This window comes from Cydia pomonella, chromosome 8 (genome assembly GCF_033807575.1).
Source record: "Cydia pomonella isolate Wapato2018A chromosome 8, ilCydPomo1, whole genome shotgun sequence".
In the NCBI taxonomy this organism is placed as follows: domain Eukaryota; kingdom Metazoa; phylum Arthropoda; class Insecta; order Lepidoptera; family Tortricidae; genus Cydia; species Cydia pomonella.
The window spans coordinates 24023514-24095602 of record NC_084710.1 but is presented as its reverse complement, the minus strand read 5'-3'; the positions used below and the strand labels follow the sequence as shown (position 1 = coordinate 24095602).

Sequence of the window (72089 nt, the reverse complement as noted above, 5' to 3'; positions counted from 1 at the left end):
GTAAATCAAAGGCCCCCGTGTTTAGCGTCACGCACCTCGACCGACTGCCTCAGCCAGTACTTCACCAACGACGCCATCGTTCCGGCCGAATATCTCACTAAATTACAAGTAGTCTGTCCATCGTGACCCGCCAGTATTTTCTCCAACCACGTCCTATGTACCTGCAAATGATAAAACCCCATTAATTGTGACTGAAAATAATGAATTCGGATTCAAAACAATATGAGCTGTACATACCGTACAAGTATTAGTGAGATTAGCGGCAAAAATACCACCCTATAACATCATCTTTTGCATTTTTTCTTGTGTGCGATTTTTAGGACCCTCAGTGCCAATGAGGCTAGTGTTGTAGATTTTTTAAATTCTGTTCCGTTAAAGGGCCATTCCTGGATTCACGTCTCGGAAAGCGATTAAATTTCCAAACCGTTATTATGTATTTGAAGCATAACCTTTTAGTTTCGGTTTCGTTTGTAAAACCGTTATTTTTAAACCGGTTTTCTAGGAGAAAATTTCCATAAAGTTCTTGCCAAATTAACCGGTTTAGAACAATAAAAACCGGTTTCTTCCTATGTCGGTGTCTTTGTTTACGTTGCACAGCACCAGGCCGGCCGGCCGTCTCGTCGAATAAACCGGTTTATTTAAGTTACAATAAAGTTCTTATGAAAGTTCGGAGTAAAACCGAAACAAACCGGTATTTACTGCTTTTTTTTAAAACCGGTTTCGAGCCTTGGGCCTTGGTCGAATGATGGTCCCTGTCACAGTTTTTTCAAGTGTCTACTATTGAATATAGTGTTACCGCAGTAGCTACTTCCACCATGAAGTCTGTGTGCTGGAGTGAGAGGTAGCGAAGGCACTCCGAGAGGCTCGTGATCCACGATTGACGTTCGCTTTTTGACGATATTACGCTTTTCTTCTCCAGTCTGGGGAAATAATGGTAAATTATTAGAGGGTAGTTTGAATACAAAGCCTAAGGATTGTGAACATGTTCGCCCCCCCCCCCCCCCCCCCCCCCCTGCAGACACAAACAAACAAAAACCAAAAGGTAGTTACCCTTTAAAGACGGCATTGAAGAAGGTATCGTAGAACTGTTTAGTGAGCACGTGTTGCGGCAAGAAAGCTAGCAGCGGCAACAGCAGACTCGACAGGTGCTTCGCGTCGCCCCAGCCTCCTGCGAACAATAAGTTTTTGGCAAAAAATTCATTTTTGGAACAAGCTTTTATCGCTGACTGACCTTTTTTTCCACAGGCAACTAATACTCATAGAGACAATTCTAAAAACCCCAAGCACAATTAGGTTGCGTTGTTTTATCACAGAGTTCCTATGGCTACCTCCTGTCTCCATCATCAGATCAGCTTGATGGTACCATTATATTGCATTGTCACCCGACTTACATATGTATGCAAATTTTCAGCTTCATCGGAAACCGGGAAGTGGGTCAAATTTAACTTGCAAGATTTTTCCCATACATACTAACAGGGCAAGTTAAATAAAAGCTTGTAAAAAGTAGTAAATATGAGTCCAAGTGCGCTCCAAGAGTTCCGTACATATAATATTACATGTTTTCGCATGTAGGTACATTTTTTTATGTTAGAGGAGGCAAACGAGCAGACGGATCACCTGATTATCTAGCGCCATCCAAGAAATATTGACAGTCAAATTGGAATGGACGGTATTAGAAACAAGAATAGTTATTTCGTTTTAAAATCCACAAAACAAAAGCAACTCTGATCCAATCAATAATTATTTGAATTTCATTGGAATTAATTTTTGTACTAGTTTTAGAGGATATATGTAAACAGATAAGGAAGATAATAAAATAATAAATAGCATACCGTTTTCTAAGACGTCGATTATCCTCTTGATGAGAAGATCCTTCTTGTCTAACCACGTGTCGTCCTGAACGAAGCAAACATACTTTCATAAATATACCCGGTTATTTGCGGATGGTCTAAAACGCAAAATGACTAGTGTAATATTTTGCCTATATCGCTTTTAGTCTACATCGCGAACGGTCTAGAACGCAAAATGACCACTTTTTTATTTCATTAGGTAGGTTAGGTTTGTTAGTTATCTTCAAATGGCCGAAGGCCAAACCGCCCAGGATAGGAGCCCCGCGGCAGCGGGGTTCCGTCGACATCGCTAACGTAAAGATAAAACGACGAAAATGATGTAGGCATTTTGCGTTCTAGACCATTCGCGAATAACCCAATATACCTAGTGAATGTTAATCATTATTTATTAATATTAACAAAGCGCTGGTGGCCTAGCGGTAAGAGCGTGCGATTTGCAATCCGGAGGTCGCGGGTTCAAAGCCCGGCTGGTGCCAATGAGTTTTTCGGAACGAAATATCATTTGATATTCAGCAGCCGCTTTTCGGTGAAGGAAAACATCGTGAGGATACCGGGCTAATCCCAATAAGGCCTAGTTTACCCTCTGGGTTGGAAGGTCAGATGGCAGTCACTTTCGTAAAAACTAGTACCTACGCCAATTCTCGGGATTAGTTGCCAAGCGGACCCCATGAGCCGTGGCAAAATGCCGGGACAACGCGAGTTACATAAGTGTTATTACAGTCGAGTTCATAAATATGTATACATTTCTTCACCTTAATCCATTGCAATAAGGTGAAAAAATGTATACATATTTATGAACTCGACTGTACAGTGCTTTGGTTTTGATTGTATATTGTTTCCATAAATAAATAATAAGTCAGAGATAATGTTTTTCAGAGTCCATCTGAGCTAACTTTGCATCAATTTGAATAGAATAAAGTGAGGTGATGTCATTAAACGATTGCTACACATGATGTGGCATTGCGACACTTTGTCATTACAAAATCCAATAGCTTGGTCTGTCATACTTGGCGCAGTCCGTAGGATCACAAAGTGGAGTTTAATAAATATTGCAAATAATGTCAAGAAATATGACAGATTTTGTAAGCATTTAATATATAACCTAAAATTCTCACGAAGGTTGTTCTCAATGAAATAATAATCAACATACTTTAACACAAAATTGGTATTAATATAATACTTAAGTATATTAACTGTTGATGAGGTCATGGTTGGCTTTAAAAAGTGTGAGATTACGAAAATGTAAATTTGTTTGTTTACATAATTTGAAATTTCTATTGAATTTCACTCTATCTATGCCAAGTGACTCTGTAGGGATCGTGATTCAACTTTGCCAAAAATGCTCATGTTTACTGTTCGATTATGAGAAATGTATATTACCTTGACATGTCGCAGCAGGACCAGCAGGCAGCACCACTGCTGGGCGAGGGCGGGCGGCGCCCCCAGCAGCAGCTTGGCGCTCCTGGAGCCGTGCGCGGCGCCGAACGTGTCGCCTAGCGGGCGATCATACGGCCCGGGCTGAACCTTACTGCTCGGACATAAGGTCGCTGTTACCTTGACATGTCGCAGCAGGACCAGGAGGCAGCACCACTGCTGGGCGAGGGCGGGCGGCGCCCCCAGCAGCAGCTTGGCGCTCCTGGAGCCGTGCGCGGCGCCGAACGTGTCGCCTAGCGGGCGATCATACGGCCCGGGCTGAACCTTACTGCTCGGACATAAGGTCGCTGTTACCTTGACATGTCGCAGCAGGACCAGGAGGCAGCACCACTGCTGGGCGAGGGCGGGCGGCGCCCCCAGCAGCAGCTTGGCGCTCCTGGAGCCGTGCGCGGCGCCGAACGTGTCGCCTAGCGGGCGATCATACGGCCCGGGCTGAACCTTACTGCTCGGACATAAGGTCGCTGTTACCTTGACATGTCGCAGCAGGACCAGGAGGCAGCACCACTGCTGGGCGAGGGCGGGCGGCGCCCCCAGCAGCAGCTTGGCGCTCCTGGAGCCGTGCGCGGCGCCGAACGTGTCGCCTAGCGGGCGATCATACGGCCCGGGCTGAACCTTACTGCTCGGACATAAGGTCGCTGTTACCTTGACATGTCGCAGCAGGACCAGGAGGCAGCACCACTGCTGGGCGAGGGCGGGCGGCGCCCCCAGCAGCAGCTTGGCGCTCCTGGAGCCGTGCGCGGCGCCGAACGTGTCGCCTAGCGGGCGATCATACGGCCCGGGCTGAACCTTACTGCTCGGACATAAGGTCGCTGTTACCTTGACATGTCGCAGCAGGACCAGGAGGCAGCACCACTGCTGGGCGAGGGCGGGCGGCGCCCCCAGCAGCAGCTTGGCGCTCCTGGAGCCGTGCGCGGCGCCGAACGTGTCGCCTAGCGGGCGATCATACGGCCCGGGCTGAACCTTACTGCTCGGACATAAGGTCGCTGTTACCTTGACATGTCGCAGCAGGACCAGGAGGCAGCACCACTGCTGGGCGAGGGCGGGCGGCGCCCCCAGCAGCAGCTTGGCGCTCCTGGAGCCGTGCGCGGCGCCGAACGTGTCGCCTAGCGGGCGATCATACGGCCCGGGCTGAACCTTACTGCTCGGACATAAGGTCGCTGTTACCTTGACATGTCGCAGCAGGACCAGGAGGCAGCACCACTGCTGGGCGAGGGCGGGCGGCGCCCCCAGCAGCAGCTTGGCGCTCCTGGAGCCGTGCGCGGCGCCGAACGTGTCGCCTAGCGGGCGATCATACGGCCCGGGCTGAACCTTACTGCTCGGACATAAGGTCGCTGTTACCTTGACATGTCGCAGCAGGACCAGGAGGCAGCACCACTGCTGGGCGAGGGCGGGCGGCGCCCCCAGCAGCAGCTTGGCGCTCCTGGAGCCGTGCGCGGCGCCGAACGTGTCGCCTAGCGGGCGATCATACGGCCCGGGCTGAACCTTACTGCTCGGACATAAGGTCGCTGTTACCTTGACATGTCGCAGCAGGACCAGGAGGCAGCACCACTGCTGGGCGAGGGCGGGCGGCGCCCCCAGCAGCAGCTTGGCGCTCCTGGAGCCGTGCGCGGCGCCGAACGTGTCGCCTAGCGGGCGATCATACGGCCCGGGCTGAACCTTACTGCTCGGACATAAGGTCGCTGTTACCTTGACATGTCGCAGCAGGACCAGGAGGCAGCACCACTGCTGGGCGAGGGCGGGCGGCGCCCCCAGCAGCAGCTTGGCGCTCCTGGAGCCGTGCGCGGCGCCGAACGTGTCGCCTAGCGGGCGATCATACGGCCCGGGCTGAACCTTACTGCTCGGACATAAGGTCGCTGTTACCTTGACATGTCGCAGCAGGACCAGGAGGCAGCACCACTGCTGGGCGAGGGCGGGCGGCGCCCCCAGCAGCAGCTTGGCGCTCCTGGAGCCGTGCGCGGCGCCGAACGTGTCGCCTAGCGGGCGATCATACGGCCCGGGCTGAACCTTACTGCTCGGACATAAGGTCGCTGTTACCTTGACATGTCGCAGCAGGACCAGGAGGCAGCACCACTGCTGGGCGAGGGCGGGCGGCGCCCCCAGCAGCAGCTTGGCGCTCCTGGAGCCGTGCGCGGCGCCGAACGTGTCGCCTAGCGGGCGATCATACGGCCCGGGCTGAACCTTACTGCTCGGACATAAGGTCGCTGTTACCTTGACATGTCGCAGCAGGACCAGGAGGCAGCACCACTGCTGGGCGAGGGCGGGCGGCGCCCCCAGCAGCAGCTTGGCGCTCCTGGAGCCGTGCGCGGCGCCGAACGTGTCGCCTAGCGGGCGATCATACGGCCCGGGCTGAACCTTACTGCTCGGACATAAGGTCGCTGTTACCTTGACATGTCGCAGCAGGACCAGGAGGCAGCACCACTGCTGGGCGAGGGCGGGCGGCGCCCCCAGCAGCAGCTTGGCGCTCCTGGAGCCGTGCGCGGCGCCGAACGTGTCGCCTAGCGGGCGATCATACGGCCCGGGCTGAACCTTACTGCTCGGACATAAGGTCGCTGTTACCTTGACATGTCGCAGCAGGACCAGGAGGCAGCACCACTGCTGGGCGAGGGCGGGCGGCGCCCCCAGCAGCAGCTTGGCGCTCCTGGAGCCGTGCGCGGCGCCGAACGTGTCGCCTAGCGGGCGATCATACGGCCCGGGCTGAACCTTACTGCTCGGACATAAGGTCGCTGTTACCTTGACATGTCGCAGCAGGACCAGGAGGCAGCACCACTGCTGGGCGAGGGCGGGCGGCGCCCCCAGCAGCAGCTTGGCGCTCCTGGAGCCGTGCGCGGCGCCGAACGTGTCGCCTAGCGGGCGATCATACGGCCCGGGCTGAACCTTACTGCTCGGACATAAGGTCGCTGTTACCTTGACATGTCGCAGCAGGACCAGGAGGCAGCACCACTGCTGGGCGAGGGCGGGCGGCGCCCCCAGCAGCAGCTTGGCGCTCCTGGAGCCGTGCGCGGCGCCGAACGTGTCGCCTAGCGGGCGATCATACGGCCCGGGCTGAACCTTACTGCTCGGACATAAGGTCGCTGTTACCTTGACATGTCGCAGCAGGACCAGGAGGCAGCACCACTGCTGGGCGAGGGCGGGCGGCGCCCCCAGCAGCAGCTTGGCGCTCCTGGAGCCGTGCGCGGCGCCGAACGTGTCGCCTAGCGGGCGATCATACGGCCCGGGCTGAACCTTACTGCTCGGACATAAGGTCGCTGTTACCTTGACATGTCGCAGCAGGACCAGGAGGCAGCACCACTGCTGGGCGAGGGCGGGCGGCGCCCCCAGCAGCAGCTTGGCGCTCCTGGAGCCGTGCGCGGCGCCGAACGTGTCGCCTAGCGGGCGATCATACGGCCCGGGCTGAACCTTACTGCTCGGACATAAGGTCGCTGTTACCTTGACATGTCGCAGCAGGACCAGGAGGCAGCACCACTGCTGGGCGAGGGCGGGCGGCGCCCCCAGCAGCAGCTTGGCGCTCCTGGAGCCGTGCGCGGCGCCGAACGTGTCGCCTAGCGGGCGATCATACGGCCCGGGCTGAACCTTACTGCTCGGACATAAGGTCGCTGTTACCTTGACATGTCGCAGCAGGACCAGGAGGCAGCACCACTGCTGGGCGAGGGCGGGCGGCGCCCCCAGCAGCAGCTTGGCGCTCCTGGAGCCGTGCGCGGCGCCGAACGTGTCGCCTAGCGGGCGATCATACGGCCCGGGCTGAACCTTACTGCTCGGACATAAGGTCGCTGTTACCTTGACATGTCGCAGCAGGACCAGGAGGCAGCACCACTGCTGGGCGAGGGCGGGCGGCGCCCCCAGCAGCAGCTTGGCGCTCCTGGAGCCGTGCGCGGCGCCGAACGTGTCGCCTAGCGGGCGATCATACGGCCCGGGCTGAACCTTACTGCTCGGACATAAGGTCGCTGTTACCTTGACATGTCGCAGCAGGACCAGGAGGCAGCACCACTGCTGGGCGAGGGCGGGCGGCGCCCCCAGCAGCAGCTTGGCGCTCCTGGAGCCGTGCGCGGCGCCGAACGTGTCGCCGTAGCGGGCTATTATGCGGCCCAGGGCGCCGAACCAGGATGCCCTGCGAAAAAAACAGGCTGGATAAGTAATAAAAAATGTATGAAAAACATTTTATGCTGTTTATGGAAAAGCGGTTATATGTCATTTTTTTCAAGCGATTTTATGTCACGTCTACGAAAGTTTCGGTTTCGACAAAAAAAAAACATGTTTCAGTCGGACACTACAAATTAGTCACCAATCACCTTCTTCTTGTTTTCGTGTCGAGGTTCCTTTTTCAAACGATGGATGGGCGGCAGGCAGCGGTGTCACAGCCCCGGCCGTCGGCGCCTGCCCCGGGTGCACTGACTCGAGGGCCACGGACCCTTTTGCCGGGATACTTACCAACCATTAAAAAAAATACAGTGTACCTGACTTGTTGCGACTTGTTAGAGGCCATCTTCCAGAAGGAGCTAGCCGCTAAGAGTGGCGTTAACTCTCCCCACAGCCAGTCGTCATGTTGTGAGGGCAAGTGTTGCACGAAGAATTCCAGGCCTTGAAGACTGGCGGTCACCAATCTAGCCCATTGAAGTTCCTTCTCTTCAGGAGTCAGGATCCTATAAGTATTTTATTCTATTTTATTTTATTTTATTTTATTCGGAAAACCAACAGCTTGAGTAAACTAAAACTAGGATAACATCAGTATCAGAGAAGCCAATTACAGGTTTCCACAGACAGGATACAAAGGTAGGCATATTACAGGCTAGCATAAAATGAAAGACATTACAAACGCCAAAACATGCTATGAGAAGAGAAAGAAGTAATTTGTTTCTTATTTAAATTAAAAATTAAATTAAACCTATGCTAATCCGCTGCAGGTAGGGGAGCAAATAAACTAGATGCCATGAGGTTTTTAATTACTCCAGGTTTCATTAGATGTAAATCCAGTTGATCGTTGCTATGACACAGTTGATTCATTGACCTCGGAACTCGGACAAAGTATTAATTTTGACGATAGTTGGTTTTGGTCGGTGGAAGAGGAATGTTATTACAAAACGTAGAAAACCGAAGAAAATTATTAAAGTACATGTGTCATCTGTCAAGATATCCCTCGTCGCTCACATATACCTTAATAAAGCGGGTAAACTGAATATACCAAACAAACGATTATTAACGCTTGCGGCATTTGTATTTACGCTTAAACGACATTCCGCCCTATCTCGCGCGTAAACTTGAATGGAAGCCTAACCAATATTTGAAAGGTTTGCGTGATCAACAAGAGCGTATCTCCCTTCCACTATTCCGGCTTCAGTCATTTAGAGGCAGTTTTCGCTATGCTGCGTCTAAATGCTGGAACACATTGCCGCCACCAGTAGTTAACAGTAAGTCCCTGGCGGTTTTTAAACTACTTTGCTTTTTTATTTACTGAACCTCCAAAAGAAACTAACGTACACTTTTGGTTGAGTGACCTGCTCTATAGATATTTAAATTTAGTAAAGTTAGTATTTTTTATATCCACTGCACATTGTTCGGTTATGCTATCCTGTCCTATATGTAATAGTATAAATGTTTCTACTATCCTTAGCTAGATGTACAAATACGGCGGTGGCAGAATAACAGCGTCCGTTGCTGGAAGTCTTTAGAGCCGCTGTGCCCCGGGGCCTTTTGGCGCAAACATTAGCTGAGCGACTTTTCTTTTCAATAAATTTGTAAGCATTCTTGTGTACTTTTATTATGCATCTATGTTTAAACTTTTTGAATAAACGTCTTATATTATTATCATGGGACCTCGTAATCGTCAGCTGCCGCTCCGTTGGTAGAATACCTAAGGAACGGTATCAACAGAAAATATCAACGTACGTGTGTGTAGGTCTGAAATCGTGGGCTCAAATTCAAACCTCGGTCGAGCCGTACAGAGCAGAAAAAAGCAAACTCAGAGTAAAGGTTAAGGAGTGGTAGCCACCCAACAAAGTGTGGCTAGATTTGTGTAAGATGGTCCTGTAATATTCATATAATTAAGTCCAATGAAACTTACCTCTTGCTAAGGGCTGCCTCCGCGTTGCCGACGAGGTTCTCTAGAAGATGGGCGATCACTTCAGACATGCAGAAAGAGATTACGTCTGGTAGCTTGCTTTCCGGGAACGTTGACTGAAAAAAATACATTTGGGTTAAAAACATTGAAGTATTAGGTATATGTTATGTACAAGATATAAACTTACGGAGAGCAATGATTTCTATTAATGTTTAGACCAGTAACAAGACTAACATTTAAAAATACGGACACTTTTTACGTCAAGGCTTAATAATATATAAATACTCGTATATGTACATATAAAACGGTTCCATTATTTAAATACTGTTAGACACCGCATAGATTAAACCGTTGAAGGTATGACTTAGAAATTTGAAACGTATATTCTTAAAAAGCCCCACTGACGAAGGATTTTTTAAGATCAATTCCTAAAGTGAATATAGAATTGAAAACTTGAAAGTTTTTAACGACTTTATGTCCTTTCGACGTCGCGGGCGAAGGTGGAGAAAAATAAAGCAATTAATATGTGATTGCGCGTATTATCGGAAATTGGGTGTACTCGTCGTACTGCGCCTGCAGCCACGGCGGCAGTAATGACTTCAGCTGCGGCGCCCACAAGTACTTACTGTCAAGGAGGCGCGGGCGGCCGCGGCGGCCGGCGCGTACTCGTCGTACTGCGCCTGCAGCCACGGCGGCAGTAATGACTTCAGCTGCGGCGCCCACTAGTACTTACTGTCAAGGAGGCGCGGGCGGCCGCGGCGGCCGGCGCGTACTCGTCGTACTGCGCCTGCAGCCACGGCGGCAGTAATGACTTCAGCTGCGGCGCCCACTAGTACTTACTGTCAAGGAGGCGCGGGCGGCCGCGGCGGCCGGCGCGTACTCGTCGTACTGCGCCTGCAGCCACGGCGGCAGTAATGACTTCAGCTGCGGCGCCAGGCGGCGCCCACAAGCGCCAGCGATGACGCCATGCGCCACCTGTTCAAGTGACAAACACTATTTAGTCACCAACAAAAAAGTAGTTATTGGTTATTATTATTTTTTAATATATAAATTACTTTTTTTATTTCATATAGACAATTACTACATCTTGAAATTAAAAAAAAAATACAACAATATTGCTTAAAATTAAATAATAATCAAAACAACAATAGCAACTACAAATGTGTATGTTACAATAATTACAAAAGTACTTCACTGGCTAGGTGGCCCAAACAGGATCTTGGCCTCTGACACAAGACAGCGCCACTCTGCCCTATCCTGCGCCACTTCGCGCCAGTTGGGCCAATTACAAAAGTACAACATATTTTATTTTTCGCCTTCGCCTAGCGAGCTGTCGCCGTTTATAGGCTTAATTCAAATCTTTAAACTTCTTCGTGTATCTTTATGTTTTTCTGCCCACTTTACATTTTTCTTAACACTCTCAGTGCTATATAACAAACGAGAATTCTATAAGGATTACCTGAGCAGCTTCTCGCACTTTGTGGTCGGTGTCCGTGGTGAGCAGTTTGTAGTAGTGCGCCCAGCTGCCCAGGGCTGCCACCACATCTTCTACGTCACCCTTCTTCACCAGGTCGCACAACTCTTGTAGTGCCTATGGAAATCGCAAAGATATATACATGAATGGAAAGTACAAACAGGATATGATTTTTTTTATACCACGACGGTGGCAAACAAGTATACGGCCCGCCTGATGGGAAGCAGTCACCGTAGCCTATGGACGCCTGCAACTCCAGAGGTGTCACGTGCGCGATGCCGACCCTTTAAAAATCTGTACACTCCTTTTTTGAAGAACCTCATACTGTAGACCCTCAGGAAAACCTCGGCAGGTAGCTCATTCCACAACCGGAGCGTCCGCAGGAGGTAGTTCCTCTTAACCCGCACAGTGGGCGACGATTTAGGTTCTAGGGTATGAGGATGAACACAATGCCGACGGCGAGCGGTGCGGTGATAAAAAGTAGCCGTGGGCATCATGTCAAACAATTCTTCAGGGCACAGCCCATTGTACAAGCGGCAAAGTCTCACCTTAGACTGAAAGGTTCAATACCGCCTGTGAGTTTGGGATCAACAACGATTCGTACAGCACGCCTTTGGACTGAGTCGAAGGGCCCAAGTTGGAATCCAGGGCCTATATATATAAATACAGTTATTGCACACAATATAACTAAGTGAAAGAATTACTATCTAAACCAAGTCAAGAGCCCTGCAGAAGAATAGCTTTACCAATACTCATACTCATAGTTTATTGATAATGTAAATTACAGGTCAGGCTTACATTACTAGTATAAATTACAGGTAGATAAATACACAAGATTCATAAATTTCAGAAATAAATTCAATTAACAAGTCGATTATTACGACATTATTACTATTATTATTATAGGAATTAATAGGAAAACTAAAGAACCAACCATGTTCAAAAAATATGCACTTAAACTGGTTTCTAGAGTTAACAGCATTGAATATTTCTCATTTTTCTATATCAAAAACAATTTGGAGAAATACGCAAACCCTCACTAAAATACAATTTTGTGCAACAAGTACACAATAAGAGTTTTATAGTCAGCAAGAGGATTTTATAACCTAATTATGTATTGCACACTAGATTATTTTCACCATACCAAGTGGTAAAGACCCTCTTGACTGTTCAAAAACTAATGAGAAAGTTGCATTTTATCCACATGGGGCAAAGTAATCAGTGCCCCTAGTGTAAATTTAGTCGATAGCGAAACGTGACGTACGCGTTTGCGTTAAGTCTCATTTTGTATGGGTTTTTGAACAGCGCGCCAAGCGGGACGTTTTGGAAAGTCAAAAATGTCATACAAAATGACACTTAACGCAAACGCGTACGTAACGTTTCGCTGTCGAAAATATTTACACTAGGGGTACTGATGCAAATTTATAGTTGTTTCCTTATGTTAGCTGGTAGAGTTGACTTTTAAATTATTAAATTTGAATAATATTTTTTTTATTGCATTAATTTAAATTTGATTTTTTTTGGTATTATATAGTTAGTATTTCCTCACAATGGTGTGGTGAATAATTTTGTGTTTCACTTGGAGGCAAAGTTTGTATACATAACCCTAATGCCTTGAAACCCTCGCAACGCTTAAGATTCCACTTCTCAAACAACTTGCTAAGCTCATGGTTCAATTTTGGAAATTTGCGCTTGCTCAGGCAGGTATCAATATTAGCTTGAGAGGTTAAACAATAACTATGCCCCTTAGTAAAACAAATAACTATTCTAAGGCAGCAGCCAACACCTAAAATGATAAATAAAATCAAAGTAAACACCTTTGACGACTGGTTTGGCCTAGTGGGTAGTGACCCTGCCTACGAAGCTGATGGTCCCGGGTTCAAATCCTGGTATTTGTGTGATGAGCATGGATATTTGTTCCTGAGTCATGGGTGTTTTCTATGTATTTAAGTATTTATAAATATTTATATATATCGTTGTCTAAGTACCTTCAACACAAGCCTTATTGAGCTTACTGTGGGACTTGGTCAATTTGTGTAATAATGTCCTATAATATAATATATTTATTTATTTATTTATTTATAAAAAAATAAAAAACACTGCAGCACTGCGCACTGCACTGCTGCACTATGTAACACTGCTATTATGATCCTATAGACAAGCGCCAGCTCACCCACGCACCAAACTTCTCATAAAGATAATAATAATAAAGACGTTTATTCAAAAAGTTTAAACATAGGTACATAATAAAAGTACACAATAATGAGATGATTTATAATAATAATAATTCAGCCTATATATGTCCCACTGCTGGGCACGGGCCTCGTCTCATGTCCGAGAGGGCTCAGGCTCTATAGCCCGAGCCCTGGGGACTACCCCACGCTAGCCCACTGCGGATTGGGGACTTTGGAGAAAGATGATTTAAATAAGGAATTATATGAATGTTTATTTTAGATCTGGGGCCCATAAAAAATTTTGGTATCATCGGCAATCATTTAATTGACCAATAGAAGTGAAGAAGGAGCAGATTTTTTATAGTGAAGAAATAGTAGATTGTTTATTTTATTTGGTCAGTTAACTATATAATTTCTTTTATTACTGTTATACTATAAAATCCTACCTTAGTCTTAGTAATAGGGTCCTTCTTATTCAGCTTCTTCAGACACAGCGTAAAGTCCGGGTTCAGTGTTGGGTCCAACGGAGCAGTCAACGTCGGGAACAGCACTGGCATCACCTTGCCGGAGCTTGTACTCATGTGGCCAGGGTCCATGCGGACCGCATTGTTTAAGAGCTCCGCGCTGCGACCGCTGCTTGATGGCTGCAATTGATTAGGCATTTAAAGCAAAGTTTAAACAAACTGAAAATTACTGTCCAACCAAAACCGGATTCCTTCGCCAAACCCATGATGGCCAAACCCAGTTTAAAGTGTAAACATGATTATTATGCCAAAACCTAAAACCGAAACTTTGGGCAACATTACTGAACATGAATACTATGCCATACTCATCAGAGAATGTTGTGAGGGTTTCTATTGTCAAAATACAATAAAAGCTGAAAAAAGGAATAAAGCTCAATGTACAAACTTAGAAGACTGCCTGAAACTCCATCATGAACATCATATTCCCTTGCCCAAAATGTTATTCATTGGAGTCATTATAGGAATGTCAACATTTTCTCACATTGATATGAAAGTGTTTGGTCAATAACATAACTATAACCTATAACAGTAAGTTTTAAAAATCTAGCTTTACTAACAATTGTGCAATACACAGTATAGGGTTGCTAACGAAGAAAAACAAAAAAAAAGACATCATCATAAATACAATCAATAAATATAATATATATATGTTACCCTAGTTGCAGCATTATAATGTATCTTCTAGACCCAATTCATCTCAATTTAAATTATAAAATAATAATGAGTCTGCGCCCAAAATAGACCGTGAGCGTGACCCTTGATTAGAAATTTTGTTTGTACTAATAAAAAATATTAAGTAACCTCTGCTAATTAATAGAAGCAATAGAAATCTAATCTTGAAGGTTATAGAGGTAGGTAGATATTACTTAAGAAGATATTTAATGGCAACTATAATCTAATTAGCAATTATTTTTCACTAAACAGAAATCAAAATTATCACTAGTGTTTACGTACTCGAACATTATTCTTCGTCCGTTGAGTCTGCTTGGTTTTGCCACCCATTCTCGATAAAAACTATGAGATCTCACTGTCCTAATAGCATATTTTAGGGCCAAAAACTGTTTTTTTAGCTAAAATTGTGCAAAATATTGAAAGAGTGGTGCAAGTTGTAAATTGAAACGTCAATTTTAATAATTACGTCAAAGATTTTGACGTTGACAACAACATACATCAGAGCTATTCGGGTATATTCTTTTTGTGTTAGAATTGTTTATGTAAATGTAAGTGTATTTTTCTTATCATCAGCGAATCGGCGATGTTTCCAGCGATAATTTAAAAACATGTATAACTGAGCCCCCACCCTATGGAAGGTGGAGATAAAACGTAGTGATTATTATATGCTCTTTGGGTGGAGACACCACCATACCATTTCCACCCTCCATACCCCACCCGTTGTCTTTTCTCAGTACAATATTTTATACTCAAGCTATGGAAGGTAGAGTTAAGGAATAGAATCTCCATATACCAGAAAGTGTCCGACAAAAAACCATAAATAGGTGGCGCTACAATACCTAGAATACTTGAGGAAAAAATCTAATCATAGACAGCGCACTTCACTCCGTCAATAACGCCTAGGTTCTTAGCTACTCTAGCGCTACTCTGGAGAGATTTGGAACTATTATTTATAGCTGACAGCTGGACACTTTTACAACAGTTCTGCCTATGGAGATTCTATTCCTTGCCCCTACCTTCCATAACTCAAGCCGTAGCCATTTAGGTAGTGGGCAATCGCTATATTATGTGTGCGCATAAATGAGTATGTATTTGTTTTTATTTTAATATATTTTCAGGGATGTGGACTTGTCGATTTTATGTTGAAAGCGAGGCAAGCGCTCGCGTCTGTCTTCTTAGAACGTTTTCCAGTACATATGGCCCTTTAAATAGGGTTGTTTCCATCTACAAATCTTAGGACAGAAATTGTATCCCAATAAATTCTTTTGGATTATAAGAATATGTTAAACTACTTTTAGGGGACCTGTAATGACCATATTTTTGTAAATATTATCTTTTGGCACACGTCACGTGACCAAACTCGAAACGTCATTGAAGATTCTGATGACGTCACAACTCTCGGATTGACACTGTTGACAGTTAGGCGATAAAGAACAAATGACAAATGTCAGTTGACAGTTCGTATCTTCTACGTGTGTATGTAGTTATGTATCAAACCGTAAACTGTGACGTCACACAATTTTTAAACAGCGTTTTGGGCGCGAAAGCATCTGTCAAAATATATTTTGTTAATTTAACATATTTAAAGCCGTTTTTAGTATAAAAGTTGAATTTTAGGGCAACTTTTAGTTAATATAGAACGTATTACAAGCGTTTCAAAAAATTGGAAACAACCCTATTTTCGACACACTTACGTAATGTGCTAATTATCGCACTAGTGCGGTAAAGTGGCACCATATGTACTGTAAAATAACTTTTTGGTCACTCTTTTGAATATGGAAGGAGGTAAGGAATGGAATCTCCTTGTACCAAAAAATCTCATCAAAAACCTTAAATAGGTGGCGCTACAATACCTAGAATACTTGAAAAAAAAAACAAATCATAGACAGCGCACTTCACTCCGTCAATAATGCCTAGGTTCTGCTAGGTTGTTAGCTACTCTAGCGCTACTCTAAAGAGATTTGGAACTATTATTTATAGCTGACAGCTGGACACTTTTTCATCAGTTCTGCCTATGGAGATTGCATTCCTTACCTCTACCTTCCATATTATTGAAGTTTGACAGTAATTCTTCTTCATTCTATTTCTGTGCACAAATTACTGGACGGATATCTCCGGACGGGGTAAATTGAAAGGTGCTTTTCCTCAAAACATTGACAAATGTATATGGCTTTTTTTGGCCGGTAATATCCATTCATTTACAACAGGTTAATGAATTCATTTTACTTTTTTTATTTACAGTTTTAACAAGAAAAATACACCACTTTAAGCTTACATATAACTGAAACAGCGTGACTTGGTGAAGCGTTCCAATATCACCCCGCGGTGTAAGATATTCTGATATTCTACTGATCGTTCTGAGTAGTTCTGAGCTTTTAGCATGATTTATAAAAAAATGATAATGAACCTTAATTGACAATTTATCTTGGTCTGAAGTTATTATGTTATGAAATGTTTTGCACCAAATATCCTGCTGAGAATAACGAAAATAATGCCTTGAAAATGGAACGCTTCTCTTACGTGTCAATTCAAAAAATGACAGTTCAAATTGGTGCGCATTATTCCAAAATTGTTTCGCTAATTATTTAACTTATTGCTTTTGAGCTAAATACGTCGTAAAATAAAGTTTTCAAAGTGTTTTAATATCGACTGTGGCTCTTACGAAATTAAGTCTTGAATAAAAATCACTTCATTTTTTAATTAGATCAGGGTTATAAACGCGAAAATTGACATTCGTTAATTGCGGGCATTTTTTTTTGTCACTGTAATTACATCTTAGTGAGAGTAAAAGAGAAAGATCCCCGCAATTTTACGATTTTTGGTTTTTGCGGTAGGCCCGTGCTTCCTGCCTTTTTTCTTGTAAGTATTATCCATTCTATCAATTTTATCGTGCCTATGATAGCTGGTAACAGCATTACTTGTTTTAGATGTATAATGTAATTGTTTTATTTAACTAGTTTGTGACTTGTGCATATAGTCAATAGTTTCTATTTATTACATGATCTTGGATACAAATCCTTCAGTCAAATTCATAACCGTTACATGAAATCCTTAAAAATGTGCATAGTGCATACCAAACTGGATTTATGTGACCACTGTAGTATTGATTTCATATTTTTTGACAAATATGAAAATTCAGTACTTACATTCTTAACTAATATTTTGACTGGATACCTACTTTTTATTCAGTTTATATTAAAATTTATTGAAAATTCTGGGTGTTTCATAGGACATATATGTTTGTCCTGTCCAGAATGTCTATAATTTCTTTTTTTTATTATGACCATAGCTTTTTAATGAATGAAAGAGTTTCTGGTGCTGGGGAAAACTTCAAATTGAAAAAATAAAACAGAACTATTGCACTGAATTGTCAATATATATAATTTTAATATTCATAAATTCAATATACATTATAATATCAAGTAAAATGAATTACTATAATTTATATAGGTAATATTTTAACACATGTTAATCTATGGGTAAGTTTAACAATCTAGAGTAGGTACTTATTATTAACAAATGATCAGCAACCGGGCCGAGCTCTCGCTCCCATACACACCCATACATACAATACAACAAACACAATATGGCAATAGGAATTCACATTGGCTTATCATTACCACTAAACCTATCCTGGACTCACAAAGGAAGAAATACTTTTGTTGCAATAATGATTGCACAAGTAACTAAACATTGCCACAGTACATATGCCATTCCATGTAAAAATAAAATTTCACTTACAACTTTATGTATAAAATTATTTTAAGTCTTAAATATTTTTGGCACAAAACTAAAACTAACTAAAACTAAATGTGATGGGATGCTATATGGTACAAGTCCGCATCGATCTAACAAGTAACTAATCTTTGGTTTCCCTAGCCCACCAGGTGATTTGGAAATCACTTTTCCAACGTCAAATTATAATTACATTAAACTAAATTAAAATTAGCCATGATAAAATATTAAATGTTTCGAACGGGCTTCCTTCAATTGAACATATTTTGAAGTACTTTGAAAATCAATGGAAACAGGTACATTTTGCTTAAAGAAAATCTCAAAATGTACCTATCATAACTGATCTTTAATTATAGTATCATAATTCCATCAATAAAACGATAAAAATGTCTTATACAACGTTGCCTGGGGTTAAAATACTGTTTTCAATAACAATTTTGTGGTTCCAAAATGGTTTATGAATTTTGATGGTGTTCAAATACTGTGATAATTTCTAATGTAGGTAAATACTAAAGGATAAAGTAACTATAATATACTGTTCGTATTTATTATTGTAATTCGTTGCGTTGAAACCTTTCAGAAAAATTGAGGCTACTTACTATATTAGAACATATAGAAATAATTATTAGTTACCTAAATATCTAATTTACTGTTTTTTGCGTAGGAACTTTTTCTTCTATTATACTGCTGTAGGGTGATCATTTTTAGAATCCGGTTCTTAAAGCACTTAATAAGTGAAATAAAACTTAGTTAAGTACATTTCAAAATGGCGGTTTTTGTTTAATTGTTAATCTCATTAATAACTAATTAAATTATTATCCAAATATATTTTATCGCAGTATTAAATGAAATAAAACGGCGCTACGGAGGTAGTGAAGACAGAATCTTGAATTAGTTTACTGAGTAAAATCCTTCCTTATCGGAGTTTAAGATCTATAGGTAGAGTTTAATTATAATATATTTAATCCTATTGGGTTTAATAATCGAAATCGTTTATTATTGTCACCATATTCATTGTGTCAGATGTGGCAGGAGAAGCCACAAACGGACTAACGAGAGCAAGCGAGCATATGTACAGATAACTCTTACAATACATATTTACAACACGAATTATTTACACGTTACATTCTAATCTTTGGACTAATCGAAAGAGTTTTTTAAACACAGCAGAGATCCCATAGGAGTATTATGGAATGCTTAAGACTTATTTAAGATTGAATCTATCTAAAGTATTACAAGAACCTTAAACTATTGTTTATAAAATTTATTTTCGTAACAGGGTAGGCTTTTGGCCTATTAGACGCCCAGGCCTTAGTGCCTTCGTCGGCTGTCGGTCAACGGTCTTCGCGCACGTAGGTACTCTGTTGTACGTATATTGTTCAGTTATATACATGGTAGTGGTAGATACAAGGAAAATAATGAATATCAGTGTTATAACTCTAGAATATTGTCATCACATGGGCAGCGCGGCGTGGGCCGCGGGCCTGCGTTCGCGTCGCATCCTACAAATAAACTTTAAACAGAACATCTAGCTTATTACATATTTATATATGGCAATAATAAATATAAAGAAGAACAACATTACATTTATCGAGTATTATGCTACAGGTACCGGCCTTTGGTATTTGGCACATAAAACTATAGGTATAATTTTAAAGAGATAAAATGTTAACGCGATAAAATTTTTGGCATTAGCATGGCACATTCCTTTGGTATATTTGGCACTATACAATATAAATAGGGGATTCGTAATCTACCGTATAAAAATATGACGTTGAGCAATATTAATTAACTTCGAAACGAAAATACCGGGCGACGAATACTTGAGTATTATGAGTATTATGCAGTATGGCTTCACGCTCTGAGGTAAATTAAGTAAGCAGCGTGGTTGAGACTTGCGAGACCTAGTCCCGGTAAGGTTTGCAGATGGCGAAGCGGTGGTTCATGTGCTGGGAGTAGGAGCCGGAGTGCGAGAACTTCTTGAGGCACTTGCAGCACTGGAACGGCTTCTCGCCAGTGTGCAGCCGCTTGTGTTCCGTCAGGTGGTGCTTGTGTTTGAAGGCTTTAGGGCACTCCACGCATTTGTACGGTCGCTGGCCTGCGCAACAAACAAACATTGATTAGTTACTAATGCCGTAGATAATGCGAAAGATTCTAATAGATTTTCGCAAAAAAAATGCTTTAATACCTACTTTGAAATAGAGGTCTGATAATTTAATATAATTACTATGTAAAAGAATGATTCGATTGTTAATTAATTGAATACGTAAAGAGCCTCACCTGAGTGTTCGTACTTGTGCCGCGCGAGCGAGCTCTGTTTAACGAAGGTCTTGTCGCACTGGTCGCATACAAACTGGCCCTCGCCCTCCTTAAACTCCATCTTCAGCTTATTCTTCTTAAGTACCGGCCCTTCGTCGTCATAGTCATTATGCGTGAGCATCTCCTCCCCCCACAGCGGTCGTTCGTACGACGGACTTAGCCCAGGTGCGCGCCCGTCCATGTGCATATTAAGAATTGGCGACCGGGTATTCGCCATGTCGTTGTATTGTAACAGCTTGTCCATCGGTATTGTAGGGTTCAGTTTCTGAGCTAAAGGCCGTTTCTGGGCTCCTAACTCCCCCGGCGACGGCGATAGGCGAAAGTCGGTGAAGGACGATGAAGAACAATTGGAATGTGGGTATGTGTTCAAGTAGTTGTTGCGGTGGGGCGTGGTGCTACGCGAGGATTTCTGGCTCAGGTTGACCGCTTCCTCGGAGTCGGAATGTGTGACGGAAATGCTGCAGGGCGACGGTGACGGACTCGACGTCACCGACGCGCTCCTTTTGGTCGACAGGTCTAAAGGCTGGTCGTACACTGCTACGGTCTGTGTCATTCTTCGGACCCTCGCCCTGTTATTTTGGAACCAAACTTGCACTACTCTATTATGAAGACCGATTTCCTGAGCGATCTTTTTGAATTCCTCGCGTTTTGGTTGAGGGTTAATAGCGTAGTGTTGTTTTAGAATAGCCTGCTGCTCGTCGGTTAAGTTGGTTCGAACTCTGATTTTCCGAACGTCATCATGAGTGGAGTTTTTCTCGTCGCGACCTTCCCTTGTGAAATCCTCGTCCTCGCTGGCACTGACTCCGCTTTGGATGGATGCCCGCATTTCGGCTTCTAGTCTATTAAGCGCTACCGTTTCTTCAACCTGTGCCGCCAAGCCCTCGTGCTTTCTAAAAGTTAATAAATTTCCACAATACGCCTTCTCATGGTCTAATAAATCGCTTTTATTTCTGAAAATAGCGTTGCATTTTAAGCATTTGTGTAAATCGTCGGGCTCGTCTTTAATGATGACGTGCGGGGTCGGCGGCGACTCTATGCTCGGGCAAATGCTGCCCGACATAGGAGACATCTTTTCCATATTAGCTCGGAAGAAATGTTTAGTTACTGATGCGCTAACGGATTCTAATATCGTGTTGAAAGATTGATTGTTGTCGGCTTCAGGGCCATTATTATTTAAGGGGACGGTATCTAAGTTACGAATAGGTGATCTCAGGTCACATTCTCGTTCCTCACGTTCTTTTTTAATAGAGACTGCCTCTTCATCTTCGATGTCCATAACTAGTTCAGCGCTTCCCTCCGAGCGCTTGTCGTCTTCTTCAGTCACTTCTTCGATCATGTCCTCAGGATCCGTTGGATGGGGGCTCCGTTTTGGGCTCATAGGATTTTCTATTTTCCTTTGGTGGTATTGTGATGAAGCGAGTTGCTCAAATAACTGGGTAAGTTGCGCCGGGAAGCTGTAAGGGGCGATGCCATTCGCTGGGCTCATAGGCATACCGGGAGGCATGTAGAAAGGCATTCTGCCGAGCGGCGAGCGATGGAAGCCGTTGTCTTGTGACATGTTGGCGAAGAACGCTGCCTCGTTGTATTTAGGAAGGATTGGTAAGAAGGAGCTTCCATTAGGGGCGATGTTATTATTTAATTGGCTAGCCATTGCGTTGGCGCGCTTGCGTGAAGGGCTCCGGTCTGGGTTAAGTGCAGGGTTATTAGGCTTGATGCGGCCCATCTTGAGATTCATAACCAAACACTTCTTAGAAGTCATGTGCGAAGAGTAAGAGCCGGAATGCGAGAATTTCTTTCCGCAGTTGGCACATTCAAATGGCTTCTCTCCGGAATGTATGCGGAGGTGCTCTTTCAAATGGTGCTTAAACTTAAAGGCTTTGTCGCAGTCGTTGCATTTGAATTTGCGAAGGTTCGCGCTCTCATCGTGGCTTATCATATGCCGCTGCAGTCGGTATACATTTGCGAAGCTTTTGTGGCAGATCTTGCAGGCCTGTTGACAATACGAGCTTAGTTAGTTTTACAGTAGCTAGTCTAAATTATTTCAAAACAATACAATTTTTTTTTATTGTAGGTAATCAATTTTCGGTCATCATTGAAGCTAGGTTAATATAGAGTTAGAGAGATTCGCAGAGTCGCTTTGTAAACTTATATTATACCTACGCACAAATTAGTTATAACATTTTATTGGTGCAAGTGTCCCTAAAACCTTGATTTCTAACAATCATATCTGTTTTTACGTAAAGTCGCTAATGACAGCATCAGTGAAATCTATAGATCTTATAGTCACTTACAATAAAAATTTGTATGTACTATATTTTACATACAAATGTAGTATAGCCTTCTATGGGTCAAACAATTCGTAAAATTTTTAGTTTTTAAATCGTCAAAAAATGGTCCGCTAAAGAACGCATGTCAGTAAAACCTATGAAATCTTATAGCGTCTCATAACAAGTAATACCTACAAATACAGCACGCTAACCTACATATTTGGGAATGTGTATTATGCGATTTTTTTTTTGTTTCGGGTAATCAAATGTTTTGAAGTCGCTAACATGGACTGCAAAAAACCGTAATATGGAATCTTACAAAGCGACTCATAAGAGGCAGTATATACAATGCACTAACATATTTGACAGTATCCACCTGAGTGTTGGGCGAGTGCAGGGTCTCGTGGCGCTCGAGCTGCTCTCTCGTGGGGTAGGCGCCGCGGCACTGGCTGCAGGAGAACGGGCCGCCCGGGCCCAGCGGGGAGCCGCGGTCCTCCTCCTCGTCCGGGGGCTTGCTCTCGCCCGCGAGAGGGCGGACTGTAACAAGCGAAAAATACTTTTAGCATGATAGCCTTATAAACACGTAAATATTTTTATTTGAGTTGTGAGAGTCACAAAAACATGGCCGCTGATTTACAATTCTCATTTTAAAACAACTTACCGAATTACCGAGAAACTTGGCATGAACATGTTAGGTGTTCACTTTCGTTGCTAAAAATTGCAACAGAAAGAAAATAGAGCGAATAAAATTGTTGTGACTCTTCAGTAATTACACTATTTGTACAGTGAAAGAATTCTATTTCCGACGCATTTTGTACCTTGTCACAGTGACAATAGTATGAGCTAGCGACTTTCATATTTACTGCCATAGTGACAAGATACGACATGGGTCGGAAATTAATTTCATTGACTGTACAGTCAGCGTCAAATACTTAGTAGCAGTCAAAGTAGCCTAATAGTTCGGTACACCATACTAAATATATGGTGTACCGAACTATTTGGCTACTTTGGTTGCTACAAACTATTTGACGCTGACTGTACATATATAGGTAAATTATAAACTGACACAGATGCTGTGTACTGAAAAAAAAGTGACCAAGTCCCCCAGCGGAGAGGCCGGATAATTCTTTAGTATGACATCTATTAAATACTAACCTATCACGAACAGTATATTTTTTTATTGGAAGATTACTGCAGTTTGGCCCAATTCGAATTCCTAGCAAGAGACATTAAACTATTTAACCATCAATTCTGCTTAAATTGTTTTTAAGCGGCATTAATATACAAGACGCACAGGTATTAATATGTAATCTAGTAATTTAAGCACATGTACTTAAATTGTGACATGTCGCAAGAGCTAGTGATACCAATTGGGTATAGGATCAAATTGCCCTGGTTAAAATTGGCTCACGAAAAGAATGGTCAAGACAATGGGAGCGATAATCCAATGTCATTGGCGCCATATTTGTCGTTTAATTATCGTTAATTACACTGCAAACACGACAGCGGCTGTGCGGCACGATCCCCGTGTAGTACGCATCATAAAAGCCCAATTGGAAACAATACAATCGCGTTGTCGACGATTAAAATTATCGCGGACACCTTTACGGCGGTGTTGTAAAAACAAATACGGCAACAATTCAATTTGGAGTCGGTTATTTCGGTAATACGGCCCATTTTCCCGCGTAATAACGTTTTTAAAAGCACCGCTGGCGGGCGCGCGTCGTAAATCAAATATAATAAAGAGCAAAACAACGTTCGGACGTATTAATTAGATCGAGCGTCGCTGTATGCTGCGAGTTACGGTGCAAGCCGGTGGGTTACCATTGCTTTCCATACACAGGCACTCGCCTGCTCAGGTGAACCAGAATAACTACCTCTAGCCGAACCAACTATGCGTAATCAAAAAGCGTATTTTATACTAGTTCAATCAAGTTTTGGCTTCTGGTAGTTATTGGATTGGAATAGCGTAACTGCACGCAAGCTGGCCGTAATCCGCGATCGGACACCGGTATTGAATTTTAGAAAATACGGCCTCGTAAACCGACCGTTCCCCTTTACGGGCGAGGTGATAGTGAATACCTAAATAAAGCGCCGCTAAACATAAATGATAGCGCAATATCTACCGTACATTTGGCTATTTGAATGAACAGTTACACTTTAACACATTATTATGTTCGGAATAGTAATTTAAATTATACCTACTAAGAAGGTATTACAATTTTATTTGCGTGTATGAAATATGAAGTGTAACGTCGGTTACTCTTAACCATAAACCTGCCAAAACCATTTTTAAAAACATAGAAACCCTTTAAAGTTCGTAACTTATGCCCGTTGACTCTAGGAAATTCCATATTTTTTGGAACAGAGAATGTGCAGTGCAGTGCAGTCTCCTCTGTCTCCTAGAAGAACCTGCATTTCGCGTCTTGTTTTTTCCCAATCAGAAACGAATATGTTTGTACAACTTGCAGTGTCCAATGCACTTTGCTAAACTACTTATGTAGTATCTATTCATCTTGTGTCAATCTATTTTAAATATCTAACCAAACCTAACTTATTTATTAAGTATATTTATTTCAATTTTAACTTGTGTCCAATATAATTAAGTTACCAGCGCACTATTTCGAATTTCGTATAAAATCTTATAAATACATTTCACTCTCCTAAATATAGATTTTTTGTAAATGTTAAGTTAAACATTTACTAAATACGTACTTAACTGCCTATTTTTAAAATCATGTATTACATTACATCTCAAACTAATTCAAACACGCTTAGTTTGAGCAAGAAGGGGAGGAATAGTTTCGCTACTCGTCAACAGATGGCGCTGGCAGTCCTGCTGTGCGTAGCTCTACGGCCGAAATAAAGTTCAAACATGATTCAAATAAATGGTTTTCTTTGCTAATAAAATCAACTCTATTTACAATACATACCTTGTTTTTAGTCAAACATTGTTATATAAACGCGCATAATAAATAAAATAGAAGTACATAAATTATTTGGTAACAAATATTAAACCTACCAGAATTCCGTTTCATAAATACGAATACAGTTTATTTTATGATGTATTAATTCTACAATTTTATTATTTCTATCAAGTACCTACCTACTACTAAATAAATGAAATGCGAAGAAGCGGTATACTAACTCTATAATGTGTCTGAAAAATAGTAAGTATGAAAACAAATGAGTTAAATTTTTCTTAAAAATGTAAAATAAAACCGTTTATACATATTTTATTATTCTTCAGTGTTTAATAAAAACAAACTATTGTTTTATTTACGTTGTATGCTTAAGCCAACTGCTACATAACACAATTGTTTATAAAACATCGGGCTCATTTTTTCATTCGCCGCCCGCTATAAATCGCATTAGAATTCACATAAAACATGTCAACATGTAGGTAGAACGGATAAAACACCTACGTCGAGTAATCTGCGCACGGGCAAGTGCGTCCGTTAACCGCTGATAAAAAACCTTACGCACACTACGAAGTCTCGCTTCCTATTGCCTGTTAGAGTAAATAACAATTATCACACGCACACCAACGCGCAGATAAGAGCCCGATTGTTGCACACACGGACGTTGATTGGTCGCACCTGTGTCGGTGAAAAAACTCCGCCTGCCAGACACCATGTTGTAACGTCTCGGGAATTGTAATTGCGCGCTGAGAGAACTATCGAATTGTTTGGACGCGCGCTATTTGTTCAATTGTAGTGCGCTTCTGTTTTATGATCTGCGGTCGGCTTTGTTGTTCTAACCGTAGTATTTTTACACCAAAAGGACGTCCGTGTTAGAAACATTACGGCACATGTTTCGCGTCTTTGTTTTCTTTAAGTCCAGTATCTATTAATTATGCGGATATAGTTCTTTTGTTTTTCGATTCGAAAACGGCTCTCTTCGGAGATAAATTAACTTTTTTTAATTGTTCCTATATTTTATACGTATTGGCATTGTTCATTTTTATTTTGGTTTAGAAAACATTTATCTACTTACTCTTTTTTTTAATTGTAATGACAATCCTTATTACAGGAGCTACAATTTAATTTCAGTGGTACTTATTTGTAACACTCGGATTCCGTAGTAGTTTCTGGGCCCACTCAATATTCTTTCGCGAAAATAGTTTGGGAAATGCTGACAATGATGATTATGAACAAATTTTTATACAAATATTTGGCGTAAATACATAGCTAACAAATATTTTTACAGCTGCTAGTACTCTGCTCCTGGAGTATTTAAGTAGGGTAAGTGGGCCCAACGTATATTTAAATATGAATTATTGCAGGTTATTATGATGTTAATTTTTGAGAAAAATAATTTTCTATGTCACCCTGTTCATGAGATCATAAAATGAGACCTCATTAATAAACTCTAGAACCTTTTTTGCCTAATATACTATTACATATATGTATTCACGTAGATACACGACACGAAATGACACGTTGACATTTAAGACAAACAATAAAATTGTTGACGTAAGCATCTGTTCAGTTAAATGCACATGATGATTATTTTTGGATAGAATTATATATTTTTTCCGGTAAATGAAAACAAAAAATGTTATGAAAAGTTTTCTTTGTTTCTATTTAAAGTTAATTCCGATATGGGCAAAGTATGGTTATGGGTTTCTTGTACCTAAAATAATTAAGTAGGTAGGTACCTACAGCATCCAAAGTGCTTATCTGAAATGTACAGGAAATGCACGGGTTATTTACCTAGCAGGACGTGTACTTCTACCTACGCCAGGAAATGCCATTGATAACGGTGCCAAAGTCTGAATAACGTACCTATTGCACAATGCCACTGAAGTCGTCACAATTAACATACTCATTCTGTGATGGTATTGAAAAGGTATCTTTTAATAATTCTTATAACAACACATGCTAAAAAGCAAGTAAGTACTAATAAAAATAATTCTGTTTTAAATATTTGGATTTGTAATGTACCTACTTATTGTAGTTACTGTGAGTGTGAATGAAGTTTTTGACGCTACCTAGGTGTTTATTTAATTTTAATTTATCTAATTTTGGATGCTAATATAATAAAACAAATGTCATATCCAAATATTGTAAAATATTTTGATTCAAATAATATACGACAAAACTTATTTGATACGTAATTTACGAATGTCTACATAATGTAAATACCTATGTCCGACATGCCCGTCTCCAATGATTAAACACTAAATTAAGTTTCATCATCAGATATGATATCAGTCTACAATATTTCCAAAGCCCCTTTTTTTACTTCTCAATTGGTACATAGTTTTAGTGCAATCATAATATTATTCGTCTTTTGTATCCGTAAAATTAAGAAATTGGTATTTATTGTTGTGATGCAAAAATTCAATTATGAAATAAATTAAAAGCGTTGTTTTCTCTTTACGAAAACTTTGAAAGTTCAATTAAATGAATCCCATTACAACCAATTACAACGATATAAGCTGTAAGTACTAAGAAAGTTACCAATAATTTTATAGCTGCTAGTACTCGACTCCTGGAGCATATTTGAGTAGGGTAAGTGGGCCCAAGGTATACTTAAATATGAAACATTATAGGTTTTATTATGTTACTTTTGGAGAAAATTGGAAAACAAAGTTGCCACGTAATTACGTAAAACACCCTGTTAATGAGTTCATATAATGAGACCTCATCCATCCACAACATTCCAGAACATCTTTTACCTTTTTTTATAAATGATAATTATTTTTAGATAGAATCACATATTTTTTTGTTCGGAAAATGAAAACAAATTATTATTATTTATTGAAATAGTCCTCTAAAATAAGGGCAACATCCATCGAGTAGTGATTATCACGTTTTATAAATAGCCATATTTCCGATACTATGTTCCCTATATTATTTCCAGCATCCGTTACCTATTCGATCCATCCATCAATGACTCACACACGTGATCGGTAACGCTATGTTTGGCGAGCGATTACCGCGTTTGCTTGTCGCCGTTAATTTTGTTTGTGCTTTAAACTCCATAAATAGGCGATTAGCGAATCACCTATTGACGAAGCTTACATTTACACTGATAACAATGCCATTTCTAACGACTTGTTTTCCTGGTAGCTTAAGAAGTTCACTTTACGCACTGATAATATTTCTTAATGAGTTGGGTGATGCGACAACCTTAGTAAAAACGTTCAGCGGCAAAATCAAAATTACTTTCAAAAATCGGCTAAGGCATTCAGAAGTTATGGCGAAATAAACTCACATACAAACATGAACCCTGAAAACGATACACTCCTTTTTTTGGGCAGTCGTGTAAAAATCAGTATTAAAATATCATTAAAGCGTCACTGATTTTAGGAACATGGAAATATCTAAGATATAGATAAGTTTTACAGAATAGATTATCGCTAACTATTTCACATCATTCAAACGTTTTAACATACGCGACAGCTTGCACAATTTATGCATGCATCAAATATTTTGTTCTACATAAATGAACGCTTTTTTTCATGTAATCGCATGTCCAGCGGTCGGTAATGTTATTAAGCGCACAGCCCGGAAGCGGCCGCTCCACGGAAAACGATAAAACGAACTTGCACTAATTTATTCATACGTTCCACGAACTTTCTCATCTCAACGCACTGTACTGTATTAACCGGCCCTATTATTTCTATATCCACTCCAGACAGGCGGCACTCAAAGAAGAAGAAATAAAAAGTAAGAGAAAAAGCAAAATGAATTAAAACAACATAATCATTTACGTTTTAAGACGGTGAAAGCGAGCGGGTTCCCCTCGACAAACGAAACTTTCTTTCAAGTCTGTGTGTACCTGTTCCCGATTCTCAAGTGGATGAATTATATCCCGAGGGACCGAGGGGAGATTACCGAACACGAAGGTTACTTCTAATGAAGATGTGCTCGAGTTTTATTTTTAATGCGGCTGAGGTGATATCATTCTCACCTGATTTTGTAAGGGGAGAATTTTACATTTTTACTTTTCTCTAATTTGCGCTCTTTTCAACTTTGAAAAAACACAAGTCATTAAACAACAATTGTATAACTTTTGTTCCATTTTGGAGATTAAGAAAGTATTTATGTGGGCACAATGGAATATTCTTTTAATAGAGCAGTCAGTCGCAAGTGACACAATAAAATAATAACAAGAATAGAACATTTGGTAAAGTCAATAAACAGATAGAAAATGCAAATAAAAACAAAAAGAAAGGAAGCTTACTTAAGGCCGCGAGCCGCCTGGCGGAGGTGGTGGATGTCGGGACTTGCTTACTCCTCATGTCCGCAAGCCAACCGGCCGCCAAGCATTCGTACAAACCGCCAACTCCCATAAGAGGGCTCTGCACTTTCATGGAGCGACACCTCTGTTCACACACTACCCGCGATACGCACTTCGCGTGGACACTGCGTTATCTATCTACTACACGGAGATATCACAGCCTCCGCTGACGTCAGCGGGATCGAGTCTCGGTTCTGCGGCACCGGCGCGCTACTCACATCGGCAGGCGCCCCACACGTTGGCCAGGCTCCACAGGCGGTACGAGTAGCTGTCACCATAGCACCCGAACATGCTCTCATCGGTTCTCGCGACCATGGCCCGCGCGCGCGGACTGACGTGCGAGCGGCGGCGCGGCGCGCGGCGGAATGAAGCGGCCCGCCTTCGCCCCGCCCTGCCTCCGCGCGCCCCGCGCCGCCCCTTGCCCCCACCTATACTTAATTAGTAGAGCTAGCACGGCACCGTGCACCGTGCGAGCTATCACCGGACTCGATAATGACACACCGATCATATTATAACACCTCTCCACTCTCTTTTTTTTAAACCGCTAATATACCGCCTCTACGATTGTTTATTTACATGCGCTCGACGCTCCACCTTCCCATTGATGCTCTACCTGTCTCTATTTGCCAAAGTATCGCAACTCATACGAGACGAAGACGTGGCACATTACTTTGGCACCTTTCATTTGTCGTACTCTTCGCTAATGATATGACAAGTAATTATAACGCTTTATAAATACATCGTTAATGTAGCGCTTTTATCACTGAGTAATTATGATACGACAAAAAAATATTTACAGTTAATCAATGAGAATAGTGTTGATGTTTCAATGAAATCACTATCTGGTCGGACGTCGTACCTTCCGTGCGAGGCCGATAAGCGGGCGCGCGTGCAGGGGCGAGCGGAGCAGCCGTTGCACTTTTAGTTCGGCTTTCGGTCACTAGATGGCGCTGGGAGTCTCGCGGCGCGTTAAACGCAGACGGATCTGCGGTCATCGTTATGTAGCCAATGGGACTACGAATGATTCTGATTTGTTATTGCTACGACTAGGTGTTATAAATGTTTCGCTAATCTTGTTTGCGCAATTATAATTATGCTGTCGGTACATAGTGCAAATTGATTCAGTATTTACGCTATCGCAGGGACATAATGGAATGTGCCATTTCGTATGATAAATAAGTTAAAATCTACGTCAAAGTTAGATAAATTAACGTAATGAAGCTTGTGATAATGACATTAGTATATAATTATAATGTAGGTCACCATTTATATAAATTATGTGTATATATACTTTAGTGAAGTAACTTACCAAGTGCATCATATATGCTGTAGGCCGAGTATCTGTACTGCTCGTTCGCCGTATAACGATAATACGCCATCATATTGATACACTTATATTCACCAATATATAATAAACGTAAAACCTTTTAGTTATTTAACTAATGTATTATTATTATTACTTTTAAGTAATGCTAATGAAAAGTTTTCAAATATAATAAATATCCTTATATTTATTAATTATAAATATTTAAAGTCCACTTATGTTTTCCGGTTTAATGTTTTGGTAATAAACGAACGCGCGAAGCAGGCGACCGTTTCGCGCGATGGTTTGCCTTGAACTGTGAATATGTCAATGGGGACTTGGTTTTCTAATTTTCAGCGACCTGAGTAGGCATTTTACCGCGTAATACTTATGACGCAATGTTTACTTACCTAACTATTGATATATGAATATTTTAGCATATGTCCTCTTTAGTGAGGGTACTTTCAGTAGTATAATTTAGTTTACGTTGATAATACCTAAATTATTTACGAAAGCTCGTCTGAAAAAACAGTCGTAGAGATAGTTTATTATTTATTCATTTATTAAATCTTTATTGCACATAAGAAAACACACTGTACAATAGGCGAACTTAATGCCGTAAGGTATTCTCTACCAGTCAACCTTTAGGCTTTTATTATCTCTTTTTGAAACATTACTACCAGTATTCCATATTTGAAGGAATTCTGTTAGATTTAGTTTAAAGTTGAAACATAAGCTGACATTGCGGGATTTGGTCGATTGACTGAATTCATTGTACTCTGTAATTCCAATGTATCAATGCAAGCTCTTGAACCGTCATGATACCTGTTCATTGTTTGAATATTATCTTGTACCGAAGTATTAATAATTTAGCGTAAAAAATATTTAAGTAAGTTCTGCAAAAACATTAAAACGACTAAACTTATTGTAAATCTCAAGACAAAAGCTATCGAGTGGCAGTAAAGCTATACTACCCTCATAAACTCTACCTCCAACTAACACAAACTTTCAATTCCAATTTATGCTCTATTGCTATATATTTTAGATAGCTTTTTGATGGTAGTTTCAGTGTCGGCTGTAAATTAAGTTGTGTAACCTTTAGAGACAATAGCACCTTGTGCCACGTGTGTTACACGTGCGCGGACCACCTCGACATTGTGAACGCATTGTCACTCCCGTCTTTGTCTTAGTTGATATACTGCGTCTATTTATAATTTATAAAAGTCGACGGTTAATGAAGCTAGGTAGAAACAGATGTGGACGGGCTATTATGAAGTTCGTGGGATCGAGGTATGCAAGTAATTTATGTCGGTTTGGTAAATTGCGCTTGGACGTGAACTAGTATTGATTTGAATGTAGAATTGTTATGGCCGTAATGTTATAATAAGCTCTACTATTAAAATATTAAATAAGTAGGTAGGTTTTTTACACACAATTTAGAATTTATGTCTTCAGTTACTTTACTAAATACAATACAAATAATTTATTGAAAAAAGTATTGTTCAGTGATTGCTTGTAAACACTAACTAAAATGTCCCTAGAGTCAGATCGAGATGTTGGCAGGTATTGCAGGTGTTATTTTAAACGTCAAACTGCTATGAAGTTATGACTTTTACTTAACACTTGCACAGGTTGGGCAATCAAAATCGCTGCTAACTTAGCTTGTTCTGACTCTACCTACACATAGGAGGTTTATTTTCGTATAGTTGTTTTAGAAGAACCTATAATATTATACTATCAAGTTTTTTTTACGTTTAATTATTTTAACATTTTTTCATTCATGATTGAAGGAGGTTGTTGACTGTGTTTCGGTTTCCGTATTTTTAATTTCAGATTATTCACCTTACGATATTTACGGTGTATGATATGTAGTTGTTTGACTAATTATACACTAAATAAATATACCTATTGTACTGAAATACGATAACAATAAGTTTTGGTTTAGATAAGTTCTCATTTAGGTATCGTTTGTAGGAGTATGTCGTATAATTGACAGATGCAGCTCGATTCGGGCAACCAATGTCACTTTGACGTTAGAAATATCGTAGATAGTACTTACTGGAATCACAGTGGAATCGAAATAAATGTCAATTTTGACATGTCGTTTAGCTATCGATATTTAAAAGATCTTAAACGTGTCTTAATCATTCTTCGAATCGGGCCGTAATACTCAAGTAACTTAAAACAGTCAAAAAGACGAGAGGCAATGATGCAGGTAGTTATTTATTCATTAAATTACACATATAAGGAAATAATATACCTACGTATTATTTCATTTTGTTTATTGAATCAGACAAACTCGTAAAATACTTGTTAGACCTCCCGACCTCTGACACCCAAACTGCGTCATTGCACGTCAACATGCGATGTTGACTGGTGATTGCAGTACTCTTTGATCGAGCAATGAGCAGATAATGTTGTTTAGGTATACTGAGTACAGTCAGCAGAAGTAGCTTAGCGCTTGAAGTGTTCAAACTGTTGGCACATACTTATCTTTTTACTTTATTCATAGAGCCGATTTTTATGTTGTTTTCGTTTTTTTTCGTCAGACTTTGGTAAAAATTGGTAGATAGATAAATTTGCCTATTTTCTAGAGTTACGAATACCTTTGAAACTTTCTATATTCAACGGACATTTACATTTTTTTTTGTCCCAAATTGGGATTCCGTCCGCGTTCCGCCCACAATGGCAAGTTCTTTATCAACTTACCAATTTATCTAAATCTGCCAATAAAATAGAGAACTACATACAAATCGTCTCGAAACATATATAGTGAGCGAATACCGCAATAATAAAGTTGTGAAATAAAACAATTTAATTCGAGTAAACGGGATGTACAATTAAATGCAGCGCGCGATTCCTTTAAAATGTTTTATTTCATGAATAACTGTCGCGGTAACTGAAGGTAGGTAATATTATTATTTCCTATTAATAAAGTTGTGTCTAGATATTTATGAACACCTCGTCCGTTAAGTAACTTCTGCTATTAACAATACCTCCTCTCGTTCCCACGCCGCCGTAAACGCTACATCTGGCGTCTGTAAAGTTACAGGTAACATTGGTTTATGATCAATGACAGTTACTTGAAAACAAAATAGAAATATGAAAAAATAGTCATTTATCTCCGGAAATGCAATATCTCGTCACTTTATGTCACCGAATAGTATAAACTTCGATGTTTTTTGGCTGATAAAAATATTGATAGTACAAATTTATCATATTTCGTTTTAAAGGGGTGTGTTCAGAATAGTATTAATATAATATCATGTTTTCAATATATGATATGACACTTCGTACTCGTTTGCGAGCAAGCGAGTCGCATTGATAGTTTTTGGGTAGAGGTTAAATTGGTATCATGTTTTTGGTGTTTTACATCTTCCAATATGGACGCCTCTGTCAAACTGTTATTTATTTATTTTATGCTGAAACTTAATTCACTATATTAACAGTTCAGTTAACCCGTATCCCTCATAACTTGGTTTTTAAAATTGCCGATCTCGTTTCGCAGCGATGCAATCAAGCAAGGTCATTATATCGAAGTTTCGATGCTCGATAACGTTGCGATACCGTGTTCGTGCCCGCATGCCGCCATCACCTATTATTAGGTCTATTGTTGGTCCAACGGATTTTTGCTGTGGGAGTTTCAATGTGTGGGGTCATATGTTACCGGTGGGCTAAGTGACCCGATTTATGAAAAAGGGCAGGTAATAATAATATTTTACTAACTTTACCGTAGTGTGCAATATAATAGCAGTTTATTTTCACACTACAGTAAATTGAGGTACTGATTTCTAAACACAGGTTATAGACAGTTATGGTTTGTCCAGTCAAAAATCAGCGACAAAGTCCGAATGATGGACTAATCAGTACACTCTGCGTGCGTGATCGTCTTATAGAAAATTTCATTCTGGATGAGATGGGTAAATGTAATGCTTCGATTGAAAATAATGAGCAAGAATCAAGTAGTAAGAATAATCAAGAAGTAAATCAAGTTAATAAGCCGGTTTTCGTGATTGTTTTTTTACTTTTAATATTATTCAATGAAAGTTTACAGTTAAATACAATATAATACAATACAAAAGAATAAGACGGTTCGAATAAGATTGATGTAATAGCTATTAAAGTTCAAATTTAAACAAAATATTTGTATGACATGCGCTAAGTGGTTAAGTACTATCACGGAAATGATGTACGAGAAAACAGTTTGTCTAATTTCCCTCCAGGTTATAAATTAGCCGCTTTCATGAAAACTAGTGAGCTTGGCGAGTGGACCCTGGACTATTGGTCGGCTTTATTATAATTAATTTTAACATCAGGTACTTGTATCGTTGTGCGCATTGAATCACCTTGGAGGTGATTGTCCGCCGTCAATGCCGAGCAATGTGCGCTTATCAGCATACGCTCATGGTACCTACCGCCGATATATGTGATATCAAGCATATTTACTTAAAAACCTTAAAATGTAAAACGTTTCTTGAAATGTATCAGTAAATTTTATCACAACGCTTACATGTTTACACATCTGTAGTTAAGGCAATTAAAATAAAACCTGTCATTCAAGCTTATCGCAAAGGGCACGTTTATCCATTCAAACCCTATCGAGCATTGGAACAAAAAAGTGAAGTAATCAGCTTAGAGCCCTCAGAGGTTATCGGTGGCTCGCCGGCCCGGTGTGGGACTGTGGGACGCTGGCAACTGTCGTGTGTTCCCGATGGTTCCATTCTGGCTTGAGCATGCCGACTTTTAGTGCGCCAAATATAAGCTGGCCTTGAGATATGTACCAATTAGGCATAATCGGAGAGGTCATTTATACTGGTTTAGTTAAGCTTTTAACTTGTAAGTTCTTGGAGAGCGATTGAAACATCTTTAAACAAAAAAATTGAAATCACATTAAAATGAACAGGGAGTTATTATCTATTTTAAACGTTATTTATGAGTTGCTTATCTGGTAATGGTGTACGTTAATCTTGTCAACTGTTTATTTTTTAGAATTATAGGTAAAATTGATAATAGTTGCGTTAACACCAAGCGTGAATTATGACTGCCGTATCGGCTGCTACGTGTGACATAAAAACATATTATATAGCGACGCTGGAAACGTTTCGCAGCAAACTTTACAAACTTTCTAAAAAATATTCAGTAAAATTTGTAATGAAGACGAATTTCTTAAATGAAAAACTTTATATGGTTATGTGACTTTATATAGTCATGTGTTCTATATTATTCCATTATTATTTTACCTTTAAATGGGTTATTTTAGAAATCAGTGTCGCTTATGCAAAATGATCGCTCAATAGCTTTGCTCTGTTACGTCATGTCCCTTTATTTAGTTACATAGGTACACAAACTGGTTACACAGAGATGATTGTGACCATTTCTCTAGGTATGCTACTGCGGTATTGATATACGAGACAAAAACGGGACAGGTACAAATACGGACGCGATCCTTCAATACGGTGACAGTCCCGTATATACGGGACATATGGCAACCCTAGTCACATATTCAACCGAGGGTGGGTGCATACTATGAATTTTATAGTTTCAACCGCAAGGAAATGATTCTCATGACAAAAAGAATACCCTCTAAGAAATTTGTATAGCTGTATTTCAAATTAGTAGTAAAAAGTAGTAAGTAACGAGTCTTAAGATCACAAGTGTACTTACCTGTTCTATTTAAGATAAAAATTGCTTACAAAGTTTCAAGTTAATTACAAGATTACAACATTCCTATAGGAATGGGATATTCCATATTTGAAACCAAAACAGGGAAAATACTATCTTATGTTTTCATAAAAAATAATAATAAATTATAATTTTTCTATTTATTTCCTTCACTTGGCATTTACTGAAAGTTTGAAAAATAATATCAAAAATAAAATACGGGAGAACCGGGTAGCGGGAGTTAGTGGGCAACCCACACATATTCAAAATTACAACCACTACCAGGGGTCATTCTTTCTTACTGCAGGATTTTGCGATTTAAAAGAATCTTGTTATATATATATATATTTGTAATGCATATTAACTTACACTAGCTACTAAAACATGATGAAGCACAGAATATGCCTCAATATTTGACTCTTGTTTTTTTTTTTATATATAGCCTAGAGTGTGCAAACATACAACTATGTTTTTTGATACATTGGAAAAAGATTTTAACGTATGTTTGATCCTTATTGCCCACAATTTGACCACGGTTCCCCTTACCTCGGTGCAATGGGAGACAATCCATTTTTTTTTATAACTCCTATAAAATATGCCAGTTGTTTAGTCATGTGATAATTATTGATCTCAAATGATAGCCAATAGATTTAGATTTATTTCTTTAAAAAAAAAATTGTATTATAAATTATGTTTTGTTATGAAGGAGAGGAGAGGATTATATCAATTCTCGCTTAAGTGATCCCCATTAGTTATTACCCCTTTCTCCCCTAAGGTAAAAATTGAGCTACCTTCCGTCACATGGGCGATGGGCGTAAGGTGAAACATAGGTGAGTTTTCTAACTCTACACGCCTAAACTCTACAATTAGTTATTACCCCTTTCTCCCCTAAGGTAAAAATTGAGCTACCTTCCGTCACATGGGCGATGGGGGTAAGGTGAAACATAGGTGAGTTTTCTAACTCTACACGCCTAAACTCTACAATTAGTTATTACCCCTTTCTCCCCTAAGGTAAAAATTGAGCTACCTTCCGTCACATGGGCGATGGGGGTAAGGTGAAACATAGGTGAGTTTTCTAACTCTACACGCCTAAACTCTACAATTAGTTATTACCCCTTTCTCCCCTAAGGTAAAAATTTAGCTACCTTCCGTCACATGGGCGATGGGCGTAAGGTGAAACATAGGTGAGTTTTCTAACTCTACACGCCTAAACTCTACAAGCCCTAGCTTCTAATAGGTATGTAAATGTTTCCTTTTGTCCGGGTCCGGGCTTTTTAAATACCTACATAAAAATCAAATGACACATATTTCAGAGCTACTAACCTAAATAACTACAATGCGACCTATTGCGCTAACTCATGTTAACCTACATGGCGTTATCATACCGATACCTACGTTATACAAATAATAAAAAGTTACTTAACGACGGCAGCAACCATTGTCAGCAAGGTTTTTTGAGGGAGATTGTTTTAGATTCACAACCGGTAGTACTTAATAATTCTTAGAATGGAGGAGATATAATAAGTTATACATATACTGGGAAATTAACGTTTATCAGTAACAGATAGAAGTAGTTTACCTACCGTAGCTTAACTGACATTTATATTGTTTAACAATTTGTCAATGATGTCAACAAGTAGTGTAAAAGTAGGTACCTATGGTGTTATAATTTGTGCCTTTGATTCCGATTAAGCTAACATTGCAGTCTTTGCACCGACTTGATTGATTGACATTTTATAAATAAATAAATAATAATAAATATTATAGGATATTATTACACAAATTGACTAAGTCCCACAGTAAGCTCAATATGGCTTGTGTCGAGGGTACTTAGACAACGTTATATATAATATATAAATAATTATAAATACTTAAATATATAGAAAACACCCATGACTCAGGAACAAATATCCATGCTCATCACACGAATAAATGCCCTTACCAGGATTTGAACCCGGGACCATCGGCTTCATAGGCAGGGTCATTACCCACGAGGCCAGACCGGTCGTCAAAAATTTTAAACATTACATTTTCATAGAAATTTAAATTGACATCAATTATGACATTGTCACACTGTCATTTCAAATGGCACGCAGGAGTTAGCTTGGTCCGACTCTAAACTGTTATGTGTTCCATGAAAAGACGTACAAAACAACACATGTTATGCTCGCTATCTCCATCGTCCTTTCCTGCCTGCCAATCGCGGAAACACCGACATCCTGGAACTTATTGGACAGGACATGACTGTTACACGGTTAATTATTTATGTTATTAAAACACGCATACAAAGTCTGCGACAGATGGAGAAGTTTACCTAACTCAATGGTGCATTGTTGTGAAAAATCTCACGTCTCCAGAGGAAGATGCGCGTTGCGATCCGCGACCATGTGGCTCGCAGACCCGTCACGTTCGGGACCTGACAACAGACGCTAATTGTTCTAACTATTGCCTGCTTTGTCCTAAACAATCACCAGCGTAACCTTAGCATCCAACCACCACCTTATAGGTAATGCAATAAAGGCCAAAATAGAATTGCCAGGTGTGACTCAAAGTTAGTCCAGTACAAGCGGGTGCCAGATGGTCTACAGGATGCTTTGTGTTTTGTTATAAGTGTCAAAGTAATAGCTATTATACTTGACTTGTGCTGCGATAATGAGAGGAAACGGACCTTAATGCTTTGTTTGTGCTGATAAGAAAAAACAAGAGACAAAAAATAATGCGCTTTGGTTAAAATCCTGGTGTCATTTTAATAGTATTATGGGATTTGTGATAAGATATCTGTCAAAACGCAATCTTATCCTATTTGAACCCTCATTTAGTTTAAAGCAAACTGTAACATTTATTGTTTTTGAAGGCAAATTGTAATTTACTCAAATATAAATCGAGTTCTTAGCCTGTCAGTAGTGACCCTGCCTAAGGAGGAGGTCACGGGTTCGAATCCTGGTAAGGGCTTTTATTTATGTGTTTATAACAAATATTTGTTCATGAGTTATGGATGTTTTCTATTTATACGAATATAAGTATTTATTTATACCTATATATTATTTATATAGCCGTCTCGTACCCACAACACAAGTCGATCTGTGTTCAATTGTCCTATAATAGTTATTTACGATACAAATGTGAAAAATAGGAAATTAAATAATAATAATAAACAAATAATTATTTTAGGACGTTATTACATAAATTGACTAAGTCCCACAGTAAGCTCAATAAGGCTTGTGTTGAGGGTACTTAGACAACGATATATATAATATATAAACATTTATAAATACTTAAATACATAGGAAAACACCCATGACTCAGGAACAAATCCATGCTCATCACACGAATAAATGCCCTTACCAGGATTTGAACCCGGGACCATTGGCGTCGTAGGCAGAGTCACTATCCATTAGGCTAGACCGGTCGTCAAATTATCTATTCGCACATGTATCGTACAACGTTTTACAGTACATGTGACCCTTTACATTTTCGACATAGTTACATAATGTGCTAATTTACGCATGGTGCGGAAAAGTAGCACCATATGTACTGTAATATTTATTTATTTAATCATATACTCGGAATGAGTTTTATTTGACAGCGTGTAAGCGTGCGTAGTTAATGAGTAACTTTTTAAAAATTACTCAGTAGTTATATTTACCCGCTTTGGCCTCTCAATTTAACGCCCTAATGTATCTATCGTGTATAGTGGTTTTGGTTTATTGTTCTAAATGCCAACAAAATATAATTAAATTAATATCCTCTACAAGTAGTCGAGTTATCATAGCAAACAAAAAACTCTGCTTTTAAATTTAAAACGTCATCGTCCTAATGCTGAGCATTTCCAAGTGTCTCGATAAAGTAACTAGTGCTGTAATTGTAATTAATTACAAAGTTATTTACGTCGCATTATTAATACATCATGGCGAATTTTGATACAATACATCTCCTTTGTTCTAAGTATATAAAAAGTAAAGTATTGTTGTTGCTTTAATTAATTATAAGTCCCTCGTGATGACGCAGCGATGCTTGCATTACAGCACTAGGGAATACTGTAGCTGAACTAACAGCAATAAAACTGGTTATAAATATACCTTATCTCTTTGTAATAAGGTTTATAAATGGTAAACTAATCGAGTAGGTATTGCACTCGTGGTTATACTTACAGTTGGAAATGGACTGGCAATTTATTTTGTTTCCTGCAGGTAAATGATATAGTTGCGGTTTTATGGTGTTATTCACGTGGCATCCCCGAGGAAGTTTATTATTGGGATAAACGTTGCACAAAACAACTAAATGCACACTCCGCCTTTCAGTTCAGTTCTATTATAATAGGCAAAAGAAATACCTTAATAATGATAGATGATATATACGTATAAATAAGTAAATATGATGGGTTTCTATTAACTACACAAATCGACCTAGTCCCACGGTAAGCTTTTGTTGTGGGTACTAGGGTGGGTACTACGATATAAATCCCACAGATTTGAACCACGCATTCCTGAGGTCACAAGGAGTAAAAAAATGTATGAGTTATGGCCAAATTTGCAATTTGCAAGCAAAAAATTTTTTTTGCATTTTCTGCACACTACACGTTATATATTTCAGCGAATAAGTAAAGTTCGTTTTATTTAGAGATAAAAGTTGCGAGTTTCCTTTAAAACTTTAATGTCTGCCAGTAGGTATGTCTGAACCTAGTCACATAGTGACAGCGTCACAGCTAAAAATGCGTTTTTCACTAATTCATAATAGAAACAATTTATCTCAAAAATTGTCAATATCTTTAAAACAAGATCGATATCCGGAAACTTTGTATGATATTTTAGTCTGTAAATGCGATCAAAAATACACCTTTAAAATCTGTCGCGCTTAATTGGCCTACGTTGTATACAAGCTTAAAAATACTTATGGATTGATAACGTACACAAAAGAGTTTCAGTTTCAAACCTGGATCGATCTACTCTAGTTTTACCTGCAGATAACCTTTTAAAGCAAGTATATAAAAGCTGCAATAAAGAGACTTCAATACAGACGTATTACCGCTATTTTTGCTCTGTATTTAAATATGGCATACATCTTTGGGGAAGTACTAATACACATTTGATTTTTAATTTTAAATACATAACACGTCAGCGTCACACCGATGGTGAGTTAAGATTGCTGTTAGTCTAATTATTTGCATAATACACGTAGGCATATCCGACTGGCGTACATTCCGACTCATAGACAATTTTTACAAGTTTATAGAATAAACGGTGGCCCAACTCCTATAAACAGATCGGCACAAGAATGTGACAATAACTGCGAAGACTTGCAAATGTGATTATGGCAAGAAACAAGTGTTTTTCGGCTGGCCGTTACATGAATATTCGTGTTAAGTTGGCTGGCGCGGCGGCCACCCACAACGAACTGCAATTTTTTAAGACAATGTAGGCATCAGGGTTGCGTAGGCGAATTATTAATTAGTCCTCAAGGTGTATTTTAATATTTCCTGCTTTAGATATGTAAAGTTTTTAATTGGATAGGTAACTCGACAAACAGGAAAGGTTATTATGGGTTAAAAAATACAAACCTACTTGTGTAGTTAGAGGTAATTAAACTACCTATGTATATGTACAGTCAGCATCAAAAGTAGCGGATGAAACAACGCGCCAAAAGTATCTGATATTCCGGATAACTTTTCCAAATAAAGATAAATTTCTTAAATTCGCATTCAAAAGTATACCTTTTACAGTCTTAGTTGTTCTATATTAAATACATCACTTTTTGTCAAGCGGTTACAGAATGGTAGATACTTATGAAGCGTTATTTGATCCGCTACTTTTGATGCTGACTGTACCTATGGGTTCCGGTTTCCGCACCTAATACGTAAATATCGGGTCAGTTTACGTAGATATAGGTAGGTAATTGATAGGTACAACGACGTCATGGGATTTAAACCCGGATGTTACATACTATTTTTTCCTTAGGCAATCAGTTCTATAAATAAGATTAAGCAGGTACAAATTGCGAATATTTCAAAAATTTTAACAAAATAAACAAACTTTCACATTTATGACGACCGGTTTGGCCTAGTGGGTAGTGACCCTGCCTACAAAGCTGATGGTCCCGGGTTCAAATCCTGGTAAGGGCATTTATTCGTGTGATGAGCATGGATATTTGTTCCTGAGTCATGGGTGTTTTCTATGTATTTAAGTATTTATAAATATTTATATATTATATATATCGTTGTCTGAGTCACAACACAAGCCTTCTTGAGCTTACTGTGGGGCTTAGTCAATTTGTGTAATAATGTCTTATAATATATATATATATATATATATTTTTTTTCACTTCTTCCAAACTCAGTTAAAATTTGACTTATGTCACCCACGACATAAAAGAGTTGATTGACGCCTAACTCACCAAAAACGATTCGGTGGTTTGGACTCTACGATGGAACACACATACCCACATACTTTCACACTGCTAAAATCATCATATTTTTCATTCATAATAGTGTCAAAGATCTGTTACATAGGTACTTAGTGTTAGACCAAGCTCAGTTGGTAGCGATTTTGATAGCCCAGCCTCTGCAAGTGTTAAGTAAAAGTCATAATTTCATAGAAGTTTGACGTTTACAATAACACTTGCATTGTCCGGGCTGCCATAATCGCTGCCAACTCATCTTGGTGTGGCACTTGTCATAATATATGTATCTTGTTCAATTGTTATCGATAAATGATTGTCAGTTTGGACAGTTTGGCTACAAAGTTTGGTCCCAATATTAGACCATACACGCGGAACCAGTTTCCTCACTCGCAGCAGATATGATATGTGGTAGCGCGAGAAGGAGTGAGCTTGTCGTGGTCCAATAACTGTTAGCTTTAATCATTTTGTATTACATTGGTGTCTAGTTCCACCTTAATGAGATCGTTAGCACATTTCATAGATTAGCGTGTACGGAACCCGTGTTTCCAGGGGCGGCAGAGGTGTGGCAGCGCGACAAGGCGCGAGGTTGGCGCGGCGCGCTTCCGGCCGCGGCGCCCGCGCGCCCCATAGCGCGGAAAACAATACCGACGCGGGCGCGTTGTTAATTCGTTACGGGCTTTGTGATCTTATGCAGCCGACATTACTTTGCGTTAAGTTACATTTTATACTATATAAACTAGAATTATATTCAACGATATGGGGACGACTGGCATTTAGTAACGATGATTCAATAATCCAATTGTTTGGCAAAATGCTTCTATTTTCTACAAGAATAAGCTAATTAAATAAAAGCCTATTTTTCGTGAAAAGTTTTTCTCTTTTCCTGGACTTCCAGGGAAAATATGACGTCGAGTTGCGGAAACCAAGCCCGCGAGTACAAGATATAAGAGAACCGCTTGGCGGGACATTCTTGGATCGAAAATATTACACCATCAAACTCAAATAAGGCGATCTCTAATCATTTGCAATATTAGCTAATTATAGGCGTGTAGAGAAACGCAAGATATCACGTCCGGTTACTAAGATCGCTTTTGCAAACTCGAATAGCTGCCTTTATTGCGCCAGGTTTCCGTTCCCGACGCCCCACAATTATTCCTGCAAAAATGTTAATGCAAATTTCAGTACCTACGAGGAAATTTGATGACTCGTGCCTATCAACCGCAAATTATTATAATATGGCTGTTTGTTCTTATATGGGTATACCTATTGCTATATTGTAGACCGGAAAATTTACAAGAATTTTGGATATTGTCGGATAATTTAATTATGATAAAGTTCAGTCAAAAAGATTAACATAATTATATTGGAGTGTTCGTTGACGACGATTTTTGTACTGCAAAAACCTTAAGCCGCGCACTTGTAACATAACATTTATATTTTGACAACGTTCGCCGGCAACAAAACACAATTGTGCGAGTTGTGCAGTCACCTGCAATAATATGTTACTCTTCGAAGGCCGCAAAAATATGTGACACGCTCTTATGGCTGTACAAATCAGATCGTGTCAGATATTTTTGCGGTGTTCGTTGTTTAACTTATTTTATTTATTTAAACATTATTGCACAATACATGATAGTACAAATGGCGGACTTAATGCCAGAAGGCATTCTCTACCAGTCAACCATGGGCTAAACCAAAAGATTGGTTGGAGGATCTAACAACTAACCTTGTCTGTAATTTTCTGTACAAAGCAGTCGGCGATTTTTGTGGGGGAGGGGCCCATCAAATGTATGGCTATTTGTACGTATCTAATATATTTAAATGAAATGAAATAAATATTTAGAAATATAGTTCGGATTTAGCTTTTTGTCTTATAAAATATATTTTATGCAACAAGTGTTATTTAGCATCAAACACACACACACACATATATATATTAAAATTTATTTATTTATATTAATTTAAAATTTATATATATATATATATATATATATATCGCAGTAAACACTGTTTCTGAAAAATAAATTATTTAGAAAATATATTTGCTATTTCATTATTAGGTTCTGTGGTGGGCTATGAGAGAAAAAGGAATGCCAGAGAAGTATGTGCGGCTTATTCAGTCCATGTATGATAGAGCCAGTACTCACGTCAGGTCTGAAGCTGGAGTAACCGACAAGTTCAATGTGGCGGTAGGTTTACACGAGGGGTCAGCTTTAAGTCCGTATTTGTTCCTCCTGGTTATGGATGCTCTGACATCGAACATACAGGAGGAAGCACCCTGGTGTATGCTGTTTGCTGACGACATTGTTCTTGTCGGAGAAAATGCACTTGAGGTCCAGAGCAGACTGGGAAAATGGCAAGAAAAGCTGGAAAGTGTGGGACTGAAAATAAGCAGAACCAAAACGGAGCATATGTTCTGCGATTTCGGTGGTCTATCCAGTTTTTCCCATATTGCCTTAGACGGTGTATCCCTACCAGTCTGCTCCGATTTCCGGTACCTTGGGTCATTGATCCAAAGTGACGACAACATCGACCGTGACGTGAAAAATAGAATAAATGCGGGATGGATGAAATGGCGACAGGTCTCTGGAACAACTTGCGATCCACGAATGCCCCTTAAACTTAAGGGGAAAATCTACAGGACAATCGTGAGACCTGTTGTAATGTATGGATCAGAATGCTGGGCGACGAAAGTGACGGATGAAAGAAGAGTGCACGCAGCGGAAATGGGAATGTTGAGATGGATGTGTGGAGTGACGAGAAAGGATCGAATTAAGAATGAGTATATAAGGGGAAGTTTGAAAGTAGCACCGGTAGCAGAGAAGATAAGGAGTGGTAGGTTAGCGTGGTATGGGCATTTAATGAGGAGGGATGAATGCCATATAGGAAAAAGAATGTTAGGAATGAATGTTGATGGACGGAGAGCGGATGGTAGACCTAAAAAACGATGGATGGATTGTGTGAAAGAGGATATGAGAAAGAAAGGAGTGAGTGCTGAGGTGACGAAAGATAGAGGAGAATGGAAGAGAAGAACATGTTGTGCCGACCCCACATGACGTGGGATAAGGGCAGGAGAAAGAAGGAGATTTGCTATTTCATTAACAGGTAAGTATGTGTACAGTCACCTGCAACTCCTGTGTACAGTTACTCGCAGTCTTCGAAGGCCGCAAAAATATGTGACCCGCTCTTATGGCTCTACAAAATAATAGAATCGTGTCAGATATCTTTGCGTCCTTCTGTTGTATAACATATTATTGCAGGTGACTGTACCATACGAAGCGTATGTAAAAATAAGACACAACCAAGATATGCTTATGAGAAAGTAGTTTACTCACTTAAATTGGTGCAATGTAAACGCAAGTTTGTTATTTTTTTTATAATTGCTAAGTGTACTGTTTCAAATCTTGTAGTTTGTAGCTACACTAACATGTTCTAAAGATATTTGCTTAGTTGTACAAATAGCAAATATTCATCAGCATAGTGCCGAAGCTGGCAGCGGCCCGCGGTTTATGCCCCATGAATCGTTAATGCAGCCCCCAGTTTCACTACCACGCGCCGACGGAGCCTTTGTACCATTACAAAATTAACTGACACTGACTCATCATAAGCTTTATTGTAAAGGCGTAAGGCCTAGCATAGGTTAGTGCAAGGAGGTATTCTTGAGCCGCGTTTATTTTTCGCTTTTCGTTTCCGTTTCTCGTAGAAATTAATGTGTGGGGAGTTTGGCGCGACGTGTTTTCGAGTTTCAGTGTTACCTATTGTCTAAGCTTTTAATTGTTTGGAAAGTTCATTTTTACTGAGATACTGATTAAAAAAAAAACCAAAAAAACGAGCCACAGTCTTTCTCACTAAATATTTTCAAAAGTGGCAGTGATAACTGTCTTTTATCGGCACTCATTTTCGTTTTGGCTTAAGTAGTTCCTTTGGGTTATCGCTTCAATCAGGAAGGTTTTAGCGAGATGGACACGACCACGCGACATATATCATACGGAAAGTGTTAGTATAAAGTCGAGTCCAATTGCCGTAGAAATTGCAAATAATATAAACAAACCAATTTATCTTCAATAATTCGTAATCACGCACTGTTGGCGACAGTCATGATCGTATGAACAATTTATATATTTAGATATTGTTCTTGTATCATTTGATTGTTAAAATATATGTTAGTTAATTATTTCAGTGAAATCAAACTCCATAAAAATTTAGGTTAGATGTCAAATGCCAACAAAAACTGTTTTATTCATTACATTATTTGCTTTTTCTTCGGTTAAGATATTAAGATACTTATATATATATACATACATAATGTGCGAACGCGGTGTTTTACAATGCAAATCTAAAAATACCCATAATGTGAGCGTCGAAAAACGTATTGTAAAAATATAAATCAAATACGCAAAGCGTTTAAGATTCTCTAATCACGCAGGAAATAAATGCAAAAAATATTCTGCATTATTATGTCACCAACTAAACAGATTGCCAACCGCCAACATATTACGTTTAATGTTTGAAAAAGCTGGAGGAATAAAACACGTCGACGCGCTGGCGGCGCGCCAACTGTGGCAAAGGTGAGCTGCATGGCCTGTTGGTAAACATCAGGGCTGTTGCTGCGCAATTTTTCAAAACGTGTTGGCCCGCCTTTCGAGCGGTTTCACATTGTCCGATCTAATATCGGATGTAGGATTCTACATCCGCAATGTCGGGCGCGCCGTCCCTGCTTCAGCGGCACACTAGAGCAAACATTATGTCTACACATACTGCTACACAAAACACAAACAAAAATTATCGGTCCGATAGCTGACGGGGGCTCCGACATGTTTGAAATTAAGGAAGTGCCAATCCGATATCGGATTTGGAATAGGCTCTATGAGAAAAACAACTTTTAGAGAGTGACCTGTAGCATAAAGTCCGCCTTTCTTGCGTTTCCTATATTTTATTAGAATAATGATTTCTTAGATAAATAAATACACCAATCGACTCTAAATGAATAAATGAATACTATACGAGTACTCAGTGTTGTGTTCCTGCCGGTGAGATGGCGAGTAAGGTTGCCAGAACTGAAGAGGGTGCAGAGTGTTAGGGTCGGCAAGTAACTCCTCTGGAGTTGCAGGCTTACATAGGCTGCGGAGACTGCTTACCATCAGGCGGGCCGTATGCTTGTTTGTCACCGACGCATTATAAAAAAATAAAAAAGAACACACTTATTTTTTTGCCATAAGGCCGCCTTTTGTTTACCTCTGTCTTTATGTATTATGTGTGTTATCATTATGTGTTATGTGTGTTAGGCTGAATGTTAAATTTATTTTGAGGTTGTGCAATAAAGATAATTTGTATTGTATTGTACATATTGTACGAGTATATATGTTTTACATTTGATTTTATCCGACATCTGACATCGGATTGGGCAATGTGGAAACGTTATTATAGTCACCACTTTAAGGTCCGAAGGTGAATCATGAACAGTCGTATGAAAAATGTGTTTTAATTTCAACGACAAATATAGTATAACTCATGATTTTAGTCGCAGACTTTTTTAAAACTTGCATATAATTTTGCATGGTGAGGTGAGCTGCTACAATAGACTACTCTCAGAACGAAGAATGTAGGTATGTGCTTCCTATATTTGTTTGATTCCGAGTGCCTTAGCTTTGCAATAAAATTCTAGGACTATTTCCTGAGTATAACTGACCCGTTAAAATTAAAAGTGCAGTTTCTTGTAGAGCTCCATGCCGTAGGCTCTAGAGAATAGTAGGGAAGGGAATACTTAATCGTTCCTTCCTTCTTGACTTGATGCGGTTGAAATCTTCTGCTTCCAACTTTCTCTTCAGTAGTCTATCTTTTCGTATCTATCATAAAACGTACCTACCTTTCGCTACCATTCGCTTTTGACGACATGTAAACATATAATTTACAGCGTAGCGTCGTAACTGAACTATTGAACTGAAGTAAACTGCTTCGTCTTACTCTTACCTTACTCTTATAAAAATTACCTACGCACACTACTGAAAGACAAAGGGCAATCAATCAATGATATCAGTGGCATCTTCCTAGAATACGGTGTGGTGGGGCTTGCGTGTGCGATCCTTCACCTCCGCCCCGTTATCGCCCCGATAATACACACAAATAGGCTACCGATTGACGTCAGAGCTCTCGCACCGCGCGGAGGTACCCGCACCGCAGCTTCCGACAACATCAACCTTATCTCTTTATAATAACAAACATTTTAGATTGTTGCTACAGTAATTAGAGCCGATGTACCTCGCTGACACAACCTCGGCCCAAGCCCGGCCTTATTCTAACAAGGTTCACAAATTAAATTACGACGCAGAATCATTAAAAATATCGGAGCTTATGTCGCCTGATTGCGATTTATTACCTACCGACCTGTTATCTTTTCGATTGCTCGCTGGCTGATCATAAATTCAGTTATAATTTCAGGAATGTGAACCTCTATAATTGTACAATTATTGGCCACTATTTCAAATTCATTTTACAGTACATATGGAGCTACTTACCGCCTTACGGGGGTAACTCGCATTATAATTTTATACGTGCGTATGACGAAAATTTAAAGGGAATTATAAGGGGAAAATTTTAAGGCCATATGTACTGTAAAACGTACAATACACGTGCGATAAGGTAATCGGCAAGATAGGTAGTCCCTTACTTTTCGCACCTGTATCGTAATGTATTATGTGTCATTTAAACACTGTGTCGAAAATGTGTCGAAATGCACTAATCACTATTATTGCACTAGTCTCAAATTTGACATTAGAGTGACAGTAGATAGAGTCATACATCAATTTTAAAACAAAAGTTGTCACTCCTATTGATAATTGTTACCAGCTGCGGTGGCAGCATGGTTCCATTTTTATCACTTGTCAATACGCCCGTCACTTTCGCACTTACATACTTGTTAGAACGTGACAGGCATGGTGACAAATGATAAAGAGCCGACCATCTTAGCCCTACTGGTGTGCTTATATGTAATGATTTTATGGAATTTAAAGGAGTGCCCCTTTATGCGGATAAGCGTGACAGGTCAGATCTGAATCCAATTATTGTATATTACCTACCTAGGTGTTACCTAACAATGGGAACTATTTTTGGCGAAGAAATATTTTATTATAAAGACCTGTCGTACTGACCTGATAGTCGAGACAAGATCTCAGCGCAAGAATTAAATAACTATATCTAATTGTTTTGCAGTGAACTGCATAGTAAGGTGCCAACTGTGTTATTATTTGTTGGTCAACAGACCGCAAAGGTACTTTACTTATACGGTTGATTCAATAATTATATTTATATTTACAGGAATTACCTTAGTTTGTGGCGTGCAATTAAAATAAATATAGGTATTATTTCGAACGCTATTTTCCTGTTGCAGGTATTATGTAGTTTTAGGTATGCATGCATGCTGCTTGTTATTTATAATGCAGTAAATAAATAGGTAGTTCGTTATCAATATGTGGAGGTAGGTAGGTATTTTAGGCGATACAATATTAACATATGTAAAGAGCCAAATAAATAAATACTTACACAAAGGAATACTCAAACACTCAAACTCAAAGGTTAAATAAATAATAATAAATAATAATAATGAATAAATACTGCAATTTAATGATCACAATAATACATGTTCCTATATGTAAGTAAAAGTAAAACACATTTTTATGCGGAGGCAAACACATTTCCAATGAATAAATCTTAATTAGGAAGCGCTACAGGATCACAAAGCATTTCTAAACACATATATGATAATATGATTATCTATACAATACAATATGATTTTCAGAATGTTGAATTTCATGAAAGTATCATAATGTCGGTCAGCACTACACATAATAGGTCTCATCTCATTTCTCACAGTATCATAATGGCTACGCGACACGCTCTCATTATTTGGCGACGCGTATTCGCAATAATTCTGCTAGACGAATGCGTCCACCGGCACGTACGCAGTTGTTTCACTTGGCAGGTAAAGTTAGGGGACAGATGGTTAGTTATTTAAATGGGCATATTGCTATTTGTAGCAATAATATGGGACGATGTGGAAACAGTGAGTGTTACATTTAGCTCGTAGTAAACTTTGTAAGTAGTAAGTACTCGAGAAAATTGTTCTTTGACCTGATTATGTCGGAAATAACAATTTAAAGTAGTACATACCTGCGGTGGCAGCATGGTTCCATTTTTATCACTTACCACCCGTCACTTTCGCGCTTACCCACTTGTTAGAACGTGACAGCCATGGTGACAAATGATAAAGAGCCGACCATCTTAACCCTACTGTCTATGATAGAAACAAAAGAAAATTAAAGCTACATAAGAGTAATTTGTTATGAATATTATGAGTAGGTATTTGAGTTAAATAGCTCTGGAAAAACAATTTAACTAGATGGCCTGCTAATAGTAAATTCCTTATCTACTGAGTTTGAGTGACGAGTACTGAATCATCATTACATACAATCATTCGAATCTGTAACTAAATTTGCAGCTTTTGGAAACTAAATAGATCTCATGAACTTATTTTGGGGAAGTTTCTCATTAGATTTATTTCTAAATCTTATTAGTTCTTTCCCGCCGAGGTTGTAGGTACCAGTGAGGTAGGTAACAGTAAACAAGATTAACGTTAAGCTATGTAGAAAGGGTCGCAAATAGGTACCTACAATTATTTATTTTATGAAATTATTTTTATTATAGGACAATTGTACACAGATCGATCTAGTCCCACAGTGAACTCAGTAAGGCTTGTGTTGGGGGCAGTAGACGAGGATAAATATAATATAGGTATAGTTATATACACACTTTGTATAAACACTTATTTCATTTCATTTCATTTATTAATTGCATTCCATGGTACATACAGATGTTATGTTAAATTAAATTTTCACAACATGGACCCTGAGTAGGGTATAGCAAGTTAAACTTATCAACTAAATACTTAAAATTACCTTACAAAACGTATTATTACCTATTGCCTAGTATCTAATTTTAAATGTCGCGAGTCTTACTAATACTAATTTCTAATAATAACTAGCGTGTAATTAGCTAAATAATAATAATGTCAATTCATTAAATCATTCCATTACATTAAGACAAAGGTAAAAGATAAAATAAAAGAAAAATAAAAATTGAAATTAATACTTATTCGTTATTAGATGTCATAAATTCTTGATATGAATAGAATGATTTACTAATTAACCACGATTTGAGTTTATTTCGAAATATATTATAGCTTTCAACAACTTTAATAGAATCTGGGATTTTATTATATATTTTTATTGACTGGGGCTTATACATAGAAAACATCTATTACTCAGGAACATATATCTGTGATAAACACACAAATAAATGCCCTTACCAGGATTCGAACCAATCATAGGCAGGGTCACTACCGACTAGGATTAAAACGACTAGATGGTTTTCGATGAAACAAGACAAGCATAAGCTAGATATGTAAAAAATCAAGAAATACTCTACCCTAGCATGTTAAATTAATTAGCGTGTTTTCAGGTCACCGTTGCCTCGAGTCCATAGGAAGTTTGCTGGATGCTTTAAATCTTTTATCTTTCCTTATATGTAATTGCAACGTTGTGATATCAAACGCTGCCCTCTCCCGAAGGCTAAATCTTTAAATGCGACGGTTTCTACTGCCATTGACTTACAAGAAGTCTGAGGATATGATGTCCTACACAATACACAACACTTTTTCCTACATGACATCTTACATAGTCCCATATTCACCAATTACACATCATATCACACACTCATTCACACTAAAAATCACAACAAGTAAATCATTAGTTACGGAACCCTCTGCTTTCATTTAATTTATGTGCTTACATTTAATTCATAACCTCGTTTTTAATTGTATTTTTATATAGTATGTTTGCATGCACTGTGTATCTGATTCATGCCGCTGTTACTTGGTTAATTTACGCATGTAGCCGACTTTCACGACACAGGCATATCCTAGTGCTTAGTTAATAAATATTTTTTCACCACACCAACTGGTAAAGGCCCTCTTGATTGTTCAAAAACGAATGAAAAAGTTGCATTTTATCCACATGTGGGGAAAAGTAACCAGATTGCAAATTTTGAGTTGTTTCCTTATGTTAGCTGGTTGAGTTGACTTTTAAATGATGATTTAGATAATATTTTTTTCATTACGTTCATTAGGATTAGGTTTGGTTTGATATTTTTGGTATTTTCCTCGCGTTGGTGTGGTGAAAAAAATTGTGTTTCACTCGGAGGCAAAGTTTGTTTCACCATCGTGCCTTGAATTGAAACCCCCTTGTAAAAAAGTAACTGTTTACTTTTTTATATATGTATTACTAAATTGCCAAAATTACGGTATCTATTTCTTAAAATTAAATAAATAATATACATTGCTACGTACTTACCTCGGCCGTTGTAAGTCATATCGGTCAGTAATCATTCATATTCTGTCCATGTGTGTGTCAGTGTGTGTAACACGTACACGTGTAAGCCTGTGTTTATCTCGACAATATGGCTGATGCCATTCATGCTTGCTATCAAAGTTTTAGATGATACGTCGGAACTTAACATTGGAGTCTAATTAGTACTTATTTCTTTTTAGAAAAAGTAGATCTTATTTTTAACAATCATCATTCGCTTCCCCTTTTCCCATCACCTCGGGTTGATCACTCTCTGTCGTTCGTCATCTTATAATTCACCTGTAGGGCTAAGATGGTCGACTGTATATGATTTGTCATCATGCCTGTCACGTTCTAACAAGTATGTGAGTGCGAAAGTGACGGGCATAGTGACAGGTGATAAAAATGGAACCATGCTACCACCTTTTTTTTTGGTCTTCCTCTCCTCTTCCATCCCTCCACACTCACTCTTCTAGCGCCACATGACTTTCACCCCTCCGCATCATATGCCCTTACCACGTTAGGCGATTTGATCTAAGCAGGTGTCGGACAAAAAGTGCAGATGACGTCAAACCACTTATAGGATGAATTCAAATAGTATTTTTGATTTTCATGAACAATTATCACTTATCATTTATCAACCTCTTTATTAAACGATATCGCCACTTGAAATGAGTAAGTACGTTTTTGACTGACACATTGTCAATCAGATGAACAATAAATTGACTTCGTTATTGTTTAGCTATTGTATCTTCACGATTATATTTAGCTAAAATTTATATTTACTAATGTATAAGAAAACGCTCTAAAATGTTATCTTTACTCGAATATTGTGGCAATCCCACAGACTTGTTCTAACTAATTTCAAATAATTATACCTTATGGTAACAAGTTTCGTGAAATTTATTTTATTCACTACATCACCCTACCACCTGTATTATTAATTCCATGGATTTATTTATGATTATTTTGTTACTTCATTAATACTACTTTGTTACTACATGTCACACGGAAGTTTAAATACAAACTCAAACATCATCCTGTGTGCAAGATTACGTCATTTTTACTTCATCCGCACTTTTTGTCCGACCCCTGGATCTAAGTTTTTACTCATTAATATTATATTTGTACTATATTTACAAACTTAATGTGTACTAAATCACCTGTCGGCGTAAAACATTCCCAATTCATATTTATCTAGGTATATTTGACAATAAAAATTCCCAGTAGTTACCACAAAAGTGAGTTGAACTACTGGGATTTTTTCTCATTTGTTACAACTGTGTGAGACACAGGGAACAAGGTCAGAAAAAATCCCACTTTTTACCACTGGTAACAACTTGGTAAACTTATTTTGCGGGATTCCTTAATAAAATTCGGTAAATAACCATTCAAATATACACCTACATATAATACCGCTATCTCCGTTTCTGCTCTTATCTCCACTTTTAATTAGCTTTTATTGCTCTACCTATTTCTCCGACCTTCGACCCCGTTTCCTTTGTTTATCGTGGCTAAGTCATCACTGACGCAGATCCAAAGTACACGTGTCGTGAGATGGCGGTGCTCCTGCGCAGTGATGGCGGCCCCTTCCCCTCCTCCTTTCCCCGTTATTTCCTACCTCTTGAGATAACGGCTATTAATTTTCTTTGGTTAGTATTTAAATATTTACAATTATAAATCGGTATTCGGTTATTCTATTTAATCTAATCGATGCAAATTATTGATTTACGTGTTAAGTTTATATTTTGGTAAATATATAATTCATAGGTAAAGAAGGAAGCGCTGGTGGCCTAGCGGTAAGAACGTGCGACTTGCAATCCGGAGGTTGCGGGTTCAAACCCCGGCTCGTACCTATGAGTTTTTCGGAACTTATATACGAAATATCATTTGATATTTACCAGTCGCTGAAGGTGAAGGAAAACGTGAAGAAACCGGACTAATCCCCAGGTCAGATGGCAGTCGCTTTCGTAAAAACTAGTGCCTACGCAAATTTTGGGATTAGTTGTCAAGCGGACCCCAGGCTCCCATGAGCCGTGGCAATATGCCGGGACAACGCGAGGAAGAAGGAAGAAGAGGTAAAGAAGACTTTTTAAATGGTCACATATGTACGAGGTTGAATTAAAAAGTTTTGATAGGCTCAAAACCTTTTATAACAATTTAATTTCCCTACATAGTCTCTAAAACGATCTATACATTTTTGCCAGCTTGCTTCTAACTTCATTATTCCTTGTAAAAAAGGTGATTGAAATATTCAGTTACAGCTTCCTGTATTTACCTGTATATCCGCCGAAAATTTCCGTCCTGTCAAGTGTTTTTTTAGTTTCGGGAAAAGATGATAATCAGAAGGGACCAAGTCCGGCGAATAGGGTGGATGCGGCAACAATTCAAACCCACAGTTATGTATTTGTGCGATAGGTTCCGTTGCAGTGTGGACAGGAGCATTGTCTTGGTGGAACAACACTTTTTTAGATATCATACCAGGACATTTTGTTATAATTTCTTCGTGCAGAAGTTGTAAGAAGGCAATCGGCATTTATGGTTTTACTCTTTTCAAGATAATCAAACATGATTATATAGTATATTTGCAATCCCAAAAAAGTGAAGCCATTACCTTCTTCGCTGATAAAATGGCCTTAGCTTTTTTGGACATCCTGACCTTTTCCATTGTTTGGATTGCACTTTTGACTCCGGTGTATTGTGGTGGGCCTAAGTCTCGTCTATAGTTATGAAACGACCAAGAAAATCTTGTGGGTCGTATTGAAACAGATCCAAACAATCCTGTGATACTGTATGGCGGGTGCGTTAATTTTCAGCTGAAAACGGCCTAGCTAGGTACCCACCTAGCAGAAACCTTAGAAAATCCAAGATCCTTGGTGATTATGTTTTGTACTCGCTCATAAAAAATGCCAATTGTCTCCGTTATCTCTGCAACTTTCAACCGCCTGACATTCATAATCGTATTGATATTTTCGTCTGTACGAGTAGAAGCTGTTATTGGTCTACCACACCTAGGCTCATTTTCAACTGCTTCGCTATCGCGTTTAAAATCTGCTAACCATCGTTTTACAGTGGCATATGATGGAGCAGATTCTCCTAAAGTCTGGCACATGTCTTCAAAAATTTGCTTTGGCGTTAAGCCCTTTTTGTAAGTACTTTATGACAGAATTGTGCTAAATTTTATCCATCCTAAAGGAAATCGCGAACCTCTTTTAGTGATTCAATCACAACATTTGCAATCGTGACTGAAAAAAACAAAAGAGTGCATTATGATAAAAAAGATGTATAGTAAGTCTTACGTGCAAGTATTATTTTATCTTTTTAATTTCAGTATCAACCTCAAGCTCAAAACTTTTCAATTCACCCTCGTATGTTCAAAGGGGGTAATATCTATTTTTTTTAAACAAATGATATATAAATACCTACACAAGTTCACAGATTATTTTTATAACATCTCTCTAAATATAAGTTACCAGTATGTACATTTTCCATACCATTTTGGTACCGTGCCACAATCACAAACAATTTGAAAGCAGTGCCGGATTAAGCCAGCGCGGGGCCTGTGGCAAATTCTATCAAGGGGCCCTTGGATTACTTTAATTTTGTCGGACGAAAATAAACTGAACCGACAATGGAACAAATCCACGAATGATATATGAGGCATATGTAGTGTTTTTTTCAAAACATACAAGGACATAAGATAAAATAATCAAGTATTTACATAATAATCAAGAATCACTCGTGTACCTCATTGAATCTTAACATCAAAAACGTCAAAAAACAGCTCCTCTAGTATATGTTTTTTAAGATAAAATAAGAAAAATAAAAAACGTTGAAAGGGCAATTTTAAGTACGCTGTGTTTCCAAACCTGAGGGCTTACCACGAATCTTCCTCTCTATTATTCTTCCATATTCGTGCGATAGAGGCAGATAAAGAAATTTCCAATTTTGCTACAATAAAACAAATTTCCAAGTTTATTTTAGAATAGCGTCTGTGCGGAAAGAGAATAGTCATGGAATGTAAGGGAAGAAATACATAGTGTACTATGTTTCCAAACTTGCAACACAATATGTAATGTATTATTGTCGAGGGATGGAAAGCAAGGCATTCTGAGCCTTGGCCTGGCAAAAGGTCCGAGTCAGAAAATGCATGTTTCCACCGAGGTGCTTTTTCTCAAAAATACTCGAAAATACAATGAACATATAATATATCAATACCCTAGTTCACACGTACTAATTACGGGGCGTCGCGGACTACTAATTTGATTGTAATAAATACCTTATGTTTGTGCCATATGGTATTAAAAATTACTAACGACGAACTTTTCGCCGCTATTAGTACAAGTGTGAGCTAGGGTATTGATATTTTTAGGAACTGGCAGTGACTAGAAAATCGTCAACACTGCAGGCATTATACACCATGCTTAGGGCAACGATGCAGATGAAGCGTAATATACACATACAAAACTATGTAAATTTAGTTATGTGGCTAAAACGACAGTAACATTGATACAAGGCCAAAAAATCAACTTCTGAAAATATTCAAGCATTCCTAAATCAGGCACTCGATGATATAAAATGATATAAGTAAATCTGGCCAATGACAAGTGTTGTTCCATTAGGTAGATCCCCTGAAACGCGCTTTCGTACAATTTAGTACATTTTTGTAGAAGGTAACGTAAAACAAATATGGATTATCAGTTTTTTTCCTATTTTCCTTGTTTTTTCCTGTTGCATCGAAGTATCTCCTAATTAGTGTTCAGTCCGCGATACCGTTGTTTTCTCGAACCCTTGATAACGTTGCGGGTGCCAGTCATACAGTTGAGTTCACGAACATCTTTATAAGCCATCGTTCCGAAAATACGACTGCATTGGCAGTGTCTTAGAGCCGTGTAAATATACATAGATTATTTTAAAGGAATGGTGGCCGCGTTCAGACGAAAGGAGCGCCTGTCGTCCGTTGGCTGCTTAGGTGGACGACATTCGGGAAATTGTAAGTCACTTCGGGCCTGTACAGACGTACCGGCCCTTCTGGATGAGATTATTAGCACAAGACCGGGACGAGTAGAGTTCTTACTCGAAGAGAGGCTTATGATAAAAGGTTGATGATGCCGATGAAATATATTTTTGGAACGTTGACTTGTAATAAAGATGTTTGTAAACTCGGCCATATATACCGACGGTACGAGTCTATCTGTATCTAGTCGGGCACGGTCGTGATAACGTTGTGACGTCACTGATTAAGGCAAATCACTTCGCTCGTAAGTTACAAGACTATTTTCGCGTGTCAAGTGCGTGGGTTCACACGGGGCGATTTTAGGCACTTTAAAATATTTAAAAAACTCTAAAAATGCATAGATAGATATGAAAAAATCTCAAAATAGTTAGTGTGCCTAATCTATAAGTATTTTCTGGTAAGTACTTATTAGTTATCCTGGTTCGCAATCTTATTGGAGTCGGTACGGTCGAGGAAATTGATTTTTTTTTCAGTTTACGGTTCACTTCAAGAGCTGTCTAATGTACAGCTCTTAGCGTATGTACAACCAAATACAATGTAAATTTTTACTTGAACCGCAAATTGCTAAAGAATCAATTTCGTTCACCGTAAATACCTACGTAAGTATATACTTCATTAATTTTGAACGATTTAAATAAAAACTGCTTTCTGATAAGATTAACAAAGTGTATCCATCCAAATATTTTTATATCATCTTATCGAGTTTAAACGTTCGCCTCAGCTGTCTTTTATAAAGTATGTACGTTGTTTGGGATAAGTCCTGATAATAACATTGGTATGATATAATTATGAAGGTTTATTCTGCTACAGAGTAGAGAGCAGATACTATTAAATACACAACAAAATAGACACAATTTGAAAACAGTAACTCACAACCGGCAACTAATAGATAGACTGTGAAGCTTTTGGGAATATTTTTTTACGTTGTTTTGTTTTAATTTCTCTTTCCCGAATTGATAAGTGTTTTTCATTTTGCTTAGAATTTTGCTCTTGAGGCTTACAGAGTCGATTGAAGGTTCCAAAATAAAATCGCGATTTTGTTATCTTTATTTCCTAAAATTTGACGTAGGTTATACTAGTCGTGGTCCCGAATAACTGATACATGTAAATATTTTTTTTTTGTGTTAATATAAATTTCTAATCGTTAAAAACCACTTCGTGTGCCCCGCTTGGATTCTTCCAATCTGTACGGCGTCTGGTGATTCGCGTTCCACTTATTACCGTGCCGCGGCCATTTGCATAAGAATAACAAGGAGGATTATTGATGTCCCCCCGCGCCCCTGCGGCGAGGCGCAAGCCATGAGGGCGCAGGGGAATTGCTACATGGCAGGGAAAAGTAATAATTGAAACATTTTTTAAATTATTATTTTGCAAATTGCTAGGTTTATAAGGGGTCTTATGTGTCATATAAGGTGATATAGACAATAACGCTGCAATTTGCGTTTGTCGATAAACGATTATCATCTTGGCCACGACCCTGTCCCGATAAAGTTAATGCAACTGCTTAACGTATTTACAGTACATATGGTGCTACTTTACCGCACTAGTGCGAAAATTTACATATTTACGTTACTGTGTCGAACATTTAAAGGGCCATAATGTACTGTAAAATATTGTCCGATACAAGTGCGAATAGGTAATTCGCAACTCGTGTCGATTTAAAACACTCCCTTCGGTCGTGTTTTAATATATCGCCACTCGTTTCGAATTTCCTAATTTTCGCACTTGTATCGTAATTTACAACATAGTTTATTGGTTCCTACATGCCTAATATCCGGCTTAAAAATTGCGTTTTTTGCATAGGTAGTAAATATTGTCAGTCAACATTGACCAATCATCCAGAAGATAAAATGGTTGATTTTATGTGCTGCATTAAACTATTTACTATAAATTCCTACTTTTTCTGTAGGTAGTTTAAGTTAGGTTTCTAGTTTTAGAAATCGCTTTTCAATTGGTTACCTAATAAATTTGCAATTATAATCTGATAAGATGTTACCGAGATAATGACAAGAATTATCCCCTACAGCAAATCCTTTGATTCGCCGTCGCCCATAACTTGATCTCGCTCGTAATGCTTAATTTTGTTCTCTTTTCATGTTTGCTCTGTATACATTTCGTCTAAAATGGAATGGAATAATTTGATGTAACGCCGCATCGACGTGGGCCGGATTGGATGCTTCACTTTTATGTCGGCAGCTCTATTGGCATTGTATGCTAATGTGCTCCCAATGTTCCTAGTTATTGTAATAAATTATGGATTATTTGTACGTGCTTAGCGATCGTTCTCTATAAAATCAAGCCCGGAATGAAAATGAAGAGATTATGTCGATGTCTTTTCCGAGCTACAAAAGTTTATTAAGTTTTTTGCTGATGGATATTGCGCGTAACTTCGGCTTAAGACGAGGGAAAATCAAGTGAAAACACATGCATAATTTTATTTGGCTCGTGTTTCTTTGTTATTACGCTGACATCAGTGAATTGAGTAAAGGAGATGAATTTTGATAAGGGCAACCCTCTGATGTCGGAAGTTGGTAAAGTCCCGTAAAACGGTAGCAAGTTGAGCACCTTTCACGATTCAATTAACAGCCTTCGTAGCACGTGACACCGTAGCGCTACGAGCTACGTGGCTACGCGCTACGTGACTGCTACGACACCGGTAAGGATATTATTTCTAAGTACCTTTAACTTCCGTGAGAGTATTTGTTGACAGTAGGATTGTATAACTTAATTAAATCTCGCTCGTTTTTATTAATTATCTATTATATAAGTTTTCAAAAGACGCTATACAATATACTAACTGCCCTAACTAAGAATAGAACAAAAGCCTATATAGCTTTTAAATGCCGTGAAATTTGTTGACAATAGACCGAAAACTAATCAAACCACTCGTGTTCATTACCGAAAGTTAAATCCAACTACCGTAAAGGTTAACCCCAATCGAACAGATCACAAACTAAATCTGACCACCGGAATCAACTCGAAATGAACCTTAAATAAACTCGGTCCGGGAGCAGCGGACCATTCCCACGATTAAAATTCCAAGTTCCCTTTTTGGCGTGTTCTCCACGGGCACCTCGGGCCCTAAATCACGGTGCAATTCGCTTAATTCAATCATGATAACTGCGGGCCAGACGTAAGAAATAAATTGACCAATGACCGCTGGAGCTTTCAGGGCTAGCAACATTCTATGTAGGAGTTAGGTAAATAGGTTTTTCTACAGTTAACTATAAGATGTATAACGCAAAACGTGTCTACATTTCTCCAAAATTCTAAATTTTTTATTTTTATTGTAGTTGGTATGTTGATATCTGCCGATTTATAGAAAACCATCACTTCTATCATGTTGTGTCAAACTTAAACGAAGTTGTGATGTAGTTTTCATATACACAAAACTGTTGGAGCACAATCACCCAGTATTATTGTTCAAAAAATATCCGGCTGAGTCTATTGCGGTATCTTTTCAGATCAAAAGTGTAGGGATAAAACCAATGATAGTATTCCTTTTTGATATATGATATTATGCGCCTAAATTAATGAATAAACAATTTTCATCTTTAGAGCACAGAAATTATTTAATCATTAGGATACATAAAATTTTGGCGTTACAGTAAAAGAAAGATAAGGAGTCATTATTATATACACACTTTGGCGTATAATACCTAGTTTTACAGGTTATGGAAATAATGAAACGATTTTACTGTATAATATGTTAATCGCTATAATTTTCTTTTCAGTATATCTATCAGAACAAAAAACATATCTATAATTATTAGGGTTCCATAGCCAAATGGCAAAAAACGGACCCTTATAGATTCGTCATGTCCGTCTGTCTGTCTGATTATGTCACAGGCACTTTTTTCCGAAACTATAAGAGCTAAACTGTTCAAACTTGGTAAGTAGATGTATTCTATAACCGCATTAAGATTTTTACACAAAAATAGAAAAAAAAACAATAAATTTTGGGGGTTCCCCATACTTAGAACTGAAACTCAAAAAATCTTTTTTCATCAAACCCATACGTGTGGGGTATCTATGGATAGGTCTTTAAAAATGATATTGAGGTTTCTAATATCATTTTTTTCTACACTGAATAGTTTGCGCCAGAGACACTTCCAAAGTGGTAAAATGTGTGTCCCCCCCCCCGTAACTTCTAAAATAACAGAATGAAAAATCTAAAAAAAATATATGATATACATTGCCATGCAAAATTCCACCGAAAATTGGTTTGAACGAGATCTAGTAAGTAGTTTTTTTTAATACGTCATAAAAAAAAAATTTTTTTTCATCAAACCCATACGTGTGGGGTATCTATGGATAGGTCTTCAAAAATGATAGTTAGGTTCCTAATATCAATTTTTTCTAAACTGAATAGTTTGCGCGAGAGACACTTCCAAAGTGAAAAAATAAATAAAAATAATAAAATAATAATGATAATATAATGATAATGTCTGTAACTTCTAAAATAACATAATGAAAAATCTTAAAAAAATATATGATATACATTACTAACTTCCACCGAAAATTGGTTTGAACGAGATCTAGTTAGTAGTTTTTTAATTCGTCATAAATGGTACGGAACCCTTCATGGGCGAGTCCGACTCACACTTGGCCGCTTTTAGTTTATAATAGGAACGGCATAGGCAAGGCATATTATTATAGAAAAAACTTAGTGATTCCTCGTGAAGTGGGACGAATATGAAAGTACTAACAAAATGCTGGTTTACCGCCTGCAGCCTGCAAACGAAATAACCTACTAACCTTTCAGCGTATCGTTGCCTACTTTTATAAAATGAATGTAGGTGGCGCGAACAGCTCACTCATATGGAGGTACTTACGAGGTATTTTAAACGTCATAATTTCATCAACGTTTAGAATAACACTTTCACACTCTGAGCTATCAACATTTCTGAATGAATGAATGAAAACGTTTATTTACAATGAACATATGGTAACCGCTGCAGAGTTAGCTTGGTCAGATTCTACAACCCTTCTTACTTACTACATAATAGTACATTATAAAAAGTGTGCTAAGGTGGTCATTACACACGAGGCGATATTGTGCGCGCGAGCTGTAAGCAAGCGCAATAAGAAAGCCGATGTGGGTAATGACCCGCGTTTCATACGACGTTTTTCAACACGCTTGCGAGGAAAAAACAAAACTTATAAATGAGATTTGTCAAAACAGTAAAAGTACAATTTTCAAAATGGAGGCTTACAGTTTTAACATCGAATAATTGCACCAAAGCGTGCTGGGCTTGTAGGCACTTATTCGCCAGTTCATTGAAGTAAGCTACCATGCTACCAACAAGTTTTGCAAGAAGGACAGGGCGTTTTTGCTGATTTTCTATTGAATAAAAGTTTCATATGCCGCCAATTTTTTTTCACCCGATTTTGATGGTAAAAGGCTATCGTACTCGGCTCTTGCCTCTATAAGTATTACTGGCAGCGTCAATTTTATGTGTTCTTCACTTTCAATGCTTGAAAATGATATTTTCGTCCATATATAAACTAAAAACCTGCAAACTATTTAAATTTTATGACAAATACGGAAAATGGCTAGCGCGTTTTTTTTACGCACGATTCCAATGCGCGCGAAAGGCAAAGGCGCGAACGAAATCGACAAACAACCAATAAAAAAAATTTAAAAACTAATATTTTCTTATTTCTATTCGACGGATGGAGATCAAATCGATAAAATGTTATGTTTATTCGTTAATGTAATTTACGGGATAATTTAATCTATAAATTATGGTTGGTGTGATATAACCTCTTTGAACTAACATTTGAAACCTAATAGTTGGTTAAAAAATGTATTACTCGACCAAATTAAGAAGGTTCCGTTTCCATGCATATTATTAGCAATCAGTTACCTTCTTAACTCAGTCGGATAATATAATGAAAAAGCAAGAGTGTTATAATATACTGAAAAAGCACGCGTGTTTAATATAAAGGATTATGAGCCAAAAATTGGTGGAATAAAAACGTCGTTTTGAGCAAGTGTGTTGAAAAAGTTCATTAAATATAGTTGTACGCAGCGCTGTGCGATGTTTTTCTTATACAAATTGGGGTCTCCTCTGAATGATTCAGAACTATGTAATATTTATTTTTACACAAATAAGTCGTCCACAACCACATCTTGATACAGCATAGTCAACCATAATATCTTTTACAGTACATATGGTGCTACTTTACCGCACTAGTGCGAAAATTAGCATATTACGTTACTGTGTCGAACATTTAAAGGGCCATATGTACTGTAAAACGTTGTACGATACATGTGCGAATAGGTAATTCCCAACTCGTGTCGATTTAAAACACTCCCTTCGGTCGTGTTTTAATTTATCGCCACTCGTTTTGAATTTCCTATTTTTCGCACTTGTATCGTAATGTACTATTACGCGGCTTGTTATTTTATCCACAGAAAGTACCTTTTTAGGGTTCCGTACCCAAAGGGTCAAACGTTGATGAACCTTCTGAAGTCAGACGCTATAAGACGTCCCTACTGACTTGGAAAGTGATAGGAAACGAATCCGAAATAGTGGGGAAAATCCATGAATATTCAAAGGCTAGTGGCAACCCTAATTTGAAAGAAAGGGCAATAGTACCTGGCCAGGCTATTCACCGGCGACCTTGCAGCGCAGATAACAATTGGGCCCCGCCGCAAATTCAATATCCCGAGGTGTCGCCACCCCACCCCACCGTGTTTAGTGTCCACTCCGTCCGCTGTAGGGGATATAACCACTTAACGCGAACTGAAGTCTGGCTTGAATTGAATTCCAAAACTGTCGCCCGCGATCTAACTACTCTTACAACTGAATACATTACAAACCGGCTTAGCCGTTGCAGGCTACTTAACGAGCTAACCATATGTGCATGTGATTAATTTACTAGTCATTTTGTAGAATTTTTAATCTAGGATAAGATCTGTTGCTATGCATGATCGGCCCCACGTTGGGCGCCAACTGCCAACATTACACCTCGCGACAACAAGTTACGCGAAGAGGAAAAAATAGAGAAAACAGGGTGTTTCCGGATCACGTAGGTTGGTTTATCCTCACACTGAGCCGCGTGGAGCGCGGGCGGGGGCATATTAAACGCCGATTAACCCACCGGCCGGCCGGTCCACTCTGATTTATGTGAACTATTAAAATCTACGAAGGCACAGAATTAATTGCACTACTTCAGTGTTGGCTGCTTTATTAATTGGGACCGAGTCGCCTGTTGTTTATGGACATTTCCCTTTCCTTGGCCCTTATCGCGACCCGGCCGCTCCAATTTGTCCACTCACGTTTCTGTTCAGTTTCAATGGCTATTAAGGGCCCTACCTCCGCTTCCGACAACATAAACTACGTTACAGACCTATCCGAGGTTTCTCGTTCCAATCAAGGAGGGCGACTCCAATTTCGTCGTTACGGATTCATGGAGCGACAGAACACTTATAAAATTCAGGTTTGATCTCAAATTCAAATCGCAGCGGGGACAGCGGTAATTTATAAGTTGTGCGAGTAAATTATGTGCGTAGGTAGCCGACGACCCGAGGAAAGTTGGCGCATTTACATTTAAATGCGGGCGTGTTAAACACCTTGCGTCCGCGTCGAACAAATTATCAACAACAATTAGCGAGGGCTGGACACCGGAGACACTTACACGTGTTTTACATTATCGCGACAAAGCGACTCGCTAACATGCCTCACCGAGCTGAAATAAGGTTAATTGTAGTTACCCAAGCTGACAGAAATTTATCGTTTTCCTATGCTTGAGGAAAAAAAAACAATGATCCAGCAGAACCATTCAAGTGCCACGCAAGATAATTGCTTACGCATGAGCTTCCCATTGCAATTATTCCTTTGTGCGGGGTGCAAATGGTACCTTAACCCTTATTTTATTATTAGGAAAGTGGCAATTAGACGGGGCTGACCGCGCGCCCGCGGCACCTGCGCACCTTCCCGACGTGTGGCATTTATCTTGTCCTTGCAAGAACCATTTGGTTATTATCTCCCGTGAATTTATCACTCAAAGTGTGGGTAGCAACTGCACGTTTTTATTAATCCCCCTGACGCCTGGCCGATCCCTCTGCGGCAGGGCACTTGCAAATTTGTTACTATTTCTGACTTTGAATGATCATATTTGCAAATTGTGCATTTGTTATTTCTGTAATTTGCGTCGCAGGATGCTTTCTCGTTTGTAAAATGCCATAGGTACGCCCTAATTGGGATCAGCTGCATTATTCATGAAACAAATTTTAATTTATTTGCAAAAAGCGACGAAAACTAACATAAAATCGAATTACGAGTGAAACACGATAGATATCTCAATCGTTTTCGATGACTGCGAATACTAATTCATATTTTTGAACGCTTTTTGATCTCTACGAAACGTTATTTTTTTACTGTATATGTCCACAAACTTGAAATCCATAGAATGACGTGCGTCTGATATCGGCAAGGTAAATCTCAGTCTCAATAAACGACGTCCCTTAGGTGTCCGGCAGGAGCGCACCGTCATAAAACGAAATCCGCCAATTTAGATCATCTTCGAGCCTATGTCTTGCCTTTAAAATTTAACCACATTTTTCTGCGGACGGTTTGACCAAACTTCAAACTTATGTCTCTGGTTTTAAGAGTGGTGATGTAAAGGATTGAGTGCTGGTTGGTTTTGTATCAGCAAGGTAAGACAAAAACGCGATAAGTTTTATTCGCGCCGCAGGGAGGTGCGTCGGACATAAAGACCGATACGGAGGGACGCGGGAAGGTCGTGGCGTTACGTTACGATGTAGCAGCAGTAACGGAACGAAGGAAAATCACGTGAAAGATTGCTAGAGATGGATTACCGTAGCATCCTGAGCTGATGGGTAGCGCAATTTAGATTTTTTTTATCGAAGTTGATATGATTTTGTTCGAAAAACCAAAGTATTACTAGAAAACACACTCCTCAATATCAGTCAGAATTGTGAGACGTTGCGGACGATTTATACTAGCATATTTATTTATTATTTATTGTTTACTATATCAGACTGGTATAGTCTGATTGCCTTATTAGTAGCTCCGTGTTATTAGCTATTATTTAGGCAAAAGTGCATCCTAGACGAACGCATTAGCGCGACACTGATCGAAGAGCTCAAGCATGGATCGATTATTTCATAAATTCCTAAGATAATGTAAGTTTGTTTTATGTGGTTTTTAGTAGAGAATATGCCAATCAAATTCTAAGATATAATGTAGGTATATAATGTGATTCGACTTTTACGAGTAGGTTAGGTCAATGAAGTACAACTATTATTACTTAAATCAATATTGCCTATCTTCAAAATTAAGATATAGAACATAGGATAAAGTACTCCTCGTGCACTTGACGAAAAGCAACGCAATAATTCAGAGTCTAGTAATCGACAGAGACACCCAATATTACATTAATTAACACACTTCTCCCTACGCCACAGTCAACAATTTAACCTAGGACGAGCTTTTCTCTACTAATTAAGTACAAATATTAACTGTCAATTCAAACCATATTTCAACGATATAAAGCTTTCCTGAGGTAAATTTTGCGCCGCTGTTACTCGTAGCACGTCAACGATCACTGCAACAAGATAACCTCAAAGCAATTTTACTAACTTGCGTCAATTAAAATTAACTAGTTATTTACCCACCTCGTAATAGGATAGCAGTTAGTCGCTAATTAGGAGTGTGAGCGGGATACCCGTTGATGGCTGGAGATAACCTTAGGCTAGTGCATTAAGTACACATACACTTAGCTATCGCATTGTCAATATTGTGCTTGTATTACATAACTATATACACGTGTTTCTTAGTGGTGTATTTTGTATTTGCATACACACATAAGAAAGGCATAGCCAATGCACATTTTGAAATGCAAGTAGTGCGTATATAATACAATATTACACGATATTGGAATACTATATTAAAAATAAATTAATATACAATACATATACACAAACAAAAGGAAAATATAACAAATTTATAAATATGTATTCATTTAATGCACTGAAAGTTCTGAATAATGCCCTAAAAACCCTATGCATGTATTTTGATCTTGTGTTTACATTATTTGTGCTTGTGGGTGAGTGTCTTCTATCTTTCACGAGTTCTCATTCTACTAATTAAGAAATTAAATACCTCTTAATCTTCTAAGCTTCCTGATTAAGGGCAAATTATCCATGCCCTTCTATATTCCAACTTGTCTTTCGCATACATTTCCAGAACTCGTACGTGACGTCCGATAAGCACGGGTCAGTTTCCGATAGCTAATGACCAATAGGGAAACTTGGGGCATACATCACAGCAGATAATAATCCATTGGAGATATTTGCCCTCAAATTATAGATAAGGCTTCTTGAGTGTGCCTAATTTATGGTCACCCTTTGGGCATATGGTTTTCTTGAAGTTTGGAAGGGATGTTGTTGTGAAGGTCCACACAGTCACTTCCCTAACATATAGTTAGTGTAGTGTGTAGTTACTTATCTAAGTCGGTGCAGTTACTCTACTTACGTTCGATAAGTCTTAATTCAGATTATTTTAGTTTTTCCATTACTTTTGCATTAAACTTAAGGATTGAGCTTATTGGTGGACTAGGTCGAGTTGTATCATATTGTCCCATAATGTTTGTTTTAAATATTGAATTGACCTTCGTTGATTTGATCTTAATCTACGAGACAATGAAAATGTGAAGGCTCTTTTTGTATAGTCTAGCTAGCTTACAGACTTTAAAAATATATATGACCAGTTGTTACAAAAAAGTCAAATTAAGTGTTTCAACTCAATAAAATAGAAATAATTTTATAATTAAGCACTATTATTCAAACTTGATTAAGATCAGATTTTGAAGTCTATCAAAAACTACTAGACACCAATATTTTAGTACATGAAAAACGCTATGTCATTGACTCTTTGTAACAGCAAAATGGCGACGTCTGATATAGCTTTACGGCCAGTTAGATCGAGATCAAGTGGGGCAATTTGGAAAAACCGGTGTCGGCGAAATTTTCAGATCTCGCGTAGCCCGCGGCGGACATCTCGCGCGGCGCGACACCAGAACTCAATCTCGAGCCAGCAGGTTGCCAGTTCACACTAGACGACCAGACAGACAGTCTGTCCCATAATATGTCAAAGTTGTCAAAAATCTATGATACTAATCTTATATCCTATAGGAATACCATTCTTGGTCGTCCAAGAGTGGTATTCCTATCTTCTTACAATTTGTTATAATTGTGATATACTTAGTTATGATGCGTACACTTGGCATTCACAGTACAATATCGTGGGCACCAGTCAGTGTGAGAGGTTACATCATATAAATATCAAAACTTAATAGATTTAAAATCAGAATTCCGTTCCATATCTTATCATCGGTCAGAGGAGATGGAAAATATTTTACTAATGACAAGATGATTGATAATTTCTCCCACATAGTATGAAATCATCTACACGAGAAGAAGAAAAACTATAAAATAAGATCATTATTTCTACCAATATTACAGCATGGGTATTATAATTGTTAAATCCTCTAAGGTATACATAACAAAAGGCAGAAATTTTATAATAAAAACACGAGGGTTTATAATTTAACATGAGAATATAAACAGTTTAATTTCTAATGTGCTGAAGTTAAAAGTGAGTTAAATGTTAATTACTGATTTGTATTAAAATTTCTCAAAGTCTCACTGATTTTTCTGTTAAAAATAAGTTGGATTGTTTGTCTAAGATACAAAATCGTCTTATTATCAAAACAAACAAGCTCATACGACAATAGACGTCACGATAGGTGCCCGCGGCGACGATCACCGATAGGGGACCGATCCGCGCGTCTGATGCAGTCGTAAAGCGATATGATACCTCTGAAAGATCTTTACTGTTTATATGCTTCAATCCTAAAGTGGCTTTACATCGTTACTTCAGCTAACGGGAATGCATGCTCTGAAAGTACTTAATATAAGATATGATGCTTTATACTGTACTATATGCCTAAATTAACATATTAACAGTAACTTACCGTTACTGCTTGCAACGTAAATATGCGACGCACGTAATTGTATAAATATCATGTACATGTAAGCAATATAAATAAGGTATGTTTAGATTTACCCGCTCTCTATACACTTGTAAAACAAAGTGTTACTGTTAAACACACAAAGTGGCTAATTGCCATATTACAATACATTGCCATTTCTCTTTTTTGATTATAGGCTTCTTTCAGAACAACACAATACAAATAATCTTTATTGCCCACCAGTAACAAAAAAATCAGTACACACAAATTAAGTATAATTAAGTGTAATAAATTAAGTATAGTATATTAAACTATGGTAGACACTCTGGTGGGGCTGGTGGTGGTTACCTAGGCAACTACTAGGTAATAGATGGGGTACGATAGGTACGGGTAATCAAAAACGAATACTCTTAATGTATTTGAGGCTGTTTCGACCACTGAACTAGAATACAGGAGCTTAAAATTTGTTTTACTATTTAGAAAAGTCAGACTTATAAATTATATTTAAATACCATAAGGGTGACCCCACTTAATAGGTTAAAAATCATTATTGGACTAATAATAGATTAAAAGTCTGCGGGAATCTTGTTTCGCAAGTTGTCAAACGAGAATTCCTATAAGAACCGATTGAATCGAGATCTGCACTAATCTAATTACGTGGGCTTTGTGCGCTCGCTGCTTATTTTGCTGATATACTTTTTTAATATTTTTTCGCGCACTCCCCGCTCAAAGGCGGAGAGTTGTGAAATTGTTCAAGCGTTAATTGTAGACGTCCAGTCGCGAATATTAAAGTGGCTCGTGTGCGTCGAGCCTTACATAACTAGTTAGCGGCGAGCATGACCGCAGTGCTAATACCGCAACTTTTCGATCAACACAAAGAAAAAACGTATATTTAATTTGTAAAGTTAAGCCGGTATCGGGGGAGTGATCTGCTGTACCTAACGAATTTATTTTGCGACAGACTCGAGGGCCTTAATGAGCTGTTTTTTGTGCCGCGGTTGTTTGTGTTTTCTATAGTTATGATTGTTGGCTTTGCGGTGTTAGCTGCATAGACTGTTTGCTCACAGGAAAATAGTGTAAGATGCTAATTAGCTCATGATTTAAGGAACGAACTAGGTATGGTAATAACTTGTTTTCTATGCTAATAGTACGTTGTTGTTGTTTATAAGTCTTTAAGCTATCTTCTCGTCAATAACTGCTCAACTCTTTATAACTCTGACTGCATGGTGGTCACAACATGTCGTGCCCGCTGTGATATGTCTCTACTACCAAACAAATAAATAACAAGCCATAAGTTATACGTGGGGTTTAACTGTATTGACCATAATATACATGCTGGTCGTCTTCGGAAATCTCTTTACCTTTTTATCTAACATTTTGCTACTGAATGCAGGAACATAGAGTGACATGAGGACGATAACTTGAATAGAACTTGCAATTTCAACTTCAAAGAATTTGTATAAATCCGAGAACCGATCAAGAACCTTTCTGCTTCCAACCGGGCATCTTTACATACGTAAATATACCATTGTTTATACTGTTAAATGACAATTCGCT

At 39.0% G+C, this 72089-nt stretch overlaps 1 protein-coding gene across 5 annotated transcripts; it reads right to left on the bottom strand.

The window, feature by feature from the left end:
• Positions 1-17537: 17537 nt before the first annotated feature.
• Positions 17538-31164, bottom strand: LOC133520882 (zinc finger protein 1). Of its 5 annotated transcripts, none has more exons than XM_061855581.1 (4): positions 31062-31164; positions 22860-23038; positions 20196-22224; positions 17538-20013 (listed from the first exon to the last, which is right to left on the bottom strand). In XM_061855581.1, exons 1-4 carry the CDS (start codon positions 31132-31134, stop codon positions 19820-19822), a joined length of 2475 nt encoding a protein of 824 aa, XP_061711565.1. In that variant the 5' UTR covers positions 31135-31164; the 3' UTR covers positions 17538-19819. The 5 variants fall into 5 exon arrangements, with proteins under 5 accessions (XP_061711565.1, XP_061711561.1, XP_061711563.1 ...); XM_061855577.1 differs by lacking the exon at positions 31062-31164 and adding an exon at positions 30612-30766; XM_061855579.1 differs by lacking the exon at positions 31062-31164 and adding an exon at positions 30612-30765 and having other exon boundaries at positions 22878-23038.
• Positions 31165-72089: the final 40925 nt, after the last annotated feature.

Bases quoted from the DNA above. Each gene is read 5' to 3' on its own strand.
- LOC133520882 (XM_061855577.1), bottom strand. From the start codon at position 30,747: ATGACCGCAGATCCGTCTGCGTTTAACGCGCCGCGAGACTCCCAGCGC. The intron at 22,225-22,859 runs GTTAGTGCATTG...TATTGTCAACAG, and splicing joins AGGTGGATACTGTCAAATAT to GCCTGCAAGATCTGCCACAA. The intron at 20,014-20,195 runs GTGAGGCTCTTT...TTTGTTGCGCAG, and splicing joins GCACAAGTACGAACACTCAG to GCCAGCGACCGTACAAATGC.